At 32.7% G+C, this 72089-nt stretch overlaps 3 protein-coding genes across 3 annotated transcripts; 1 reads left to right on the top strand and 2 right to left on the bottom strand.

Annotated features, from left to right (window-relative positions):
* Window positions 1-37671: 37671 nt before the first annotated feature.
* On the top strand, window positions 37672-42934 carry LOC139886623 (uncharacterized). Its single transcript, XM_071870544.1, has 7 exons — window positions 37672-38000; window positions 38194-38265; window positions 39709-39779; window positions 41193-41346; window positions 42340-42420; window positions 42507-42602; window positions 42768-42934. Exons 1-7 carry the CDS (start codon window positions 37848-37850, stop codon window positions 42822-42824), a joined length of 684 nt encoding a protein of 227 aa, XP_071726645.1. The 5' UTR covers window positions 37672-37847; the 3' UTR covers window positions 42825-42934.
* Window positions 42935-43002: 68 nt separating this feature from the next.
* LOC139886622 (DNA mismatch repair protein MSH6) lies at window positions 43003-51427 on the bottom strand. Its single transcript, XM_071870543.1, has 21 exons — window positions 50541-51427; window positions 49846-49945; window positions 49402-49504; window positions 49260-49313; window positions 49091-49165; window positions 48774-48842; window positions 48577-48660; window positions 48284-48478; window positions 47322-47848; window positions 46765-46894; window positions 46573-46664; window positions 46305-46483; window positions 46013-46215; window positions 45825-45926; window positions 45518-45680; window positions 45134-45423; window positions 44907-45044; window positions 44165-44244; window positions 43950-44049; window positions 43622-43751; window positions 43003-43534 (listed from the first exon to the last, which is right to left on the bottom strand). The coding sequence occupies exons 1-21, from the start codon at window positions 51295-51297 to the stop codon at window positions 43320-43322; spliced, it is 3786 nt and encodes a 1261-aa protein (XP_071726644.1). The 5' UTR covers window positions 51298-51427; the 3' UTR covers window positions 43003-43319.
* A 298-nt stretch (window positions 51428-51725) lies between these two features.
* On the bottom strand, window positions 51726-52755 carry LOC139840533 (uncharacterized). The gene is made up of 2 exons (XM_071830797.1): window positions 52432-52755; window positions 51726-52232 (listed from the first exon to the last, which is right to left on the bottom strand). The coding sequence occupies exons 1-2, from the start codon at window positions 52753-52755 to the stop codon at window positions 51726-51728; spliced, it is 831 nt and encodes a 276-aa protein (XP_071686898.1).
* Between the last annotated feature and the right edge of the window lie 19334 nt (window positions 52756-72089).

Raw genomic sequence — 72089 nt, 5'->3', positions numbered from 1 at the left:
CAAATGACTAAGATGGTCTGCTGCGACGTTCTCTGCTCCTTTCTTATCTTTAATTTCAATATCGAATACTTGAAGGAGTAAGATCCATCGTAGGAGTCTTGGTTTAGCGTCTTGCTTAGTGAATAGATATTTAAGGGCTGAATGATCTGTATAAACCGTAATTTTGGACAGGATGAGATAGGAACGGAATTTGTCGAAGGCGAATACTACAGGTAGCAGCTCCTTTTCCGTAGTAGTGTAATTCTCTTGAGCTCCGGTTAAGGTTTTGCTGGCGTAATAGATTGGATGAAAGTGCTTATCTGTCCGTTGTCCGAGTACAGATCCAACTGCGAAGTCACTTGCATCACACATGATTTCAAATGGTAAACTCCAATCAGGAGCTATCATGATGGGCGCATGTGTTAGCTGTTCCCTCAGATAGTTGAATGCTTTTCTACATTCTTCGTCGAAGACAAACGGAACTTCCTTTCCTAGGAGATGAGTGAGAGGTCGTGTGACCTTTGAGAAATCCTTAATGAAGCGTCGGTAAAAACCGGCGTGTCCAAGGAAACTCCTTACCGCTTTTACTGTGGTAGGTTCTGGAAGTTTAGTTATGGTCTCAATCTTAGCCTTATCAACTTCTATTTCTGCTTTTAAAATCTTATGTCCTAAAACTATCCCTTCTTTAACCATGAAGTGACATTTTTCCCAATTAAAAACTAAATTTGAATCTTCACACTGGGTGAGCATCTTGTCAAGGTTAGACAGGCACGAATCAAAGGTACTACCAAAGACTGAGAAGTCGTCCATGAAGACTTCCATACAACGTTCAATCATGTCGTGGAATATTGCTACCATGCATCGCTGGAATGTAGCTGGTGCATTGCATAACCCAAAGGGCATGCGTCGAGAAGCAAATGTTCCATAAGGACAGGTAAAGGTTGTCTTTTCTTGGTCCTTTGGATCGAGGGGAATCTAAAAGTAGCCGAAAAAACTGTCAAGAAAACAATAGTATTCATTTCCTGATAGACGTTCCAACATTTGATCGACGAAAGGTAATGTAAAATGATCTTTTCGAGTTGAATCGTTTAGTTTACGATAATATATGCAAACCCTTAAACCGGTGACTTCCCGTGTTGGAATATGCTCATTATTCTCATTTTGAATTATGGTTGTCCCTCCCTTTTTGGGTACCACTTGAACAGGACTAACCCATGGCGAATCAGAAATGGGATAGATTAGACCGGCGTCCAGAAGTTTGATTACTTCTTTCTTGACGACTTCTTGAATCATAGGGTTGACCCTTCTTTGCCTCTGAACTGAAGGCTTGAAATCATCTTCCATGAAGATCTTGTGGGTGCAATAGTTGGGGCTGATTCCTTTTATGTTGGAGATCTTCCAAGCAATTGCCTTCTTATGTGATTTCAAAACTTGAATCAATTTCTCCTTCTCTTGTGGCGTGAGGTCTTTCGAGATGATTACAGGGAGTTGCGATTTTCCTTCTAAGAATGCATACTCCAGATTGTCGGGTAACTTCTTTAATTCCAATTCCGGAGGTTCCTCGATAGATGGCTTCATCCTATCTATATCCTTTCGGTCTAATGAGTCATACTTCTCTTGGAATTCTGATTCTTCATTAGCGGTCACTGATGCTATCTGTTCTTCATTTTTGAAAATTGTCCTTCTTAATTCTTCCTCCTCAGAAACGTCTTCCTTAGTTTCGAAGGTAGGTTCAGGGACTCCACACAGTCCTCTTTTGACTGGGGTTCCTGATATACCGGAATGAAATCTGTTTCTTCATTCGGTCTTCTCCTTAAGAGGGGTAGAGAAATGCCTTGTCCTAGTGGTGCTATTTGGATAGTTTTGCCAAGAAAATTAGGGATGAGCAGATTTCCCGATTTCCCAAAATCGAACCGGTACCGGTACCAAAAATCGGTACCAATTGGGATTCGGTATCGGTTCCGGTCCTTGATTTTAAGCTAATTTGGTATCGGTATTTTTCGGTACGGTACCATTCGGTATTGGTCTAATTCGGTATCGGTATTTTTCGGTCCGGTACCGAAAAAAATCGAAAAAACCGTATTTAAACCGTACTAAATACATGTAAAAATCGAAAAAATGTAAATTCGGGACAAATGGTATAATACCGAAAATTACTGGTATCGATATTGGAAAAATGGTACGGTACCGGTATTCGAAATTGGGTAAATTCGGTACCGGTACTTTTCGGTTACGGTACGGTTCGGTACCGATTCCGTACCGTGTTCATCCCTAAAGAAAATTACTTTCAGAGAGGGGAGATTTGTGTTGACTAAGGTTTATGACTGAATGGATGTCGAGATTTCCTTCAGGAGGTGTAAAGAACAGATCCTTAGAAATTTGATCTTGACTACATATAGCCATGGTTTCTTCCAGGTATTCGTTGACGAGTTCTTGAAAGGAATCAGAGATATTCACATCTTCTTCGCGAGGATGGTTCATGAGACGATCAACATTGAATATGATTTCTTCTCCTCCAATCCTTAGTTTCAATGATTTCTCGTGCACATCAATTACGACCTTGGCAGTATTCAGGGATGGTCTGCCAAGAATGAGTGGGACCTTCGTGTCTTCCTCAATATCCATAATGACGAAATCAACGGGAAATGCGAACTTATCCACTCTGACTAGGACATCTTCAGCTATCCCTCGAGGAATCTTAACTGGTCTGGCCGCGAGTTGGATAGTCATTCTGGTAGGCCTTAAGTCATTTAATCCTAGCTTTTTGAATAACGAATAGGGTATTAGGTTTACACTGGCTCCTAAGTCTGCTAACGCATTGCTAATTTGGACATCTTGCAGATAGTAAGGTACCGTAAATCTTCCTGTATCTCCTAACTTAGGGGGAATTCCATGTTGTAATACTAATGAACATTCTTCACTTAAGGGTAAAAACTATCTCTCTTAATCTCTCTTTGTTTGAAAGCAGTTCTTTGAAAAATTTAGCGCAGTTTGGCATTTCTACTAAAGCATCTACTAGTCGTACATTCAAATGCAAATTCTTAATAATATTCCAATATTTAGCGAATTGCGCTTCTTGTTTTTCCTTCCTAAGCCTACCTGGGAAAGGTATGCGGGCGCGCGAAATAATTTTCGAGGCCTTAGGAGAGATAGGTTTCGGTGGATTGACAACTGGGTCAATTAGCATAGGTTCCTTATCGGAAAAATCTTGTATGGGTATGTTGACAGTTGTTTCTTTCCCTCCTCTAGTGATTACTAGGGCATCAAACTCACTACAGTCTATATCAACTTTAGTGGTTAAACTCTTAAGCGTAAGCTGAAAATTGGTGATTAATTCTTCAAAAGTCTTTATCAAAGTGTCGAACTTATTTTGACATTCTACAACTTAAAGGTTTATAATGTATTGCTTTTTCACAAATTCAGCTAAAATTTCCTTAGAGTGGAGAGTAGGTTTGTGTAACGGGAAGATTATATTATGATCCGAGCTATTTTACTGTTTATGTGCCCATCTAGGGTAAGGATACCTTAGATTGGTTCTAGTAGCATCGGAGTTCCTAGGAGTTGGTAAACTTTGAAGAGTGAGAGTGAGATCTTGTAACCTGGTTTCCAGCATTTTTACCGTATGAGCGAAGACGTCATTCTTCTCAACAGCTTCATTGCTCCATTCTTCCTGCTGTGCAGCTATTGTATCTAAGAGATTCCATGCTTCGTCTGCTGTTCGGGACATGAAATTGCCTTACAAGGCCATGTCTAGGAGAGACTTATCATCCTTGGTCAAACCATTGTAAAGCGTATAGATTATTTATGCCTGACTTAACGAATGATTCAGACATCTTTTAAGCATCATCTTTATTCTATTCCATGCTAGACACAATGACTCATTTTCTTTTAGAGAAAAGTTTGTGATATCATTTCTTAAACAGGTTTGTAGGGAGGGTGGATAAAATTTATTTAGAAATTTGGTGGCTAGATCCTCCCATGAATGTATCGAATTCGGGTTAAGTTCGTCAAACCATGCTAAAGCGTGTGCAGAAAGTGAATTTTGAAAAAGATGAAGTTTCAAAAAAAATTTCTCGTTTTCTTCCTTCTAAAAAGAGTCAACCAGACTGATAAATTTGTTTAAGTGAAAGTTTGGATTGTCAGTCGGTAATCCTTGAAATTTACAGATCATACTGACTAGTTTAATCATGTGTGAACTAATTTCAGGAATTCTTTCGGTTCCTAAGGTGATTGGTCCTCCTCTTTCCTCTAAGCATGACTTATGCATAGAAGCAAGGGTATCTTGTTGTTCCATTTTTTAGATTTTCTGTTTAAAAAGAACTTAAAAGTAACTTTTAGAAAATATTAATTTGCTAAAAGGATCGATAATTTAATAAAAACAATTATTCTTGAAATTCGGTCGCTAACCTAATCGGATATCTTAACTGATAAGATTTCTTACACATTACTTGTATCTAGGTGGCCAGGCTGACTACAGAGAGGCAGGATCCTTTTGGTTCCAATATAATTGGAGATTGTTCGAAAAATCCAACAACCAGGTCCGTGTATAATTGTCTTTCTTAGACACCACCAAACAATACTTTTATCTGTTTAAAATCTTTCTCGATCAAAATATTCGATCCCCAGCAGCGGCGCTAGAAAACTTGGTGTCACTACAAAGATACGGCCGAAACTGACGGTTTTATTCGTGCGGTGTCGTTAGGCCGCAAGACGTCAGATTCAGTTGATCAAGGTAGCACACAGCGGTTTTGTTTATTTATATTGTGCGGGGCCTAAATTTACTTTTACTTTCTAAGGTGTAGAAGGTGTAAGTTAACCTAGTGTCGTGTTTTTTATGGATTAACGAATTGAAGATCAAGTGGATAATTGTATTTTAGTTAAATTACCTAGATAAAGGATAGTAGTTGGTTTAAGCTAAAAGTCCTAAGTACGGAAAAGTAAATAAGTGGAAGGATATCCGGAGTATACAGATCAGGGAAATGTTGACCAAGATATCAGTGTTGGGTTGGGGAAAGGTAATTATGCTTATGTAAAGACTATGCTTGGAATGATGTAGATCTGGTTGAATGAGCAAATTACACAGACCTACTTATCTCTGAACTCTCGGAGTTCTCTTTGAGTAGTGAGAAGTATGTCACTCGGTTGTATACTTGAAAGGTAGCTATACCTCGGTGGTTATCCTCAGTAAAGTACTTGCTTTATTAGTGAGTTGAGCTCTAATCCTAACCCTCGTTATCAGTTTGGTTAACTGCATAACAACATGCCGTGTTAATTGAACACTGATCACAAACGGAAGGAATCTGTCGGTTTAAGTTGGCACAACCTTAAGTGAAAACTAACAACCATTCCATCATACTAATGAGATCATATCAATTCAAACATTATACAGCATTACAGTTGAAGTACTGATACTAAAGCAGATAGAAACCTAATAAATACCTAAACAGTTTGATATGACTAAGTCCTAAGGCAACAATCAAACAAGAACATGCAATAGGCTTGAGTCACACAGTGAAGGTACTAACTAGATCTTCACAGCTCCTAAGAAGTCTCTTCAGAACAGTCAATAGGCATACTAGGTCATTCATGTCTCAATTCCCTAAGTTCTGTGTCCTAAAAGCGCATTAAATGCCTCTCGCGAACTTCGGCCATACCAAATTCATAGAATCTTCAGATAAGGTATAACCAGGGGTCTTAATCCTATGAAGTAGCTAATTTCATATAGGTGGACAAGTCCTGATCACAACCTAGGTTGGTCAATCCTTAAGGTGCTAGCATACAAATCTATCAAATTTCCTAGTTCAGTGTTACAATAGTAATCGTACTAAATTAACATAATTACGCTAACTCAAACTTCTATCATGGCAACATACAGATTAATTAAGCTATCATGGTAATATCAGAACGCATTATTAAACATAAAAAGTAAGAATACATCTTTAATACAAAAGACAAGCGTTTCGGATAAAAACCTGAAAAGGCCGAAGAAATATGCCCGAGATCGCAGGGACTCGCCGGGATATCCTCCGAAAAATAAAAGTTAAGCTAACTACTACTAAAAACTAACTAAAGCTTGAAAATATAAAGTGAATTACAAATTGAGTGTGTGTTGAAATGGATGGAGAAAGCCATTTAAATAGACTTGGATTTTGCCTGCAAACGGCTGGAAGGCCGTTTGGCAGGCCGTTTGCAGGGGCCGTTTGCCAGGCCAACCCGTTTACAGGGGCCATTTGTCTGATCCGTTTGGCAGGCCGTTTTTGAGCCAGGCAAGCCGTTTGACAGTCCGTTTTTGAGCCAGGCAAGCCGTTTGGCAGGCCTTTTTTGAGCCAGGCAAGCCGTTTGGAAGGCCATTTGGCATGCCGTTTTTGAGCCAGGAAAGCCGTTTGGTAGGCCATTTGGCAGGCCGTTTGGCTTGCCTGGTCAGCTGAATTTCCTGGATCGTAACTTGATTTCTTGTCTTTCACCATTTTCGCTCTAGACTCTTCGTTTTAGCTCCGTTTTACTAGATTCTTTTTGCATTGCCTTCGTAATTACTTAATCTACAAAGTCAACTGAAAAGGCGATAATTTTGCCGACAAAGTTTGAATCTTTATTGTTCTAGGGCTTAATATTGGGGGCAAAAATTGACTTTTTGGCCGATATCAATCAACCAATTCAACTCAAACATGATGTGTGTGATGTGTATGTTCAAAATGATAAGTAAAGTAATGTAAAGAACATAAACACAAGGATTTATAGTGGTTCGAGCGGATGTTAACTAATCCTCCTTAATTCACTCCCCAATTCTATGAATTGAGATTTTTCTTCACTATGATGTGAAGACCCGTCCTAATCCATCCGGACGAAGTCCATACCGATTATAAAAGATTCACAACTGTTGATTACATCGCGAGGTACTTGACCTCTATATGATACATTTTACAAACATTGCATTCGTTTTTGAAAATACAATCTTTCATTACATCGAAAGTTGACGGAATACATACCATTTCATAATATATCTAACTATAATTGACTTAATAATAATTCTGATGAACTTGACGATTCGAATGCAACGTCTTTTGAAATATGACATGAATGACTCCAAGTAATATCTCTAAAATGAGCAAATGCACAGCGGAAGATTTCTTTCGTACCTGAGTATAAACATGCTTTCAAGTGTCAACCAAAAGGTTGGTGAGTTCATTAGTTTATCATAAATAATCATTTCATAACTTTAATAGACCACAAGATTTCATATTTCCATTTCTCATAAACATACGTCCCATGCATAGAGACAAAAATATCATTCATATAGATTGAACACCTGGTAATCGACATTCACAATATACATATAAGAATATCCCCATCATTTCGGGATCCTCCTTCGGACATGATATAAATTTCGAAGTACTAAAGCATCCGGTACTTTGGATGGGGCTTGTTGGGCCCGATAGATCTATCTTTAGAGTTCGCGTCAATTAGGGTGTCTGTTCCCTAATTCTTAGATTACCAGACTTAATAAAAAGGGGCATATTCGATTTCGATCATTCAACCATATAATGTAGTTTCGATTACTTGTGTCTATTTCGTAAAACATTTATAAAAGTTGCGCATGCATTCTCAGCCCAAAAATATAAAAGGGTAAAAAGGCAAATGAAACTCACGCATATAAATATTGTAAAACAGTTAATAAAGCATTTGCATGTATTCTCAGCCCAAAAATGTAAAGAGTAAAAGGGATCAAATGAAACTCACGCATATAAATATAGTAAAACAGTTAATAAAGCATTTGCATGTATTCTCAGCCCAAAAATGTAATGAGTAAAAAGGGAGTAAATGAAACTCACCTAATGTATTTTATAGTAAAAATACATATGACGACATTAAATAATTGAACAATGCAGGGTTGGCCTCGGATTCACGAACCTATATCATTTGTGTATTCATTAATATATATATAATCGTAATCAAATAAATATCTATATTATTATTAGTGATATGATTTTTATATTAACAACATATATATATGTCATTGTTGAATTAAATGTATTCATTTTGTATATAAAAATATTATTATAGTTAAGTTATGTATATTAAATATACTTTTATGTAATTACACTTTTGTTTACAAAAGACTAGTTATAATAACACTAGAATATTTATGCAGATAATAATAATAATTTCATAGGAATAATAATATTTATGATAATATTAATAATAGTTTTTATAAACATATAGATTTAAAGTAACGATACTTTTGGTAATAATTATATTAATTTTTAATAATAATAGTACTTGTTATTGATATTTGTGTTAACGAAAGTGGTAATATTAATAGTAATACTTTCGTCAATACTAATAATACTTATAATTTTAAAATGATACTAATACTAATATTAATTCTAGTACTTAATGATAATAATAATAATAATAATAATAATGATCATCATAATAATAATAGTAATAATACTTAAATGATAAAATTTACAATAATAACTATATTAATAATACTTACATGACTAATAATAATAATAATAATGGTGATATTACCTATTAATAACTAAAATAATAAGAATACTCATACTATAAATTTTAATATAATAATATCAACAATTACTAATAACAATTACAATAATAATAATAATAATAATAATAATAATAATAATAATAATAATAATAATAATAATAAAGTCACTACCTCATTAAAAGGGGATTTAAAAAGAATAGGTGCCAACGCCTAGATTTGAACCCGAGACCTCTCGTATACCTCAACACTCTGCCAACCATTTAACCAAGTCATTTTTCCTGAACTTAGCCCAAATGATATAATTATAACCCGTAGCTTCTGTTTCTTATCTCATCTTCTTCTTTAAAAAAAAAAATCGACTACAGTTATCATTCACAAAAAAAAAATAAGTATATCAAAGTAATAATAACGATTTAGTATCCAGTGTTTATAATTACTTAATAAAAAAATAAATAAATAAAATATATATAGCAGCTTAAAAGCTGCAGCTGTTACGAAGCCTTTAAAAAAAAATAGGTTTCACGATTTGATAAAGTTTTAGACGAAATTTATAAAACGAAACTCATTACAAATTGATACTAGAAACTATTGGAAACCTCAATTTAACTCAACTTGAAATAGAACAATCGAATTTGAATTAAGAACAAAAGTTGACTCTTTATGAATAAATTTGACTTCGAAAATTTGTGATCAATATGAAAATTGGAGATTGAAACTTTCCAGATACTTTGTATGAACGATTTCTAACAACATTGCATTTAAGAATTTTTAATTTCGATTCAAAATCATGTTTTGATAAAAAAAAAAGTTCATAACAGGCTCGTGATATATTTCTGACTTTTCTGTTTAATTTAAAACAAAAATAAGCTGTAAAATGGATTGTGTAATTGATAATGACAGTGGAAGGTTGAATGGGTTTTTCAAACACAGAGTAAATGTTCGATTTTATGGCTGAAGTAATGAGCATCAATTAATACTTGAACAAATGAAATAACAGGGGATAAAATAAAAAAATTAAAAAGCAGATTCTATTCTAGTAGAACTTGTTTGTATTAGGAAAATTGAGATCGTTTGTACCAGTTATTTGACAGAAACAAAAATGCATCTGTAGATGGAAAAGGATGGTAACAGATTCTGAGTTTTTATATCATATAATATATAATTTGTATAAATAAATAAATAAATAAGTATATTAATAATAAAATTAATAATAATATTAATTATATAAATAATAGTAATCATAATAATATCTCTAATTCTAAATTAATAATTAATATTGATGCTAATAATCATAAAATGATAATTTTTATTAAGTTTATTAATAATTATATAGTAATGATAACACATATGATAACTAATAATAAGACTAAAAATAATTACTTTTATAATATTTATAATATTAATAAGTAATAATAATGATATTAACTATAAAATTAATAATAATATTCTTATTCATGATAATAATACTATTTGTATTATTTATGATAATAATGATACTTATAAAGATAATAATCATAATACTAATTAAATTTTATTATTAATTATAATAACAATGCTATTAATAATGATAACAATATTATTATAACACCTTTCATGTATTAATTTTCATATCTATATAATATATATTGAAAATAATAATTTAATAAGTAATGATATTAATAATAATGTAAATAATAATAATGGAAATAATAATAACATTAGTATACAATCATAGCTTAAACATGTAATTAATTTGATGTAATATTTAATTGGTATGTAATATATATATTACATAGTATCTTTTATTTATTATTTATTATTTCTAAGATTACATTATATTAGAATATATTTATATATATATAGATTCACTTTTAATAACAACTTAATAATTCTATTTTATTATTTTACAATTTCATTTTTAATTCTACTTGATTAAAGTATATTTTATTTATTCAAAATATTATATATACACTTATATGTATATTTGTATATATATATATATATATATATATATATATATATATATACATACACACACAATTGTTCGTGAATCGTTGGGAGTAGTCAAAGGTAAAAATGTGCTCATGAAATAGTTCAAAAATCTTAAGACTCACTTTATAGACTTTGCTTATCGTATCAAAATCATTTAAAGATAAAGTTTAAATTTGATCGGAAATTCCCGGGTCATCACAGTACCTACCCGTTAAAGAAATTTCGTCCCGAAATTTGAGTGAGGTGGTCATGGCTAACAATAAAAATATTTTCATGACGAATATGAGTTGATAAATTAAGTTTTATCATCATTGATTAATATGGATAAAAATAATTCGATTATTCGAAGAGCACGAATGAAACTATCACAAAAGAGTGAAATGAATAAGTAAAGTTTCGTCTTAACTTTTGGCGTAGTTACGTTTTAATTTAGAAAATAGGATGCATCTTAACTTTTTACGTTGTTTTGATTGAATTCTGGAATTCAAGGGATTTAAAAAAAATCTTCGAAAACTAAAAGATTTGATTGTTCGGCGAGTAAGGAAATTAAGATTAAGATCTCTATAATTAAATATGATGACCTGCCTCGATTACTCTGTCTGATATTTCCATTATAAATTAAACTTTTCCGTTCCATTATTCTCACCATTCCTATACTTTCTTTCTTAGTTCATACATCCAAAAGATTGTGAAAATACTTAATCCAGTTCTGATCCTTGTCCTTATCCTTACTGTCGCAACAATCATTCTCTTTTTCCAACTTCCACCAGAGGAATCTGTTTACTTCTACTTCACCCTTGGGGTTATAGTATTTTTAATTCTCCCGTGTCTTTATGTTGCTATTCGTATTACTATCCACGGTTTGTAACCTCCGGGTTGTTATTGAGCTTTATATTTTCTCTTATATTTTATAGCTTTTTGCCTTTCTATTCTCTTCTCGACCTCTAATACAGCGAGTAATGGTCCAGAATTCATAAGTATGGAGTTTCAAATGAACATCATGTTCTAAATAAGAAAGAACGTATTAGCACGATTTGATTTGTCAAATTTCCAGAAATCACTGAGAATAGAACTTTCAAGAATATATTTTCTTGATATGTTCAGAAGTTAAGTAGAATGAAAGAGTTATGTAACATGGCACGTGATGACGTTAGGATCTGTGAATCATCACGTCCCATTAGAAACTCAGCATGACTTACTGTAATATAATCACATTGATCAAGTGTCATTATATTATACTAACTCATGCTTCAGTTCCCAACGTTACTTCAATAACATTCATATTTTAAGCTCGAAAGTTTACAGAATATAGAAACTAACAGTTTCTATATGATGTAATACTGATAGCACGAAGAGATTAATAATTTCAGATAAGATTAGTTATGAAAATATATATTTAGAAATATTGAGGATATTTATAATGAAAGATACGATAATATCTCGGAATATCTAAGATCAGAGGATGATAGAAACTATTGTCCGCAAGGGTTTAGAGTAAAAAGCAAGATATTCGCTAAAGACTTTAGCAGGCATTGACTCATTTGGATTTTTTTTTTTTTTTTGAAGTCAAACTTATTCTTTGTAATTTGTCCACGGCTTTCTTCATAGTTTCGCATAATCTGCTTTTCGGTACTAAATTTTCTATTGAATGTTTCCAATATAATGATACACAGAAAGCACAAAGAGATATATAATTTCGGACGAGAATATTTATGAAAATATCCTCAGAAATATCGAAGATATTGATGAGAATATTTTTGGAATTTCTAAGTTCGATGGTTGATGGAGAAAGGTTTTCCGCAAGATTTTAACATGACCTCGGAGCAAGATATTCTCTAAAGATTTCAATGGATCCAGAATTATCTGGATTCTTTGAATATAGGTTATGGTCCTTGTATTTGTCCTTGGTCTCCTTCATGGTTAACTCTATCCATTTTCCAGTTCCAACGTTTCTGAGCTTTTCCAACATATTATTCTTTATCATCAAACTTCCGATGACTAAAGTCGTTTACGGTTGCCTACAGTATCTACTGCTTCATTCAGCTTTTTCAACATTCAGAGTATCGATTCGTAAACTGGGTGCCTTTTCAAAATTTCAGAATTGAAGATCGTAATTCTAGGAGATAATTGTTATATGTATACATATAACTATTGATGTAGAAATGCTACGAGATTTGAAATACTGATTGCTGATTCCCGGTAATTGGTATGGCAATTCTCGTTACAAGGTGCGGATGAATACATGATGAGGCTTCAATAGATAAATTTAGTGATTTGCCGAAGAGATTTTAAACCAAAGAGCGACGAGGTTGCTGGTACATCTGCTGGTAATATGATGGAATATAATAAAAGGTTCCCCGGTGACAATAAAATAGTACACATATAAATCAAGGTTATAATAAGGTTGTTTCGAACGAAAAGTCAAAGTTGACTTGCTGGAGCTGTGACAAAATTTGCTAATTTGGAAAGGGATTGCAGAGTTATTTTGGGTAATAATAACACTAAGAAATTAGCATAGCTACATTTTAAATGTTTACTCAGTTGCCGAGAGTTTCTCAGGTGAAAAGTTATATGCATCAATCTTTTCTTCCGTAGATGATTTGTGGTTGACTCATCCTCTAGATTGAGGCGTTTTCAAGAATTTATGAAGGATTTGAACGCGGTTTGTAATCATCGAGATACAAATGAGGTTTAAGATGAAATCAAGTGGCAAACTTGAAGAAATGTTTAGTTTCATATGTTATAATCAATATTTTAATTCATTTTAATTGTCCAATGTTTTTAGTCCACAGTCGATAGTCCATAGTTAACAGTCCAATAATTTATATACAGTTTAATATATAATATTCGAATTAATTAATACGTATCGTGACCCGTGTACATGTCTCAGACTCGATCACAACTCAAATTATATATATTATTATAGAATCAACCTCAACCCTGTATAGAGAACTCGATCATTACTACATATAGAGTGTCTATGGTTATTCCAAATAATATATATAGATGCGTCGATATGATATGTCAAAACCTTGTATACGTGTCCCGATATTTAAAGTGAGTAAAATAAATACAGAAATTAAATGACGATAAATAAAATTGCGAGAATATAAATTGCGATAAATAAACTGCGATAAATAAATTGCGATAATTAAATTGCGATAAATAAATTGCGATAAAATAAAATGTAATACGGAATTAACAGTTAGCTAGGAACAGTTAGCTAGGATCTTGTTAGCGTGGTTTCTTAACAAAATTTCATATTGTTAATTAGTCTGTTTCTAATCAATTTTTATTGTGTCCATTATTTCTTCATTATGCCACTTGTTGGATTCTGATAGGTCAAAATCCAAATATGAAATTGAATTTAAATGAAAATAGTTATTCTTTGGTGAACGGATACGTATATCGGTGGTTGTAAATAGGATAGTAAATGATCGTTGAATCAAATTCGAAGAATGTACAGTGTAACTTTATTAATTCGAAATCCAAATATTTCTAGGGTATTACCTACCCGTTAAAATATTTTCATCATTAACAGTTTGTACGAAAGAATTTTTTTAATTACAATCTTTATGAAAATATATATACATATATATTTTCTTCAGATATAATCATGGATTTAATGAGTCAATATGATATTAAACTCATTTGATTTATTGTTAGAACAAGAATATATAATCTCTAAAACATTAGAGATTACATAATCGCCATACTGAACGAAGATCATTGATGTAGAACGATACGTAGAATGATGATTAAGTTCGAGGTATAGATTGTGATGTTGAGGCGTGTGTTGTTGTGGTTTATGTTGTTGCTGGTGGTACTGTTGATGCTGTTGATGTTGCTGAAGCTGGTACGTTTTGCACCATATTTTCCAAGGCTACAGCTCGGGCGCGAAACTCATTGACTTTTATTACTCCGGGATGATTGTCGGTAGGAACGATCGAATGAATAAGGTTTAGAATTGTGGATAGAATATAATTGTGGCGAGCTACTCTGGAAATGAGGCTGAAAATGGTGTTTCAGATAGGTTAGCCGGTAAGTGCTTCAGGTTCTTTGCCAATCGGTGAATTCGGTTGGTGGAAGGGATCGCCTTCTGCGCATCTTCATTGATTAAGTCGACTACGAATCCATCAGATGAATTGGGGATGGATGATTGGTTGATTCATTCTGGTGACGTTACTTCCGGAGCTTAGATGACTATCCATTCGGAATAACTGTCGGGATAACTATCAGAATAGCTATCGGAATTCGAGGGACTCGAACTAGTTGAAGGATTCATCTCGTACAATCAGATGAAGGATTTTTGATAAGAAATAGATTATAGGATGTAGATTAGTATTCTGCAATACATAATTTATATATGCATATATAATACTAAAATCTCATAAGTTACGGAGGAATCTACGGAAGCTGTCAGGTAAATATAACAATAATAGATACGCTAAGATATGAATTAGCAGATACGCTAAGATATGAATTAGCAGATATGCTAAGATATGAATTTTGTCTATACACTATTCATGCAGTCAATGCAATAAGATGTGTCTAGACTAAGAATAATAAGCAGGTAATTTACTAAGGATGATAAGCAAATGATTTCTGACAAAAATGATAAGCAAAACTTTTGACATGCAGACACGGTCGAAGTCCAGACTCACTAATGCATCCTAATGACTTATCAGTTAGACACACTAATGCAGACACGGTCGAAGTCCAGACTCACTAATGCATCCTAATGACTTATCAGTTAGACACACTAATGCAGACCCGGTTCACTAAGACCACCGCTCTAATACCAACTGTGAAGACCCGTCCTAATCCATCCGGACGAAGTCCATATCGATTATAAACGACTCACAACATTTGATTACATCGCGAGGTACTTGACCTCTATATGATACATTTTACAAACATTGCATTCGTTTTTGAAAATACAATCTTTCATTACATCGAAAGTTGACGGCATGCATACCATTTCATAATATATCTAACTATAATTGACTTAATAATAATTTTGATGAACTTGACGATTCGAATGCAACGTCTTTTGAAATATGACATGAATGACTCCAAGTAATATCTCTAAAATGAGCAAATGCACAGCGGAAGATTTCTTTCGTACCTGAGAATAAACATGCTTTCAAGTGTCAACCAAAAGGTTGGTGAGTTCATTAGTTTATCATAAATAATCATTTCATAACTTTAATAGACCACAAGATTTCATATTTCCATTTCTCATAAACATACGTCCCATGCATAGAGACAAAAATATCATTCATATGGATTGAACACCTGGTAATCGACATTCACAATATACATATAAGAATATCCCCATCATTCCGGGATCCTCCTTCGGACATGATATAAATTTCAAAGTACTAAAGCATCCGGTACTTTGGATGGGGCTTGTTGGGCCCGATAGATCTATCTTTAGAGTTCGCGTCAATTAGGGTGTCTGTTCCCTAATTCTTAGATTACCAGACTTAATAAAAAGGGGCATATTCGATTTCGATCATTCCACCATATAATGTAGTTTCGATTACTTGTGTCTATTTCGTAAAACATTTATAAAAGTTGCGCATGCATTCTCAACCCAAAAATATAAAAGGGTAAAAAGGCAAATGAAACTAACGCATATAAATATTGTAAAACATTTAATAAAGCATTTGCATGTATTCTCAGTCCAAAAATGTAAAGAGTAAAAGGGATCAAATGAAACTCACGCATATAAATATAGTAAAACAGTTAATAAAGCATTTGCATGTATTCTCAGCCCAAAAATGTAATGAGTAAAAAGGGAGTAAATGAAACTCACCTAATGTATTTTGTAGTAAAAATATATATGACGACATTAAACAATTGAACAATGCAGGGTTGGCCTCGGATTCACGAACCTATATCATTTGTGTATTCATTAATATATATATAATCGTAATCGAATAAATATCTATATTATTATTAGTGATATGATTTTTATATTAACAACATATATATATATGTCATTGTTGAATTAAATGTATTCATTTTGTATATAAAATATTATTATAGTTAAGTTATGTATATTAAATATACTTTTATGTAATTACACTTTTATTTACAAAAGACTAGTTATAATAACACTAGAATATTTATACAGATAATAATAATAATTTCATAGGACTAATAATATTTATGATAATATTAATAATAGTTTTTATAAACATATAGATTTAAAGTAACGATACTTTTGGTAATAATTATATTAATTTTTAATAATAATAGTACTTGTTATTGATATTCGTGTTAACGAAAGTGGTAATATTAATAGTAATACTTTCGTCAATACTAATAATACTTATAATTTTAAAATGATACTAATACTAATATTAATTCTAGTACTTAATGATAATAATAATAATAATAATGATAATGATCATCATAATAATAATAGTAATAATACTTAAATGATAAAATTTACAATAATAACAATATTAATAATACTTACATGACTAATAATAATAATAATGGTGATATTACCTATTAATAACTAAAATAATAAGAATACTCATACTATAAATTATAATATAATAATATCAACAATTACTAATAACAATAACAATAATAATAATAATAATAATATTAATAATAAAGTCACTACCTCATTAAAAGGGGATTTAAAAAGAATAGGTGCCAACGCCTAGATTTGAACCCGAGACCTCTCGTATACCTCAACACTCTCCCAGCCATTTAACCAAGTCGTTTTTCCTGAACTTAGCCCAAATGATATAATTATAACCCGTAGCTTCTGTTTCTTATATCATCTTCTTCTTTAAAAAAAAAATCGACTACAGTTATCATTCACAAAAAAAAAATAAGTATATCAAAGTAATAATAACGATTTAGTATCCAGTGTTTATAATTACTTAATAAAAAAATAAAAAAATAAAAAGTATATAGCAGCTTAAAAGCTGCTGCTGTTACGAAGCCTTTAAAAAAAATAGGTTTCACGATTTGATAAAGTTTTAGACGAAATTTATAAAACGAAACTCATTACAAATTGATACTAGAAACTATTGGAACCCTCAATTTAACTCAACTTGAAACAGAACAATCGAATTTGAATCAAGAACAAAAGTTGACTTTTTATGAATAAATTTGACTTTGAAAATTTGTGATCAATATGAAAAATTGGAGATTGAAACTTTCCAGATACTTTGTATGAACGATTTCTAACAACATTGCATTTAAGGATTTTTAATTTCGATTCAAAATCATGTTTTGATAAAAAAAAAAAAGTTCATAACAGGCTCGTGATATATTTCTGACTTTTCTGTTTAATTTAAAACAAAAATAAGCTGTAAAATGGATTGTGTAATTGATGATGACAGTGGAAGGTTGAATGGGTTTTTCAAACACAGAGTAAACGTTCGATTTTATGGCTGAAGTAATGAGCATCGATTAATACTTGAACAGATGAAATAACAGGGGATAAAATAAAAAAATAAAAAAGCAGATTCTATTCTAGTAGAACTTGTTTGTATTAGGAAAATTGAGATCGTTCGTACCAGTTATTTGACAGAAACAAAAATGTATCTGTAGATGGAAAAGGATGGTAACAGATTCTGAGTTTTTATATCATATAATATATAATTTGTATAAATAAATAAATAAGTATATTAATAATAAAATTAATAATAATAGTAATTATATAAATAATAGTAATTATAATAATATCTCTAATTCTAAATTAATAATTAATATTGATGCTAATAATCATAAAATGATAATTTTTATTAAGTTTATTAATAATTATATAGTAATGATAACACATATGATAACTAATAATAAGACTAAAATAATTACTTTTATAATATTTATAATATTAATAAGTAATAATAATGATATTAACTATAAAATTAATAATAATATTCTTATTCATGATAATAATACTATTTGTATTATTTATGATAATAATGATACTTATAAAGATAATAATCATAATACTAATTAAATTTTATTATTAATTATAATAACAATGCTATTAATAATGATAACAATATTATTATAACACCTTTCATGTATTAATTTTCATATCTATATAATATATATTGAAAATAATAATTTAATAAGTAATGATATTAATATTAATGTAAATAATAATAATGGAAATAATAATAACATTAATATACAATCATAGCTTAAACATGTAATTAATTTGATGTAATATTTAATTGGTATGTAATATATATATTACATAATATCTTTTATTTATTATTTATTATTTCTAAGATTACATTATATTAGAATATATTTATATATATAGATTCACTTTTAATAACAACTTAATAATTCTATTTTATTATTTTACAATTTCATTTTTAATTCTACTTGATTAAAGTATATTTTATTTATTCAAAATATTATATATACACTTATATGTATATATATATATATATATATATATATACACACACACACACACACAATTGTTCGTGAATCTTTGGGAGTAGTCAAAGGTAAAAATGTGCTCATGAAATAGTTCAAAAATCTTAAGACTCGCTTTATAGACTTTGCTTATCGTATCAAAATCATTTAAAGATAAAGTTTAAATTTGATCGGAAATTCCCGGGTCATCACATATGATACCCCAAACCCGGTGGAGTGTCCGGATACAACACTAGCTCCTCGATAAGCCGCTACTTATGAACCCTTATGTCCCTTTGAAGAATTCACAAAAACCAAATGCTCTTACCACAAGATCCTAATGCTCTAGCCTAGTGAAATCACAACTACCTTCTAGATTCCTTTAAGAAGATAGCTAACAAGTAAACTTATAGCTAAGCTTACAGTCACTCATAATTCTTCAATAGGTCACACCAACTTAATTTCCAATAAAATTGATCATCTTCCTAGATCCCTTTAAGGAAGTTGAATCATTAAGCAATATGGTGTTTCCTATCATAAGAACTATCTAACTTTCTTGACCCCCTAAGAAACTGTCTTACAAAGTAAACTTAAAGATACAAACGATAAGCATAAAGTTTACATTTCAATTCTACTTAGTGTAAGTAGAATCTCTCTTTCTCTCTTATAATCTCTCCATAGATATGTGCTTGAGGTTTGGGAGATCAGTAGATATGTATTTGAAAGAATGTTGGAAAGAGGTAGTCTTCAAATGCTTCAAGGCTTGGCTTTTATAGGAAAGAGAAATCGGCCTGGAAGCTGTACGGCTCACTGCACGGTCGACCGTGGTTCGACCGCACTCCTACTGGACAACTTTTTAATATATCTGTTGGAGCTCCTTTTTCTTTGAATTTTTGACTTCTTTACCCAATATAGAGCCTTCAAAATATGCTTAATACACCTAGAAGTTAACTCCATTACCTCTTTGATCTTGGACATATGCATGGAGGTTGACATGTGCTAGTTAAAGAGGAAAGTCCAATGTCCTTGACCATTGTCGTTGATTTCCTAATAAGGTAAATGCAGATTTTTATCCCTTGACAAACCACTAGCATCCAAACTTCATTACCCATATCTTTAAACCCTTGTCTTCATCTTTGATGGAAGTATCTTGTTCATTGGAACCTTGTTACAACTCTATTGAACTAGTTTGAGAACACTTTGACTAGTTGCACTAATCACAAAGATACATCACTACATTCCAAACCTCATACACATGTCTTCACCAACTTGTCTTTTCTTTGATGGAAATATCTTGCTCTTTGGAATATTGTTACATCTCAAATGAACTAGTTTGAATCTAGTGGAACTTACTTGAAAATTATTACAACAATTTACTAGTTCATTATTAATAACACATACATAAAAATGATACATAAGAGTCATGAGAGAGCACCTCTTTTGTTGGGACATTTAATGACCATCATTATTATGTATTGAATGACGTTTTTGTAATAAGATAAAAATAAAATATTTTTGTGTTTAATCTTACTTGAGCTTAAAATATCATTAAGATATCATTAGGTGTGATTAGTAAAAAATTAATGTCTTTTGGTTCAAAACTCTTTTGAAATCAAAGAAGGCAACTATTATAAGTATATTTAGAAAGGTTTTGTAAATTATAAATGCCTCAAAGTGGTCTAACTCAAAGTGGTTGAATTGATTACAGTGAAAACTGCGGTCGATGCACGGTCTGCCGTGAGGTTGACCGCAGATCAACAGTTTTGAAAAATAGTGCAGCCGTTGGTACAGGGCATCCACGGTCAGGCTCACGGTCGACCGTGGTGCAGCCGCATGACAGTTTTACAGAGTTAATTATTTATGTATTGGTATATTGCTAGAGATTGTGTAGGCTTGTGAACTTGTGTTGTTCTATACGTTGTTTTAAGCACACAAGAGTTGGTGTCATCATCAAAACAAAGTGGTTAATATTTGAATATTATTATTGGATCACTAACCAACATATAGTTTAATATTTTATAATTTCTAAGAGTGCTTTTATACTATTTGCTCCTAAGTTTTTATTTTCGCCTTCTTACGATCTTCAAGTTCCACCATTGATGATGTTATACTTTTCTGGGGTTGCCTTGAGTCATACTTCGTATTATTAAGACTTTCCTTATGATGTCATCTTTTTGAACAAGGAAGTTTTGATAATATGAACGGTTCTTAATTCGTTTTACCAAGTTCCAGTTTGAGGATTAATATCTTTAAGTCTAATCTATTTGGGCTAGAGGTATCCCATGGTGAGCTAGACGTGTATACTCGCGAAGTTGGGTGCTCCAAGGAATGACTCCCATTTACTTATTTGGGGTTGCCGATGGGTTGTAATATGAACTGTATTGCTTGTTGGAGTTCTCATGCGGATCGGCTTAAAAAAAATTTTAGCGGGTTAGAAAGTCAAGATATTATCTAAGTTATTATCTAGGGGACACTTTACTTTAATTAAATCGATTCTTGGTAGTTTGGGTATTTATTTTTTCTCCCTTTTTAATTGTCCGGAAACTATTATTGACGAGTTGAAAAGTTTGCGCGCTCGTTTCTTTTGGGGTGGATCAGAAGACAAATTAAAAACGCATTGGGTGAAGTGGGAGCAAATGTTGGCCTCGATTGATAAAAAGGGTCTTGGTATTTGGACTATTCGTGCATTCTATTACGCGTTGCTATTTAAATAGATTTGGCGGCTCAAGTTTTATCCGGATACTAAATGGGCTTCGATCGTCTATGCTATACATGGAACGATAAGTAAACCTCATAAATGCAATATAGCTGACCGAACACCGCCAGAAATGGTGTTCCGGAATGATAGAACACCTTGTGACGAGATTTTCAAGTCAAAACAGATATGTTTTCGAGGTGAAAACAATCAACTCGTTTGTTATGTTAAATTTTTTTGCTTTTTCACTTTTAATATAATTCAATCATTATTGTGGGTGTAAAACGACATGAGTATACACGAGCTCAACACGAGTAAAATTCAAAGAGTTCACACTCGATCTCGACTCGTTTGAAATTATACAAGCTTGAGTTTGACTCATTTGTATATAATATACTCACTCCGTCCTCAATTTAATAGTCTTATTTTTTCTTTTTGAAATATCCCAAATTAATAGTTTACTTCCATAAATTGATAATAATAAGACTTTTTTACTTCGTTGATCCTTCAATTATACACGAAATTTCAATCTGAGTCCCTCAAGTTTTATTTTGGATTTTCGAGTCCTTTAAATTGCAAAATTTAGCAATTCGAGTCCTTCCGTCAGTCTGCCGTCTAAATTAGCCGTTAGTGCCATCACGTGACCAAAACGTGATGGGTATTTTCATTTTTTTCATCGTTTCCAACATGTGACTTCCATGTGAGTGTAACTTTGTCTATTTGGGCTGTCATGAAGTGTTTCTTTTTCTTTTCTTTTTTTTCATTTTCTTGTTTATAGACCCACATCAACACCTTGAAAAATTTATGAACACCAATTAACAATTTCAAAGACCCAGAATCAGAACCTTGATAATTACAAAACATATAATCAAATCAAAACTTGAATAATCACAAAACCAAAATCTACCAAAATTATGTAAATTTGTAGAGCTAAAAATCAAAAGAAAACAAAATCCATATCGTCAATCAAGTTTCTAAACATCTAACAAAACTCATCTCTTTCAAACTTAACAGATGTTTACCTGAATCTAAACATAAACAAAATTACAATTACAAACTTGAACAAAGCAAAATTATATACTTGATTAGCTAACATTACTAATTCTTAACAAAAATTCACTAACGATTTGTTAAACAAGAACAAAAATCCATAAACGAATTTGTAAGTACATCACTTCACTTGCTAATAATCACACCCTCCTAACTACCATTTAAATTTAATTTAAAATTCAATGTAAAAGTTGTTTCTCACGTCTTGGATTTGAAACAGGGAGTATGAATATAGATTTCATAAAACTTACAAGCAAATGAATGAGGTTACATTTACCTCCAATATTTTGCGATATCCATATAATTATAATAGATGTGTAATATTGAAGTTGTACAACATAACGGCAGATGTGACCAGATCGGAGCACATCGGAGTCGAAAACGAAAATAGCGAGCATATCGGAGTTAAGATGACCAGATCGGAGCATATCAGACTCGATAACGGAAATGGCGAGCATATCAAAGTTGAGATCAGAGATGATGATTTACAGATCTAATTTGTTAGGGTTTATATGATTTTTTGTTTTAGAATTAAAGATACATGTCTGTTGTGAAAGAAAATCCACAACAACTCTCGTAACAAAAATCCCCAAATTCATCTACTTTACTTTTACATTCTCAGATCTATATAAAAACTATGGAGGGATTATACCCAAAAGGGTTCAAGCGAATGAAAGAAAAATAAAACCCTTTTCTGCTGGATTTTTCAGGTTTTTATTCTTCATCTAACGGAAATGAAAGAAATTATGTGAATTATATTTGGGTATTAAATCTAATTAGATTAGAGACTAAAATAGGGTTTATGAATGTGGATGATGAAGATGAATGTTACTGAGGATCAACCCTTTTCAAACTTATTAAAGGCTGAATTTGAACTAAAAAGACGAAAATACCCATCACGTTTTGGTCACGCGATGGCATTAACGGCTAATTTAGACGGCAGACTGACGGAAGGACTCGAATTGCTAAATTTTGCAATTTAAAGGACTCAAAAATCTAAAAAAAAAACTTGAGGGACTCGGATTGCAATTTCGTGTATAATTGAAGGACCAACGGAGCAAAAAAGTCTAATAATAATGAGGTAAAATTATTGTATACCACTATTTTTTGTATGTAAAACAAAAAACTAGGTACAAAGTAAAATGTAAAAGTGTAAAGTGAATAAAAAGTGAAATATGATAATGACATTTATTAAATTGTGTTTTGTTTGTCAATGGACTATTAAATTTGGAAGAAGTGAGTATAATATATAATATATAATAGTCATTATTATATAACTCTGTATTATTTTCTTTTTTAAATATTAATGTTTATAATTGAAATGTTTTCTTAGGCTTGTGAGTTTGTTTAACTCGATGTGAGAAGCTAGATGCCGAACTCTTTTATTAAATGACCTCCGGAATATGTTCAAACAAATACGTAAGCTCATTTAAGGTCAACTCAAATTTGTGCTCGAATAGTTTACAAGTAACTCGTCTCATTTACATGTATAGTCAGTATCAAAAATTATGACTAAAAAAAATTATAAGTTTGCATGACGCCATTCATTATTACTAAAGAGTGTACAGTCAACGCAAAAGTCAATGTCATCTCATCTCAATATGTACAAAGGCAAAAGCACTTAATCTTATGTATTCCTGTGTAATTATATAGCTAAATGGTAGTTAGAAGTTAGTTAGAGTTGTTAGTAGCAGTTATTAGATTAGTTAGCTAGCACTAGTATATATAGCTTATTCTTTCATGTACTGTATTCTTCTTCTTAAGAAATTCAATACAACAACAATGGCAGATTGCCTAAATCTCAATTCATTTTATGGTATCAGAGCTAATTGCATCTAGCGATCATAATCAATTCATCATCAAACCTAATTCCGCACAATCAATCAATCAATCGATCATCTGATTATCAATTGTCATCTCAAAATCCCCAAATTTTCAATCAGTAACCTAATTTTGCAATCAACAATGGAAACTAATCAAATCAACACAAATTCGACTAATGAAGATCATACCTCACCTAATCATCCTCTCTTTCTACACCAGAATGATCATCCAGGCCTACTTCTCATCTCGAAGAAGCATACAGGCTCAGACAACTACAGCTCATGGAAGCGATCTATGATGATTGCTTTGAATGCGAAGAACAAGCATCAAATTGTAACAGGTGAGTTTGCTGAACCTGCAATTAACTCAAACAGTAGAGCATTATGGGAGAGAATGAATGATATGATCATCTCCTGGATATTGAACACTATTACTGATCAAATCAGCAACTCGTTAAATTTTGTTAATATTACTTGTGAATTGTGGAAAGAATTACAAGAACAGTATTCACAGTTAGATGGACATAGGATCTATCAACTCACAAATGACATCATCCAGCTTAAACAGAATCATTGCTCTATTGAAGTGTATTATCACAAGCTTAAGGGTTTCTAGGATGAATTAGATGCAATTGAAGCACCTTACAACTGTACTTGTGCCTGTATTTGTGAAAATGGAAGGGTAAACATAGAAAGGGAACAAAGAAAAAGGTTAATTCAATTTTTGATGGGACTTGATGAGTGTTACTCAAATATCATAGGGCAAATTCTTCTGATGCAGCCTTACCTAATGCAACAAAGGCTTACAGTGTGCTTAGACAAGAGGAAAGACAAAGAGAGTCAATCATCACCAAACCAACCATTTCAGTTGCTTTATCTGCTCAAGGGAACTACAACAAATTTGTTAGTAACAATGCACCAAAACTAGGGTACAACAAGAATGCAATGACAACTGGTTATCAAGCAAAGAAGAGCAGTTTCAAGAAAGGAATTTTTTGTGGAAATTGTAGTCTTGAAGGTCACATAAAGGAAGAATGCTACAAGATAGTTGGTTATCCAATGGGTCACCCATTGCATGGAAAGTACATACCAACACAGAAGTCAATGCAACCCACTAAGAGTGTCAATATGGTTACTGTCAATGAGACAAGTGCTGAGCTAGCCATGAATGCAAGAATGGATCAACTTCAGAATCAACTCAATCAAATGATGCTAATGATGTAGAACAATCACAAAGGATCAGATACTGATGATCACATTGCTTCTACTTCGACTGCAGGTATACACAGATTAATGGCATCTCATATCTCATCACAAAAGTACAGATTTATTGCTTCACTTGTTTCACATGTTGAAAATGCTTGAATTGTGGATAGTGGTGCCACTGATCACATCTCAAACTCACTCACTAACATGTACAATATACAACCCTGCACCACACCTATTCTAGTCACATTACCAAATGGTCACAACACCTCTATCACAAAGCTAGGTTCTGTCCTCATCAATTCAAACATAACACTCCATGATGTATTCTACATTCCTAATTTCTCATACAACTTGTTATCTGTAAGTAAGCTAGGACAACATCTACCTTTATCTATCTTGTTTACACCTTTATCATGTTATTTCCAGGACCACAACAAGAGGATTGCTCATGGCACCCTTTGTAATGGTCTTTATGTCATTCAACAAACAAAGCCAATGTCATCTCATACTGCTCATCAACTCTCTTCCTCAACAATGACACCAGCTGACTACTCAGTGTAGCACTCCAGACTTGGACATCCATCTATTCAAGTCACGAAAACCATTAAACATTTACATTCTGTAATAAAGTGTAATGATACACTAAGTGCATGTAGTATTTGTCCTTTGTCCAAACTAACTTCTAACTACCATTTAGCTATATAATTACACAGGATTACATAAGATTAAGTGCTTTTGCCTTTGTACATATTGAGATGAGATGGCATTGACTTTTGCGTTGACTGTACACTCTTTATTAATGAAGAAGACTACATGATCATTCCACCAGGTTACAACAAACCAGTGCCTCCAAACTCAGTCTGCAAGCTGAAGAAATCACTTTATGGACTTAAGCAAGCTAACAGACAGTGGTTTACCAAGCTCACAGTTTTTTTGCTCAACTTTGGTTCCAAAAAAAGCTATGCAGACACTTTTTTACTTACATATATCAACAAATCAGACTATCTTGCTCTTGTCATCTATGTTGATGATTTGTTGCTAACTGGTAACAACCCTAATTTGATAAAAGAAGTTACGAAACAACTGGATGATACCTTCAGTATCAAAGACTTAGGTGGTCTCAATTACTATCTTGGAATAGAGTTTCTCAGAAACTCTTCTGGAGTCACAATGTCCCAAAGAAAGTATGCACTTGAATTACTCCATCTAGCTGGCTTGCTAGATGAATAACCATCTAACATTCCCTTGGACCCAAATATTAATCTTACTAATAATGTTGGTGACCTACTAGCTGATGCTACCCTTTACAGGACTTTAGTAGGTAAATTGATCTACCTCACTATCACCAGACCAGACTTATCATATGCAGCACAACTGTTAAGTCAGTTCAGTCAAAATCCCAGGACATGTCATTTACAAGCTCTCTACAAAGTCCTAAGGTACATCAAACTATGCCCAGGTCAAGGACTTCACTTTCCAAAATCAACCACTCTTCAACTACAAGCTTATTGTGATAGTGATTTATGATGACCCGTCCTAATCTACCTGGACGAATACATCAACATCTGGTCCCATTGCGAGGTATTTGACCTCTATGTGATACGTTTTGTAACATTGCATTCGTTTTAAAAGATAATTCATAAATGAATATATAAATTCCAGGTTTTTAACATCTGATGATTCCTACGTATAGACAATCACCATTTAAATGGTTTACAATAATACATTTATTGACAATACAGTCAAAATAAGGTACATGGTAATGGTTTGGTGAATGCAAGTTTCTTGTATATAGCATGTATGACTCCAAGCACATAACGTGTATCACGTATCAGCAAACAGCGGAAGACTTCTAGAAACCTGAGAATAAACATGCTTCAAGTGTCAACACAAAGGTTGGTGAGTTCATAGTTTTAATATTACACATAATCCGTATATCAATGTGGATTACAAAAGTTCAGTTGTTTTATTCAAAACGTTTATCAATATGTTTTAACATTTCAAATCATCTGTATGTAAAGGTTGATCACAAGATCTCAGTTGTTTTATCCAAAACATTTATCAATAGGTTTTACATAAAAGGTGGACCACAAGATTTTAGTTGTTTCATCCGAAACGTTTATCAATCGGTTCTACAAAATTGAGCACCCTGGTAACTAAACTTTAACGTTTATATAATTTGTACCCTTTGTATAATCATCTTAATAATACACGCAAACCAATGTGTACGCTTCTCAAATAGCATACGTCCGTTAAAAGGCTAGTGCTCTAGCTCGAACGGGGATATCAAGCCCTATGGATCCATATACTACTACTCGCGCCCACCAGTTCTTATAACTGGCCGTTACTAGTTACCAAAGCTAAGGGATTTTTGGTTCAAACTCAGTGTAGAATTTAGTATGTACTTGTATCCATTGTGTTTAAAATATATTGCATGTATTCTCAGCCCAAAAATATATATTGCAAAAGCAATTAAAAAGGGAGCAAATGAAACTCATTCAAATCAGTTTTAGTTTTTGTATTCATTTTATAAAACAGCGCATGTATTCTCAGCCCAAAAATATGTATAAAAAGGGATCAATGAACTCACTGTTTTATATTGATATACAATATTACAGGAAAGCACGTAGACGCATCGGAGATGATAAACACGAGGTTTGATTCACAAAAATGCCCCCGAACATTACCCATAACCTCCTTGGTAATAACCCATATTTTCCTTAGCTCTAGCTCGCTCGAAAACTCGTTTTGAAAATTACTTGGATAGCACTCCGTCGTAATATTTTATGTACATTATTATTTTTGTATCGCAAAAATAATAACACTAATAATAAAAATAATAAGATTAATAATAATCTTAATAATAATAATAATAATAATAATAATAATAATAATAATAATAATAATAATAATAATAATAATAATAATAATAATAATAATAAAGAAAATAAATACGAAGTAATATATGTTAAAACATAAGCAGAATGATCGAAGTATGTAATTCGAGGAGGTAGACGTTATATGTACACATATAACTGTTGGCGTAGACGTGCTGCAAGATTTCAAAATACTGATTGCAAATTCCCGATAGTTGTAGTGACCCGAACTTTTCCATGTTTATATATATTAATTGAGATTGATATTTACATGATTAAATGTTTCCAACATGTTAAGCAATCAAACTTGTTAAGACTTGATTAATTGAAATATGTTTCATATAGACAATTGACCACCCAAGTTGATCGGTGATTCACGAACGTTAAAACTTGTAAAAACTATATGATGACATATATATGGATATATATATATATAGTTAACATGATACTATGATAAGAAAACATATCATAAAGTATATTAACAATGAACTACATATGTAAAAACAAGACTACTAACTTAATGATTTTTAAACGAGACATATATGTAACGATTATCGTTGTAAAGACATTTAATGTATATATATCATATTAAGAGATATTCATACATGATAATATCATGATAATATAATAATTTAAAATCTCATTTGATATTATAAACATTGGGTTAACAACATTTAACAAGATCGTTAACCTAAAGGTTTCAAAACAACACTTACATGTAACGACTAACGATGACTTAACGACTCAGTTACAATGTATATACATGTAGTGTTTTAATATGTATTTATACACTTTTGAAAGACTTCAATACACTTATCAAAATGCTTCTACTTAACAAAAATGCTTACAATTACATCCTCGTTCAGTTTCATCAACAATTCTACTCGTATGCACCCGTATTCGTACTCGTACAATACACAGCTTTTAGATGTATGTACTATTGGTATATACACTCCAATGATCAGCTCTTAGCAGCCCATGTGAGTCACCTAACACATGTGGGAACCATCATTTGGCAACTAGCATGAAATATCTCATAAAATTACAAAAATATGAGTAATCATTCATGACTTATTTACATGAAAACAAAATTACATATCCTTTATATCTAATCCATACACCAACGACCAAAAACACCTACAAACACTTTCATTCTTCAATTTTCTTCATCTAATTGATCTCTCTCAAGTTCTATCTTCAAGTTCTAAGTGTTCTTCATAAATTCCAAAAGTTCTAGTTTCATAAAATCAAGAATACTTTCAAGTTTGCTAGCTCACTTCCAATCTTGTAAGGTGATCATCCAACCTCAAGAAATCTTTGTTTCTTACAGTAGGTTATCATTCTAATACAAGGTAATAATCATATTCAAACTTTGGTTCAATTTCTATAACTATAACAATCTTATTTCAAGTGATGATCTTACTTGAACTTGTTTTCGTGTCATGATTCTGCTTCAAGAACTTCGAGCCATCCAAGGATCCATTGAAGCTAGATCCATTTTTCTCTTTTTCAGTAGGTTTATCCAAGGAAATTAAGGTAGTAATGATGTTCATAACATCATTCGATTCATACATATAAAGCTATCTTATTCGAAGGTTTAAACTTGTAATCACTAGAACATAGTTTAGTTAATTCTAAACTTGTTCGCAAACAAAAGTTAATCCTTCTAACTTGACTTTTAAAATCAACTAAACACATGTTCTGTATCTATATGATATGCTAACTTAATGATTTAAAACCTGGAAACACGAAAAACACCGTAAAACCGGATTTACGCCGTCGTAGTAACATCGCGGGCTGTTTTGGGTTAGTTAATTAAAAACTATGATAAACTTTGATTTAAAAGTTGTTATTCTGAGAAAATGATTTTTATTATGAACATGAAACTATATCCAAAAATTATGGTTAAACTCAAAGTGGAAGTATGTTTTCTAAAATGGTCATCTAGACGTCGTTCTTTCGACTGAAATGACTACCTTTACAAAAACGACTTGTAACTTATTTTTCCGACTATAAACCTATACTTTTTCTGTTTAGATTCATAAAATAGAGTTCAATATGAAACCATAGCAAGTTGATTCACTCAAAACGGATTTAAAATGAAGAAGTTATGGGTAAAACAAGATTGGATAATTTTTCTCATTTTAGCTACGTGAAAATTGGTAACAAATCTATTCCAACCATAACTTAATCAACTTGTATTGTATATTATGTAATCTTGAGATACCATAGACACGTATACAATGTTTCGACCTATCATGTCGACACATCTATATATATTTCGGAACAACCATAGACACTCTATATGTGAATGTTGGAGTTAGCTATACAGGGTTGAGGTTGATTCCAAAATATATATAGTTTGAGTTGTGATCAATACTGAGATACGTATACAATGGGTCGTGGATTGATTCAAGATAATATTTATCAATTTATTTCTGTACATCTAACTGTGGACAACTAGTTGTAGGTTACTAACGAGGACAGCTGACTTAATAAACTTAAAACATCAAAATATATTAAAAGTGTTGTAAATATATTTTGAACATACTTTGATATATATGTATATATTGTTATAGGTTCGTGAATCAACCAGTGGCCAAGTCTTACTTCCCGACGAAGTAAAAATCAGTGAAAGTGAGTTATAGTCCCACTTTTAAAATCTAATATTTTTGGGATGAGAATACATGCAGGTTTTATAAATGATTTACAAAATAGACACAAGTATGTGAAACTACATTCTATGGTTGAATTATCGAAATCGAATATGCCCCTTTTTATTAAGTCTGGTAATCTAAAAATTAGGGAACAGACACCCTAATTAACGCGAATCCTAAAGATAGATCTATTGGGCCTAACAAACCCCATCCAAAGAACCGGATGCTTTAGTACTTCGAAATTTATATCATATCCGAAGGGTGTCTCAGAATGATAGGGATATTCTTATATATGCATCTTGTTAATGTCGGTTACCAGGTGTTCACCATATGAATGATTTTTATCTCTATGTATGGGATGTGTATTGAAATATGAAATCTTGTGGTCTATTATTATGATTTGATATATATAGGTTAAACCTATAACTCACCAACATTTTTGTTGACGTTTTAAGCATGTTTATTCTCAGATGATTATTAAGAGCTTCCGCTGTCGCATACTTAAATAAGGACGAGATTTGGAGTCCATGCTTGTATGATATTGTGTAAAAACTGCATTCAAGAAACTTATTTTGTTGTAACATATTTGTATTGTAAACCATTATGTAATGGTCGTGTGTAAACAGGATATTTTAGATTATCATAATTTGATAATCTACGTAAAGCTTTTTAAACCTTTATTGATGAAATAAAGGTTATGGTTTGTTTTAAAATGAATGCAGTCTTTGAAAAACGTCTCATATAGAGGTCAAAACCTCGCAACGAAATCAATTAATATGGAACGTTTTTAATCAATAAGAACGGGACATTTCAATAGTTGGAACGGCAACTATTGTTACAAGATGTGGATGAGTACATGATAGGGTTTCAATGTATATATAGTGATTTCTGGAGAGATTCAAATAGCAGAGTGACGGAGTCGCTGGTACATTTACTACTAATATGGTGGAACATAAAAGGTTCCCCAGTAACAAAAACGTATATGCCAAAGTTATAAGTCTGAAAGGTCGTCGTTGACTAGTTGAATGGGTGATAATACTGGATACTTTTAAAAAGGAATTGCAAGGTTATTTTCAGTAATAATAATGCCGAAGGATTTATCACAGATACGTGTTAAAGTTTTACTTAGGTTTCGAGAGCTTTCCAGATATATGATTATAAGTACAAATCTTTCTTCTCGTAGATATCATGTAGTTGGTTTGTCTTCTCGTTTGTTCATTAGTTGAAGTGTTTCGAAGAATTTCGATGGGTTTAAACGCAAAATGTAATCATATGATGTTCTAGTACTATTCTGAATTCAAAGCATGGTTTTCGAAGCATGGTTTTGAAAGATGTAGGAATCTAAGAGTGATGTTTTTCGTTTAATCTTGACTTGGATTCTGATCTATCGAAATCAGAATATGAAATTGAATGAAAATAGTTATTCTGCGATGAACAGATACGTATATCTATAGGTTTGAGCAGTATAGTTAATGATTGCTGAATCAGAATTGAAGAATGTATAGTGCAACATATTAATGTGGAATTTATATATTTCTAGGGTATTACCTACCCGTTAAAATATTCTCATCATTAACAGTTTGTACAAAAGGATTTTCAATTACAATCTTTATGAAAATATATGTATGTATATTTCCTTCAGATGTAATATAGATTTAATGAGTTATTAAACTCATTTGGTTTTCGGTTGGAACTAGAAACGAATAATCTCTTCTATATTAAAGATTACATAATCGTCGCAGGATATTTCTCCAATGAATTTATGAATTAATACTTCATCGTTTATGGTTATTAGTATTCTTCGGTGCCTACGGTGCGTATGAGGTTGATACTCGTGGGACAGATTGTGAGGTTAAGGTTTACGGTGCGGATGTTGTTGTTGGTGGTACTGGTACTATTGTTGGTTGTGCTGCTGGTTCTGGTGGTGCTACCGGTGCTGCCTGTGATGCCTGCAAATTGTGCATCATATTCTCCAAAGCCACAACTCGAGCGCGAAGCTCGTTAACTTCTTCTATTATTCCGGGATGATTGGCGGTTGGTACGAGAGGATGAATAAAGTTTAAAATTCTAGTTATCATATAATCGTTGCGAAATATCCTGGAAATGAGGGTAAAGATAGTGTTTCGAACGGGTTCGCCGGTAAGTGCCTCAGGTTCCTCACCAAGAGGTGAATTCAGTTGGTGGAAAGGATCGCCTTCCTCTTGTCTCCATTGATTAAGTTGATTACGAACCCATCCCCAATTCATCCAGAATTGGTGATGACTGATTGGTTGATTCATTCCGGTTACACTGCTTTCGGAACTCAGGTGGAAATTCATATCGGAATCCGAAGAACTCGAATTACTTGCAGAATTCATCTTACACGGTTAGATAAATAATTTTCGATGTGAAATGATTTTCGGATATCGGATGATATTCTAATTACATAGAATACCTTTATATAGTACAAAGGATCCGTAAATTACGGAGAAACTTTCGGAAACTGTCAAGTAAAGGTAACAGTAACAGATACGCTAAGATATTCATTTTATCTATACACTAGTCATGCAATCCATGCAATAAGGTGTGTCTAGACTACAAATGATAAGCAGGTAATTTTCCACACAAGGAATGGTAAGCAGGTAATTTCTAACAAAAAAATTATAAGCAACAACTTTTATCATGCAGACATGGTCGAAGTCCAGACTCACTAATGTATCCTAACAGTAACCGGTTAGACACACTAATGCAATTTCTGGTTCGCTAAGACCAACGCTCTGATACCAACTGTGATAACCCGTCCTAATCCACCTGGACGAATACATCAACATCTGGTCCCATTGCGAGGTATTTGACCTCTATGTGATACGTTTTGTAACATTGCATTCGTTTTAAAAGATAATTCATAAATGAATATATAAATTCCAGGTTTTTAACATCTGATGATTCCTACGTATAGACAATCACCATTTAAATGGTTTACAATAATACATTTATTGACAATACAGTCAAAATAAGGTACATGGTAATGGTTTGGTGAATGCAAGTTTCTTGTATATAGCATGTATGACTCCAAGCACATAACGTGTATCACGTATTAGCAAACAGCGGAAGACTTCTAGAAACCTGAGAATAAACATGCTTCAAGTGTCAACACAAAGGTTGGTGAGTTCATAGTTTTAATATTACACATAATCCGTATATCAATGTGGATTACAAAAGTTCAGTTGTTTTATTCAAAACGTTTATCAATATGTTTTAACATTTCAAATCATCTGTATGTAAAGGTTGATCACAAGATCTCAGTTGTTTTATCCAAAACGTTTATCAATAGGTTTTACATAAAAGGTGGACCACAAGATTTTAGTTGTTTCATCCGAAACGTTTATCAATCGGTTCTACAAAATTGAGCACCCTGGTAACTAAACTTTAACGTTTATATAATTTGTACCCTTTGTATAATCATCTTAATAATACACGCAAACCAACGTGTACGCTTCTCAAATAGCATACGTCCGTTAAAAGGCTAGTGCTCTAGCTCGAACGGGGATATCAAGCCCTATGGATCCATATACTACTACTCGCGCCCACCAGTTCTTATAACTGGCAGTTACTAGTTACCAAAGCTAAGGGATTTTTGGTTCAAACTCAGTGTAGAATTTAGTATGTACTTGTATCCATTGTGTTTAAAATATATTGCATGTATTCTCAGCCCAAAAATATATATTGCAAAAGCAATTAAAAAGGGAGCAAATGAAACTCACTCAAATCAGTTTTAGTTTTTGTATTCATTTTATAAAACAGCGCATGTATTCTCAGCCCAAAAATATGTATAAAAAGGGATCAATGAACTCACTGTTTTATATTGATATACAATATTGCAGGAAAGCACGTAGACGCATCGGAGATGATAAACACGAGGTTTGATTCACAAAAATGCCCCCGAACATTACCCATAACCTCCTTGGTAATAACCCATATTTTCCTTAGCTCTAGCTCGCTCGAAAACTCGTTTTGAAAATTACTTGGACAGCACTCCGTCGTAATATTTTATGTACATTATTATTTTTGTATCGCAAAAATAATAACACTAATAATAAAAATAATAAGATTAATAATAATCTTAATAATAATAATAATAATAATAATAATAATAATAATAATAATAATAATAATAATAATAATAATAATAATAATAATAATAATAATAATAATAATAATAATAATAATAATAATAATAATAATAAAGAAAATAAATACGGAGTAATATATGTTAAAACAGAAGCAGAATGATCGAGTTTTTATAGGTGTGGCCTGTCCCCAGACCCCATGCGATCGCATGGTTCTGAAGGCCATTGGCCATGCGATCGCATGGCCCATTTTTCCAGCTCACATAATTTTGTCCTAATGCTTGTCGACATAATTAAATAATATATATATAATATATAATTTAAATTAATTAATTATATATTATATTTTATTCCCGTGCATAGTTGATTTGTAATTTTTGTTCCGATAAGTCGTACGTCATCACTTGACTTATGTCCCGGTTCCGGTTTTTCGAATGTCCCTTCGTACCTTTAGAAAACTTGCATTTTACGTTCCGTGTCACGTACCTTTGTCAAAATATAGCCTTAAGTTATCCATAAACTATACCACTCAAAGTATATCTTAAACTTTAGAGTGTTTTGGTCATTTACTTCTATAAATCATCGTCTCACTATTTGTTAAAATACATTTTTAAAATAGTGTTTTACTGTAGCAAAGTTACTGTAGCAAAGTCATTTTTTACTGTAGCAATTCACTGTAGCAAAGTAAATTTTACTGTAGCAAATAGTGATTTTCGAAAACACTGTAGCATTTTGAGTACTGTAGCAATTTGAAAATACTGTAGCAAATTAGTGTTTTACTTGTTCATCTTAAACGTTTTAGTTAACTTATCTAAATATCAATCGAATCAATAATCGAATGTTACTATCGTTTACTAAATAACTTGAAATCATATATATTCAAATAGATATATAAACCAATAAGTTTAATGTACGGTAACATGCAATTAAAACTCTGTTACGTTTTCAAGTTATAGTATATATATGTATCTATTTACATATAATGGTTCGCGAATCGTTGAGAACAACTGAAGGGTATTTGAATAGTTTAAAATTTTTGAGATTCAGTTTTACAGACTTTACTTATCGTGTTGAAATCATTAATCATTTAAGATTAAGTTTAAATTTAGTCGAAATTTCCGGGTCATCACATGATTGGGCCAAATGTACCACCTCCAGAAGATCAATCACAGGCTATTGTATCTACTTGGGTTCATGTCTCATCTCATGGCAATCAAAGAAGCAAACAATGGTATCCAGGACAAGCACAGAAGCTTAATACAGGGCTCTAGCAGACTGCACATGTGAAATCACTTGGTTAAAAAGTCTCCTACATGACTTACAGATACCCAACACACCTACTGTCCATATATACTGTGATAATGCCTCTGCAATTGCTTTGGCAGCCAACCCTGTACAACATGCTAGAACTAAACATATAGAGATTGACTGCCATTTTGTGAGAGATAAAGTCAAATCAGGACACATTTCTACTATATTTATTCCCTCTACAGCTCAAATTGCAGATGTATTAACCAAACCGTTGAGTAAAGCTCCATTTCACAAATGCATCTCCAAGTTTGGCATGTGTGACCCATACACATTGCCAACTTATGGGGGGGGATAAAGAGTGTACAGTCAACGCAAAAGTCAATGCCATCTCATCTCAATATGTACAAAGGCAAAAGCACTTAATCTTATGTAATCCTGTGTAATTATATAGCTAAATGGTAGTTAGAAGTTAGTTAGAGTTGTTAGTAGCAGTTATTAGATTAGTTAGCTAGTACTAGTATATATAGCTTATTCTTTCATGTACTGTATTCTTCTTCTTAAGAAATTCAATACAACAACAATGGCAGATTGCCTAAATCTCAATTCATTTTAATTACTACCTCCGTTCCAAATCTATTGTCACCAGATCTTTATTATTTTAATCATTTAATCATTCTGATGAATTGTAATCATTTAGATCTTCCTGATCTTTATTATTTTAATGCCATTTTTTTCGCCGAAAAAAAATGGCACCAGATAAAAACCATATAATTATAAAAAGGTACATGTCACATGTATTTTTTTTATTAACTTTCAAGTTTTACTCCTTACTTTTTACCTATTTTTTTGTCTTACATGAATAAAGTAGAGAAAAAAAAAGATTTATAATATTTTTATCTATTTATGAAAATGAATAATTTAATTTGGGATATCTCGAAATGAAGCAGTGACAATAGACTAAGCATGACGGAGTAATTATTCAAAACATATTACGCGTAAATGAATAAAAACATTTCTATTTTATTTCCTCTTAATTCCGTCACATAATTTGTCATTCTTCTAATCGACATTACAAATGTGTCAAAGCATATATATTAAAATAGTTAAAAATATCAAGTACTCCGTATAAGAAGAAAGACGGGGCGAGTTGTGTAGGGGTATTATTGTCATTTATTCTTCTACTTTCATTTCATCTTCCATTTAAAGCCCAAAAACTCTACAAAACAGAGCAATTGAGCGAGCGAGCGAACAGAGAGAACACAAAGCAAAAAATTAAAATCAAAATTCACATAATAAATCAACAAATAGCATGACGGAAGTCCGATTGAATATTTATGATGATGATAAAGAAGAATTTATATATTCAGCATCTGAAATTATCTGTTGCAGAATTTGTCACGAAGCAGAATTCGAAAGTTGTAATTCCTTAGAATCACCCTGTTCGTGTTCCGGTACCGTTAAAGTACGTTCGCTCTTTATTTTTTCTATTATTTATGTGTGATTTGGATATTTAACCGTTTTATTGGTTCGATAGTAATTATTTTTTATATCGAATTCTAATTGATCATCAATTATGGATATCATGTTCTCTGCTTTCGGCTTGAATTTGAATAATTATTAATTATTGATGTTAAATTAATTTGAATGATGATCAGTATGCGCACAGAGAATGCGTGCAGAGATGGTGCGATGAGAAAGGAAACACCAATTGCGAAATTTGTCTTCAGGTTAGGTTTTTATTTTATTATTTAATTTCATGATTCATGATTTAGGTATGTTTAAATTTGGTTTGAATGATGTCGTTTTGGTTGATTTTGCGTACGTATATTAATCTGACATCTGTTTTATTTCTGTCTTCTCTTTTATTGGCTCATAATTTGTCCTGATTGGTTGCCGTACAGAGTTGAAATAAAATTTCCAAAAATTGCTTCTGCTGGTTTTCATTTTGATTTTTTGTTTAATTTTAAAAACAAACTATTAATATCGATGAACATTGAATTGTTCATGTATATTTATTGTAACAAATTTTTTTTACCGGTTATTTTGTTCATGCATATTGACATATTGATGAACATTGAATTTTCTAAAACTTTCTATCAGAAAATGCTAACTTTCTATCAGAAAATGCTTTAGGATATTTAGTTTTAACAGACGACGTCGTTTTGCCTCCGGTTTTAACGAACCAGTTATTTTTATGTCTATTAAAATAATGAATTTTGTTCAATAAAATACGGATATACTCAACTTTTATATGAAGATATCAAATGTGTTTTTTGCATGTATATTCATCATATTCGTTTTCAACTGTTGGAAGACACGTAATATTGTATGCTTATCTTCCTTATTAATTTAATTAAAATAAAATGATGTGTTTTTTTATTGATGTATATCTGCTTCTTCATCTTAAAAAGGTTAGTTTCGGAATTTCAAGCAATCTATATGTTTTTGAAATTGACACGACTTTCTTCTCTTCTAATTATTGAATTCAGTAATAAATAAAAGTTTGTTAAAAGAACGAACAAACTTTGCTTTTATTAGCTATTTCCGGCTTTATTTAGAATATAGACTCACTTTTAGCATTTAAGATGTTTAATGGTTTTAGACAAGTAATAAAATGCCCAGAAAAGTATAAATATAGCACCCACAGTCACTTTTATAGCCTTGCATGTAAAATAATAGTGTAATTAAAATACGTTATATGACCTATTTCTTTTATCTTTTGTGATGGTTTATGTAATAAAAAAAATTATAGTCTAGCGACATTACCAATGTCATATATGTGATCATATGAGCAATTTACGCCAAACTATGATCTAAGATTTAAATTATACAATTTCTAGTATTTCATTTCTCTCATTATAAATATTCACTTACTTTATAAAGAGGGTTTTGAAAAATTTTCATCAATCTTATCTCTTTCACTATAATCTCTTCTAATTGGCTGAAATACAAAATAGAAAGAATTGAAACGTCTCAAAATAGTAACGTGAACACTTGATGTGAGACGATGGATAAGTAGTTTATTTTATATTCCGTAAAACATTTCAAATATATGAGGTTTTAAGTTCAAACTTTACTAGTTCTATATATCTATTTACTGTAATAGTTTTTTTTAGAAAAGAGAAAGCCATACTAACTGAAATTAACATTTACTTGTTTTAACATTGCAGAAATTCGAACCAGGATACTCAACCCCACCTCCCAAAAAGACTTCCGTCGATACTCATCATGTCACCATTCGGTAGTTATTCTTTTCTTTAATCTCCAATTACATTTTTCACCCATTTCAATAACTATATGTATGTATCACTTATCTGCAAAGCAAAAAAGAGAAATTTCTAAGTAAATGAAGTACTATGACTACTAACATATTTAGTTATATTTCATTTGTTAATTTTTTTTTTTTTTTTTTTTGGTCTATCTTAGTTGGGTATCGCTTAATATAGAAAACTCCCAATATCAAAAGTTCAGATTCTAATTTTTTTTTTTTTTTTTGTTATATTATATGACATATGATATGATGATGCTTGGGATAACAATAATGAATATCTTTAGATAACCAAGATGGCTGGATTTTTGGGCGTGCGTGCAAGGTATACAATTGCAAATGACCCAAAATCTAAAGGGACTGGAAAATATAACCCAACAATATATTCATTTGTCCATTTATTTATACGGTTTTAAAAATATTATTTTTCAGTATTATTGAACTTATATATAAAAAACTTTCATATACAAAAGATTTTTTTTTTTTTGTTTTACTTATTGAACCCTGATAACCGAAAATATTTATCTGTATGAGAAAAGTGTCCTTAAGACATACACAAATCAACATTAGTTGGTTGCATTTATATTTACAGCTCACAATTATGAGTTTTAGTATAGTATTATTCAATCAAAAAAAAAAATGTTAACGTGTTTTGGCTAGTCATGGGTTGGATGCCTTAATGAGGAAGGACTAAGGAGGCAGTCTCCGTGATCTTAGATGACTAATCCTCAAAGAGAATAGAATAATATCTAATAAACATTTTTAAAATTCACCGAAATATTCTTAAATTGCAATCCAATTATCAACCTGCAGGCATGTTTCCTTTATTTTTAATGTTAGACTAAAATAGTAGTAGCAAACAAGATGTTTCTAGATGTAGATGCAGCCCCCTTCTAAGAAACTACTACAAAGGTTAGGCTAGGGAGATTATTTTCTTTGTTTTCAAAAATACCTTTTTTTTTACGAAAATAACTAAAACTCATAGAAACGTGAAAAACGCCCTCAAACTGATAAAAATACTTCTGTTGAGGTTGCTTGTATACATTTTAATAGGGCCGTCTTAATGATTCTGTAGGCCCTGTTCGAAACATAAAAATAAACCCCTTTATAGACATTAAATTTTTATTTTAATGCATATAAAAAGATAATACTATTAAAATTATCAATGCAAAACAAGTGTAACAATTTATTCTATTCACAAGTAATTGTAATTACAATAATATTCTGCTAATGTATATAAAATTATGGTATTATTTTTCAAAATTTTGTGCCCCTAAAATTTTTTTAGTCCTGTTCAGTCGCACACTTTGCACATATATCGAACCAACACACCCCTACATTTTTAATAATGTTGCTAATTAAATATGAAATTCATTTAAATAACAGAGGAAGTTTGGAAGTTCCAAGAACCAATGAAAATCATGAAACGCTTGCCATTGATGAAGAAGAAGAAGAAGAAAGTTTGGTTGAAAGAGAATACGAAGAGTGTTCGTCGGCTGCAGATTCAACTGCTTCTATGTGCAGAACATTGGCCCTCATTGTGAGTTTAACTGTTTATACCTTTAACATAAACATAATTAATTAGTAGAGTAATAAACTTACATATAGAATAGTTGCATTCATAAAGCCTATAGACATATACAATGCATAATTGCATATTGTCGTGTGAAAATTATCAACAATTATTGAACTAGTTTTAGTAGTTATCCAAATATTAATTGCAGTTTGGACTATAATATACAGGAGCGGACTTCAATTGTAGCACGTGCTACCAATGAAATTCACGATCTAATGGGAAAAAAATTGGATTTTTAACTAGTAACACTAGTGGATACCACTAGTGTTAATTTTTGGAGTGACGCCATTAAAATAAATCATCTAATAGAATTTTTTTTCAATATAGAAATACTATACGAAGTATTATATGATGTTAGCTTAGCTAATATTATGCTTTTATTAAAAAAATAAATAAAATAAGAATACATAATAATTTGAAAGTCAAAGTATACTCGAAGGAATGGTATGTATAAGGTAACATGCACAATTTCGTTTGAACTTTTGGTCTTTGTGGTTTGAAAAGTCTAAAAGGACCCCTACTTATTCAAACGGTATTAATTAAGGTGGCCAACTTTTTAACAAGAAAAAGAAATTAATGCCAAAACCACTGTTTAACTTTAACCAATTTAGGTTCCTACTTCCTACACTTTGATGCCAAAACCACTTTGTTGTGGTTGTGGTTGTGGTAGAAAAAGATGGTGTTCTATTTGTAATGTTTGATAATTGAGGGTGAAAAATGTAACATTTTTACCCGTTAAATGCAAATAGCTACTTATGAAAAAACTATAATACGGAGTAACTAACTGAACAAATTATATGATGCTAAAACTGGCCTTGCCTGTTGAGGTCTGTTAAGAACTCTCCAAAAAAGGCAAAACTATAATGAGACCATGTGACATTAATTAAAATGTTCATAGAACTGGTACAAATTTGCAGTAGTTTTTTTGGGTTGTTCTAATTATTATGAAACGTGCAGTTCACCGTACTTTTACTGATCAGACATTTTATTGGGGTACTACTTGGCGAGGCAGGAGATTACCCATTTACCCTCTTAACTGTAAGGATAGTTACATTGCTTCTAATTTGTTTTTTGTGTTATCATGATTTGATTAGATTTGATTAAGAGTACTCAACTGGTTGCAGTTACTACTTATGAAGGCTTGTGGGATATTGCTTCCAATGTACTTTATAATGCGGTTGATAGATGTGGTCCATAACAGCTTCACTCGTCCACACCAGGTTTGTTAGCTGTTAATAATGTAGTTAAAGATAAAACCCATATGAAATGTTAAGATGGACCAACTTGGACAGGTTAGGTAACGGGTCAAAACAGGATCCAAAAGAAACATGTACTTGCTTACCTACATACCTTCTCTTTACTAACATTATGTCATTGTAATGCAGGATTCTAACAATGGCATCTTGAGTTCCAGAGGGGAAACATTACAACATATAGTTTGATATACCTTAATCAGCATTTAAAAATTTCTTTATTTTTTATACTACCGGGTTCAAGTAAAAAAGAGATGGAATGTAATTTCCTTTGTGCAAGTATATAGCTGTATATTTCATATCTTCCCTTTCTCGTGGAAGCCAAGTCCTTATGAATTGTAAAGATAAAAGAGAACTAATGTAACCCAATATGACTTGTTTCGTGTTAAAAAAATAACGCATAGCGTTCTGGTACAAATCATGTTATCAGCAAAACTGTTCCACGTTATGTTATCCACGTGAATTAGACAGTTTAGCTTCCAAAAACTAGAAAACCAAATTAGTATCATCAAAATTTACACATGAACACTCATCCGAGCTCTCTTTCAATACTAGAACAAAAATGCCAAATTCTATTGGCTCTTTTAGCAACTTCAACTACTTTCCTTAGAGGCGTGTTTACTGTTTAGTAGAAAAGCTGTACAAAATTTGAAGTAAATTCCATGAAGGCATGCCTATTGTAGTTCAAAATTGCGCCAAAAGTAACTTTGCCCTGTTTTGTAGTTCAAATATAGTATCGCCTGAAGAACCACAATGTGTATCCACAAGAAAATTCCTTAAGGTCTGCAAGAAGACCGCCAGATCATTGGTGGGCTTAGATTGATACCTCTTCTTACCGTACATTGTCTCAAATTCTTCAGACTTGATTACAGCCTTTTGAAGCACAGCATCAGGTAGACCTGAAGCCATATTTAAACATGTTAAGATAACCGCTTGAATTCATATAGTTACAGAACGTTAAAAGTACAGAGTAATAGAAAAGATACCTGCTAGTCTAGCAACGTTGACACCATAGCTTCTGGGGCAGGCGCCACATGTCAGTTTGTAGAGAAACGTTACCTCCTCTAGACCTCCATTTCCAATTCCAACTTTACATGCCATGTGACAGAGAGAAACCTACAACACATAAACAGAGATTACACCATTGTTTCTAAACTGATCAAAACATATTGTCTACTTGATACTTGCAACGTGCTTTTAATTCAGTTAACTAAAATCAGATGGCCAACAATCTAGTAAAATAACTTATAATTAACGAGATTGTAACTCCCAACATAGTGAAAAAACAGGGAAACAGAGAACAAAGAAGCATACATTTGGAACTTGCTGATAATCCAGAGCTAAGTGGTGATAGTGAGTAGAAAATAAGCCCCTACACTGCACTTTGTTGACAAAGTGTTCAAGAACTGACGCACTGAAAACAGCGGTACATTAAACGTGAAAAGTGGTAAATAGTGGAAGATAATGACACTAGAAACACAAGAAAGTTGTTTATGTTTGTCTAATGTACATGAAACTAAATAACATACGCTATAGCTTGTCCATCTGATGTTGCTGTTCCTCGTCCCAGTTCATCTAATGCCACAAGTGAGCTACGCGTTGCTGATGACTACATTAAACATTATAAAAAGTGAACTTTTTAAAAAAAAATCATTATAAATATCAATACACGTCGAAATCTAATTGATATCACAAAAAGGGCAGCCTAGATACATTAGAAATACAAATTTATTGACAATCTGTTACACATTAGAAAAAAACTACTTGTTACTTAGAATTAAGCAGTTCACTTGTAAAATGTTGTAGAGTCATCGAATTCAATTATACACCTTTTACTGATCAATATAAGAAAGAAGAATGTTAACAAAAATCTATAAATAGAAGTTGGCAAATGGGCAGGTCAGGCGAGTTGGTAAAGGCTCAAATATCACAATGGTCATTCTTACTGCAGTTAAAAATGAGTGTTGGTTTGAGTCAACATACAAACAAATTCGTAACACGTTCTAATAAAGTTTCCACATTTCAATATGAATACGAGTCATATGACTACAAGATATGTATTATCTTAATGATATTCCAACATTCAATAATTAAGTGACTTTAAAGGTTTATGCATTTGATTACACTTCGGATGAGTTTATCCCTTTTACCCTTTTTAATTTAGCTAGCTGGACTGCATCACCCCTTGTAGGTAATAACTAACTCTGTTCAACCCATTAATATAAATATGGGTTAACATGAAATTTCTTAATGAAATGGTAACAAACTTACAAGCATAGACGCAGTTTCCAGAAGCTCGGTAAGAAAAGTACTCTGGCCTGCCATTATATGATCTTTTGCACCCATTCGCACAAAGATACGATCAACTGGAGACATCCTAAAGCTTTCTGCAGGTACATCTGCTCCCACCTGACAGAACCAGGGTTAAACATTATTAAAAAAAAAAAAAAAAAAAGTAAACCTTAAATTAGAGATTTTAAATGACAAAAAATATTCACCTGGGCCAAAATAACGGCTAAACAAACTTGACGAAGAAGAGTAGACTTCCCACCCATGTTAGGACCAGTAAGAACGATAAACCTGGCATGATCAGAACCACCAATGCAAACATCATTCGGTACAAAGGTACCATCTCCGACAGTATCATTTCGAAGCACAGGATGCCCTAAATTCTTAGCAGAAAGAACTGGTGATTCGTTTTCGATTGACGGATCTACAATAAGTGGACGACACGTTGGTCCTTCGTAAAGGTCACTCGCAATTGCTATGCTGACCAGGACATCAAGTTCTGGAAAATGTGTAAAAGTTAAAAGGGTTGACCTGTCAACATATCCCGTATATAAAAATTTCCAAAGAATTTAATGTGATTTGAAGATATAAACCTGCAGCTGTAGATATCAGTTGTCTCCAGCTAACATGATGCTCACAGAAGCGACCGATCAACCTCTGCATGATGCTTTTAAGCTTGGACTCTTTTTCAGTTTCAGCTTCTGAAAGCTCCCGAAGATAATTCTTAATTGAAGGAGACCAGTAGCGAGAGAATCCCTGGAAACAAAGGATGGAAAATTAAGGTGTAATTTATTAAAATTGAATATCTAAATGTATGCTGTATGAAAGGGAGACAAAACATAGTTACTGAAAAACTAGTGCAAGATGCGGGCTCACGCAATAATGACATACAATATCTACCTTTTTGGATGATTGTCGTTCATAATCACGAGGGATACTCGCACACAAACTTTCCGGTACTTCTAGAAGATATGAATCTTTTCCCACATTAACATAGTTAATCTACAGGCAATTAAGAATACAGAATTAATACGATTAATTGGAAGAGCTATTAATAACCATGAATCATTCTGAGCAAGTAATCTTACGGATGAATCTCCAAGTAGTTTCCTTTGTTCCTTTAAATGTTTTGTCAAATTCGCTTCAATGTCTATAAGGATTCCGCAAGCTCTGTCGTATTCTTCATCGACACCCTCACGAGGGATTATACGCCCTGAACTTTTTGCCTCCACCCAATCAAAAGCATTCTTGAAATGCCTAAACGTTGCAGAAACATCTGGAAGATCTTTACCTGTATATATTTAACAACTATTCAAGTTAGATTGGAGAATGTATTTTTTTTTTATTAATAAATTAATAAGTAATATGTTTCAAGTGTACCAGGTGTTAGTAAGCGATGTAGCAGCTTAGAATCTGTATTTTCGAGAATGGTACGTAGTGAAGAGCATGCATTTATTACTAACTCACAACCACTGAGAACTGTTATGAACCCTTGAAGTTGTTTCTTTGCTGCATCTTCATACAGAACTACTTTGCTCGAATTTCTACCACTAGCTTCACTGTTTTTCAAAAAAAAAAATTTAACGAACATTAGTAACTTAATTGTGATATCAATATTAACTCATTACAGAATCAGTTTTGAAATTACCTGCAGGAAAAAATGTGTGCAAGCAACCGCTCCATGTCTGGAAGCATGGACAGCTCTTTACGGAATTCAAGTGCAAGAGGCAGATTAACACCCTGAAATTAACACATCAGATAAAATGTGCATATACTATGTGATTTACAAGATTGGATAAATAACTCATAAACAGATGAGTAAACATAAAAATCTAAAAACCTTGACATCGGCTACTGCTTCCTGGCGTTCAATGATTGAGTTTATGTCATATAAAGGTCTAGCAAGCCATGTTTTAAGCAATCTCTTCCCAGAAGCTGTCACGCAACGGTTTAGTTGGTCATACAATGTCCTGCATGGATGAATACATCAATTTAGGAGGATTAACTCTTTAACCAACTAGCTAATATAGAGGTGGCAAGTTGGGCTGATTGGGTAGTCGCCAATGGGTCAAAACAGGTTTGGGTTGAAGTGCGTATTGTTTAGCATGGGGAAATCAGGCTGAGACGGCTTGACCCACAAACACTTTGTCGGTTTTACTCTCTTCAAATATGATTAGAAACAATATCATAAATTATCCAAATCCTTAAATTACACAATTACAAGGTTATATGTATTAGAAATAGACTTTGCGTGACTCTCACCCATCCAACCCATTTGATTCATTTCTCCTTTTAGCTCCTTTTGTTTTTTAAATGACCTGTTTAAAGACAACCCAAACCGACCCATTTTGAAGTGAATGGGAAGAACTAGAACTAGATAAGTGGTGCTGAAAGTACCCTTTGGAGTCTCCATTTATACTGTTCTCAAATACTTCGAGGTTCTCTAGAGCCGTTGCATCAAGAATCATATATGGTTTTGCAGTGCAATCATTAAGCCCAGAACATGGAAGTAGCTCGAACTTAACAAATCGAAGTAATGACTCATCTAAAAAGGCCTTTTTCAAGTAGAATAAAGTGCCCCCAAGGGCTGAGAGAGCATGCTTTCCAACTTTTCCTGCAGTCATTAGCTCAGAGAGAACTTCGGGTAGGTAATCATTATTCGAAAACGAAAGGGATTCATTTGAAGATGATGAAACTGATTGATTATGAATACGCTGATTAATCTGCTTAATTTCAAGAATAGCTTTTTCAGAATCCCAAAATTCTTCAACAGGCAGCAATTCGTTTATAAGAGGCCTTCTTGTTTGCCTCAGAAGTACTCTTTCAGTTTCTGGGCTGAGCAGCTTACTAGGTTTTATGATTTCTGCTGGTCTTAATTGAGACAATAAACAGCTTAATGCACTGCACTCTGTATCATCTTTAAACTGTAAAATGAAAGCATCAGTTTTCATGCATTACATTTATTTACTGAAAGCAAAATTGGTAGTTCAAGTGCAGGTTGAGTGGTCAATTACAAAATTATAAATGAGTAATGCACTGGTTATAGTTACAAAAACAATATTATTTATTATTCATATAATATAGATTTCATAAAAATAACAATTTAGCAGGTTCTATTTAAAGATAGGCATGGTTAATGTCAAACTCTTTTGCCCATTTAGACTATTCCCCTTCACTAATTGTTCTTTTATTTAACCCGCTTGAGATGTAAGGACACCCAATTTGACCCATTTTCAAGTAAAGAACCCTAAATTTCTACCTTAAGACAGACTAGTGATCTTTTGTCACAAATGAGAATAAGAACATATATAAGAGCAAGAAACCAAAACTGTAAATTCCAATCTGCATTTAGTTCATACCTCTCCAATGATGACCTTGCTAGTAGCAACATCAACTACACAAACACCATATGTTCTATCATCACATTTGTTTCCTGATGCTTGATAGCATTCAGCAACTGCAAACAGGTAAGAAGCGTCTGGATTGGTCGACAGCATTTCACCATCAGTCAATGTTCCTTTAGTGATTACTGCACATATTTCACGTTTCACAACCTAGAAACAAAAACAAATGTCAAAATTCAGGAACAAAATAGCAATACTTGTGTCATGCCTCAAGAATCAGTAATCAGTAGGGTATGAATGTTTGTAACCTTATCTTTAGACCCCTGTTGTTTGCGACGTTTATCGAGCTGGTCAGGTGTCTCTGTCTGTTCAACAACTAGAACACGGTAACCCTGCTCCACCAGAACAAATCAAAATATTATTCTTTGCAATGATTAAGATACTAATAAGTTAAGCTAAAGCTAAAGTGGTTCAATGTAAGAAATCGTAAACTTAAAATTATAACCTTTCGAGCCAACTTCTCAACGTTAGATTCGAAATTCTTTTCTGGAAATCCACAGTGTGGCTGGTCCCCCTGCGATACAGTAACCTCAGTAAAAAGCAAAAAAAAAAAAAAAAAAAAATGGAACAAAAAAAAATCATGGACCTGAGTTTTGATTTGCAATACAAGAAATAATGAAAAATTGCAAGTAACAGTTAAAAGATGGGAAAAATAAGTGAATTTATATCATTACAAGAAATTATCAAATGGAACTGAAATTTAGTATGAGATGCAAAAAGTCAAAAGAGTAAACAAATTACAAACTTTTACTTTTGTTTTACCTTCATATACTGTAAATCAAGCTCTTTTGCTCCAACATGCGCATCCATTTCAAACAGCTCATAAAACTTCCCCATCTGATTAGTAGCACGGAGTTAGTCGACATCCCTGATTTTTAATTTTTTATATAATACTTGCTGATAGTCATTCCACATTGAACAGATTATTTACCTTAAAAAACAAAACCTTGTCCATATGCATCGACTTGAACTCCCACCATTGCCTCTATAATCAACAAAAACATATCATATCAATCAGTCACATATTGCAGTACAATTTAACCCCTCGTTAGTTGCAATGCAACACCAAATACCTGGCCACCAGTTAATTTACTCAGAAATTGGGGAGGCAAGTACAAAGTTTTTGGATCGTAATTTTCATCTCCAGGGGATCTCCTCTTGGCATCCTTCCTGTCCCTGCTCAAGAAGGTACTACAGTAAATAAACATGTAACAATACAGTACCAAAAGCATGGCTGCCATAAACAGCAACCAAACTAAATTTAGTAGATCAACCATAAAAGAAAATAAGGGAGGTTTTGACAATAGTTTTGCAACTATTAGTAACGTGTACTTACAAAAACTAACACACAAACACTGATCTAACCATATGATATTTTACGATTTCGCAAGGGGTAATAAGAAAGTAAAGCTGAAGTTAACTTTTGCACTCTTAATAAGGTTTGTCATGATTAACTAAATTCTTAATGGCAACTTGTTTTAGGAAATCATAACATTAACAATACTCAGACGACTTACTTCCCAAGAAATCTGAATTTCTCTTCTTCTCGTGCTGTAAATCTCTCAGCTTTATCACCCACTTGAACAATGTCAACAATAGCAGATGCCTTCACACCTGCTGCTAAACAGTGACTCCATTAATATTTGCATCAATATATGATTATGACAATTCTTAAAACAAAAGACTATCTTAATCCTAGTCTTAGTCCTAATCTTTATTTTTAATCCTAATAAAAAAAAGGCGATGACATCATCTTTGTCATATTCAACCAATTGAATGCATTCATATTTAATATTTATAAACAAATACTAGACTAAATACATATTATACGCATTCATATATATAAACGTGCTAAGTACATACAACAAATAATACATCAACTTCATAAAACAGCATCAATTTCAAACATATCTATAGACTATACACATGTCATATATACATAAGATGATAAGAATATACAATTTAAAAGTCTTAAGATTTGCAATTATAGATTATCAATAACTAGCATATCATTTAAAAATTTTACTTATTCAATCCGGATATTAACTGGAATTATAAACTAGTACTAGTATACAAACAAGAACTGAAGTAATAGTAACATATAAAAAAAAAGTAAACTTGCACAGGGCATGTATGAGATAAATCCAGCAGATAAATTTCCATTTAGAAACACAATCTATGAAATGAGAAATCTACACATACTCATACTTACAATTATTATTGTTTGTTAGTATTGGAGATTCACACTTTATCTTCTTAACAGACTCTGATTTCGTTACGAAACTCTTTCGCTTTTTAACGACAGGAGTTTTAGCCTTGACATCTTCCTCTTCTTCATCTTCCTCATCAACCAAACCTAAATCCTCCATTACATCATCAGCCACTTCCTTATCAGCATTCAAACCCCACTCCTCATCATCCGAATCATCATCATCATCATCAACGCCACCACCTCCAACCTCATCATCATGAGCATTATCATCTTCATCATCATCGATTGAGAACCGCCTTAATCTCCGAAACTTTTTAACCTCATCTTTCAACAACTCAATCTTCTCCTTCGATAAATCCAAAACCTCTTCTTCAGAATCATCATACTGAACCAAATGCTTACCTGAACTCTTATCAAACGATTTCACCCAACCTTCGTACCAAACCTTGTCTAGTGGCCAGTAAACCCTAATTCTTCGATTAATTACTTCATCGCCGTAGCTAGGGTTTTGTGAATCGGTAGCAGGTGTTGATGGCGATTGACTAGCGACTGGTGCAGGTTTCTTATTAGGTTTAGTTTGAAGAGGTGACGGTGTATTAGGTTTAGGTTTTAATTTAGGGTTTGAAGAAACAGAGGATGGTGATTGTGAAGGAGAAGTAGAGGCGGCTGATGAAGACGATTTGGTGAAAAAAGATGTAATTTGACGTTGTGGATTAACAAGCGGTGACCGGCCGTTTGTCGGTCGCCGGAATGCCATTTTCAATTTAACTATTGTGTGAATGTGAGTTCAGTTCAGTGTGTGTGAGTTGTATGTATATAATGATATCACTATGTATGTATGAATATGAATGTATAACGAGCACAATTGTAAAAGAAAGCGGGAATTAGGGAACGAAATCCCGGGAAGGGCTCAATTTGGCGGGAACTCCAGTAATCGTTGATGGATGTATGACTGAATGTTCCTTTAGAACATGAATAACCCTCAGCACGTCACAGTCAAATTGTTCACTAGTGTCACCCTCTGACATCAAAATAGCCCTAACGCCCCTCCAGTGTCAAATAGGTCCCACCAACTTTATTTTTTCTTTTTTCTTTTTTATTTTATTATGCATACAAATTATATTACATATAATTAAAAACATATAAAAATTAACCATTACATAACATTTAACCATTACATAAAATTTAACCATTCATGGTGCGGAATGCGGACGGAAGGTTCCAAATATGCTCAACTAGATCATCGGTTAGTTGGTCGTGCACCGTCCTATCTCTTATTTCTCGGATGATAACGTCTTGATCCCGTCCTCTATTCGGTATCCGTTCTGGACGATTCTCCATATCTTCGGTAATGAACTCTTCCTCCCAATCACTTAACGCAAACCCTTGATCCTCCAAAATCATATTATGTAATATGATACAACAGTCCATAACTCTCCGCATCTTGTTTACCGACATAGTGCGTGCTGCTAACCTTAAAATATGAAATCGACCTTGAAGAACCCTAAATGCCCTCTCTACATCCTTTCGGGCACTAGCTTGAAACCTAGTAAACTTAATCCTTGGATCATCTGTCGGACACGCAAAACCTTTGACTAGAGTAGCCCAGTCAGGATATATACCGTCAGCTAGGTAATAGCCTTTTGTGTATTGATTACCGTTTACCTCAAATGGTGCTAGTGGAGATGTTCCCTTTTAAGTTTATTAAAAACATAGGATTGATTCAAAACATTTATATTATTGTTGGAACCCGCCATTCCAAAAAATGCATGCCAAATCCACAAGTCATACGAAGCAACTGCTTCAAGCATAATGGTAGGTTTCTTGTGATCACCCCTAGTGTATTGTCTCTTCAAAGCAACGGGACAATTCTTCCACTCCCAATGCATACAATCAAAACATTCCTTAAAAATCTAAAATGCTCGGGAGTATCATGAGAATCGAAATTAGAAATACCTTGCGATATTCGGAGAAATAGTTCAATCCGCATACGAAAACGCCTTTTAAATTTATATGGCGGAAACACTGGTGTGTCACTAAAATAATCCTTCCATAAGTTTTCTCCGGCTTCTTCACGATTTCTTGGAATATAAATTCGTGATCTTGGAACACGCTCGGATTCGACTTCGTCATCATCATCTTCTAAATGTTGAATTAGTGCAATAATACGCTCGTCTTCCGAATCGGAATCGTAACTAAGTAAATACGATGCCATGAAAGAAAAATAATTGATAGTTATGGGAGAAAATTGTATGATTTAATTGATAGAAATGAAAGAAAAATAAAGGGAAATGATGTGTTAAAAGTGTAGAATGTATGGATTTATATAGATAAAAATATATAGAATTTAAAAAAAAAATATCATAAAAACACAAAAATAGCCGTTAGCCAACGGCTTTATTTTTCAGCCAATCCGAGACTGACACGTGTACCTGACGCTGCCTCACCCTTCCGTGAAAAACTTGACTAACGCCCCTCAAGCGTCAGCAATAACGCCCCACTAGGGGCGTCAGGGGGCGTCACCCAATGCCAGCGGGTCTGACGGGACCCCTCTGACCCCGCGTTAAAATTGGTCTTACAGTAGCAACCAGTCGTAGAAATAAAGAAATGAATTATTATTATTATTATTATTATTATTATTATTATTAATTATTATTATTATTATTATTATTATTATTATTATTATTATTATTATTATTATTATTATTATTATTATTATTTGCTATTTATTATAGGGGGATGATTCTCACACACACTTTTTGATCCTCACACACCAATTGAGTATTATTAGAAGAGTAAAAAGTTAAAATATGTGTGTGAGGATCAAAAAAGTGTGTGTGAGAATCATCCCCCTTTATTATAACTAGTTGTTTACCCTCGCTTCGCGCCGGGGGTTTGGTTTTCAATGTATTTTATTGCGTTTAGTTTAACGATGATGTCATTGAAGCGCAGCTCGAGTCGAACTAAAAGGTATAAACCCTCAAAGATTTAAATGTTATTTTAAATTAACAATATATGTGCATCTCTGCGGGTGGAGAAAAATATAAAGGAAACCAAAAAAGAAAAAAAATTGTTACAACGGGTAGAGAAAAATATAAAGGAAACAATCGGTACTATTCATATTTTTTGCATAGTAGATATTTGCTGCTGCTAATTATAAAGAAACCATCGGTACTATTCATATTTTTTTTCTAGTAGATATTTTGCTGCGGGTGAAGAAAATATAAAGGAAACCCAAAAAGGAAAAAATGGGGGAAAAAAACTGTTCCAAAAAAAAAAAAATGCTACCGTGAATAGTAATGTTCACGTTAACAGTACTGTTCACGTGAATAGTGTTGTTCGTGTGAATAGTGACCGGTAGCAAAAACTTATGAATAGCACTATTTACGCGCATCAATCGCTTGTACATTTCTCAACAATGGTATGTACATTTCTCAACAATTGTTGTACACCGGTCACTATCCACGTAAATAGTACTGTTCACGTGAATAGTGCTGTCCACGTGAATAGTGATCATATACATAGTATTGTATATGTATATATTTTATTTGCTAAAAGCCTAAAGCAGATTTATGCGAATTATAATGCAAAGTTATGAAGTGTTCGCTGAAAATAAGTATAGCAGTTATATTTCCGCACAAATAAAGGACTGCGGTTTAATCCGCTGAGTTTCCGCGGATAGTTAAGTAATTCGCAGATCGCGGATATCTCGAATACTATAAATAGGGAGCTTGGCCTCTCATTTATAGGTTGTTGATTCTCTGCCATTTGCCTACGCCTTTGTGATTTCCACTTGTGACCTTGCCCAAGGGATTTTTACATCGCGCAAAGGTGAATTAAGCTAGTTAATAATCAAGACCGGGTCGGGGTGGTTGATCACTTGATAGTTAAAGTGAAAGACGATCATCGGGGCCCAAAACAATCATCAAACACTCCATCCTCCATCATAATCTTATTGCACTCAATCCGTAATTAAGTAACATCATTAATTAAGGATTGATCAATTGGCGCCATCCGTGGGACACGTTTTACGAATTAAACTGAAAATTTTTTGTTTCATGCTGTCAAACAATCAATTGCTTGGTTTAATTTCGATTCGTGTTTTTGTTGTGGTGATTTGCAGGTGCTTTTTGAAGACGTAATTAGTTGATCTGCTTGATTGTCGTGATGACAAACGCAAAGCAAACAGGTGTTTCTGCGAACGTTGATGCACTGCCTGGCGATTCGCAGAATGTCACAATATTTCCATTGCAAGCAAATACCAATATAACTGCGGGAAAGTCGATTCAAGAGTCGACCGCTAAAACATCTGCGGTAAATAATGCTAGTGATGTGCAGCCAGAGGTTGCTGCTGAAAAAATGGTTGCGCGTAGAACATTGTTGCAAAACCGCGAAGAAACAATTACTGAAGGAAAGCGAATGAGGGCTTTGGCTGGCAAATCTAGTTTGTGAGCTGACAAAATTGGTGGCACTGCCATTGAACATGCTAAGAAAGATGCTAAATGTAGTCGCGAGTCCCGCATACCGCGAACTTACCTATGGCCGTTAAATGATTCAGGATCACAGGTTGATCGCCTAGTTATTGAGCTAAATGATAGTGATAGTGATAATGCAGAAGAACGGGTTAATTTGAATTCTGCATATAACTCAAAAATGGCTAAGGCGCCAAGAGAAGAAAGCGAATTTTCTGATGATTCGGATAGCGTGGAAGAGTTTGTTAAAGTTCCACATGTTAAGCGAAAACGCCCACCAACACCTTTCCCTCGTTATGAGGAAGAAGGTGAAGCATATGATGCTGCCCGCAAAGAAAATGCTCAAAATTTTTTGGCGGATGCTTTCAGAAGTATTGCGCCAAAGTCAATGCGACATAAGTTTGAACAGCCAAATTTCTTGCAAGATATGATTGCCAAGTTTTGTGCGGAGAATGCAGATACTCGCACAAAAAAGGCAACTGAAATCACTACTGCCGCGGACAAGTTTGTCCAACATATTTCTGATTATCCAATTGTTTCTCCGCCAATTGTGCCGGCAACTATGGGGGTTTATTCGGGTTTAACCGATCCTTTAGATTTTCTGCAGCGCTTCGAAGGGGTGGTGAGCACCTATAACTGGGATGAACCAGTTGCGTGTAGAGTGTTCCCCATGGCTTTGCAAGGGTCAGCAAGGGAGTGGTTTCATAGTCTGCAATCTCGCAGTATTATTGGCTTTGTTGATCTTCGCGAAAAATTCTTGTTACAGTTTCGAAATCTACTGCCGCAGAAAAAGACGTGATATCGCATATTTCATACGCATTTTCCTTAGCGATATCGGGTTCATTTTGGTCCTTTTGGATACGATTTGGTGTTATTTTGATAGGTGTTTTGAAAGTTCGAGTTCTAAGACCAAGGAGATGAATTTTGAAGATATTTGATGGTTTTTAGTGATTTTATATGAAAGCAAGTGAAAGGGATTGGTTTGATTCGAGTTTGGTTCGAAAACAGGTGATTTTAGTGAGTTTTCAGCTCAGATTCAGCAAAAAGGGTCTGGAGTGCCGCTCCAAAAGTTGGCGCGCCGCTCCATTAGGCTAGAAAATCAGTTCGACAGTTTTCAGGTGGCCAGGAATCAGACTTACAGCAAATGGCGCGCCGCGCAGTGATTTGGCGCGCCGCGCGAGTATATGGCGCGCCGTGCCACTTTGAGCCCGGTTCAGATTTGTTTCCTATTTAAAGCCCGAAAAATACCCTAACTTTACACTTTCGCATCCAGACGATTTCCAGCAGCTTTTTGACGAACCTAGGTGATTTTTGGGGTTTCTCAAGGTCATTCTAACACATCAATCATTCCGGAAACAAGTCTCGATCCGTCTATCATTCAAGAACACAATTTTCATTAGGTTTAATTCTTATCATCATTATGAATACTCTTAATTGTTTATTTGTGATTTTTGTTCTAGCCATGATTGGCTAAGCTTTTAATGTTTGTCTAGATTGAATATTCGTATGTGTTTGGATGATACTTTAACGTTTTATTGATTAATGCATGATAATTATGAGTTTTGATTAAGAACCATTCTTGTGGGTGTTGATTATTGTTACTAGGTTGATTAGTGATCTTGTTTGAACAAAGGGAACCCTATTTCAGTTTAGTACACTAGTTTTCAATTGATTTGTCTTAACCAATTGGGTGCTTACTGGACCAAGGGGGTAAACCGGGTAACAAGGATTAAACAAAACAGGGGTGAATTGTGTGGAGCGAACGCGTAACCAATTGAATCTTAATCTTGTAATTAGTTAATTACTAAGTCACAAACAAAAGAGGTCTTTGGTAAAAGGGAACCCTAAGCCAATAAATCTAAGTTTGACGTGTTTGCTAAAAGAGAACTCTGGGTAAACCGACTTTGTAGTTGCATGTATTGATAAATTGAACTGGTGCTTAATAACAAATCATCCCACACTACGAATAGGAGATCTAGGCGAACATTCTTTTATCCATTAAATTCAAATATCTTTACTTTTTGTTGAGTCAGCATTTATTTTTATAAACTTAAAAACACAAAAATATCGTCTTTTACTTTTAATCAATATTTGATTTGGCTAATCGTTAAATAGCCACAAAACAAACTTTCTCGTACTTTCGATTTTCATAGATTAACTTAGTTTATTTTATTAGTTACACTCTTAATTCTCACGTTTAAACCGTCCTTGGAACGATTTCGAAATTACCAATTTTATACTATTACACGATCGGGTACACTGCCCGTTAGTGTGTAGTAATCTTTTAACCGGCATTTTCCATTATAAATTATAGACACGATTTTACACATCAAGTTTTTGGCGCCGCTGCCGGGGACAGTTGTGTCGAAAATTAAGATTGTTATCTAATTGTTTTTAGTTTAGTTTAGTTATAGTTTACGATTTCTTTTCGTATTTCTAAGTTGAATCGGTGCGTTTAATCAGTTTTTAGTTGTGATTTCGCAGATAACAGGTAGTGCATGCCACATACGCGTTCTTCTAATTCTCCGATTCTTCAACCATTTGCAGAACCTGAAAGAGAGTTATTCAGAGCGTTAAGTCAAGAGCAACAGTCTACAGTGGATTCATCTTTTTCTTCGAGTGCTAACATAATTAATTTGGGGAGTAGTTTTGAGACTGTGGTGCCCGATACACCACCTGAAATCAGAGAATAAGAAGAATCTTACATTTCATTAGATCTTTTCGAGACTGAAGATATGGCTGACCAAGATCAACCAAATCATCCTCAGACTATGGCAGAAAAGTTGAAGGCCACACGAGGGGGCCAAGGCAATTCGATTACTCAACCGAACATCACCCAGCCTTTTCAAATTACAGGGCCGATCCTGAGTTTGATTTCTTCTGACTGCCAATTTCATGGCAAGGATAGTGAGGATGCTAATGAGCATCTTCGTGTTTTCAATGATGTTTGCAATTTGTTTAAGTTGCATGAGGTTGCCGATACATCGATCAAGACAAGGCTTTTTCCTTGGACTTTTAAAGGAGAAGCAAAGAGATGGTTAGATAAGCAACCAGAGGGTACGATTAACTCTTGGGAGATTTTGATGGATAAGTTTTTATCGAAGTTTTTCCCTGCGTCTTGAGCTGCTAGACTTCAAGCAGAAATTTCTCAATTCAGACAAAAGAGCAGCGAGACACTATTTGATGCTTGGGACCGTTATTCTAATATGCTACGCTCGTGTCCGCAACACGGGTTGAATGATTTACAAAAGGTCCAGATTTTCTACAAGGGTTGTGACATTCCAACTCGTCAGACTATTGATCAAGCAGCAGGTGGTACGTTAATGGATAAGACCGAGGAAGAGGCGCTAGAGATAATTGAAAAGCAAGCTGCTTACTCTCACGAATGGCATCAAGATCATGAGTCATTCCATTCAGCTTCAGTTAAGAGAACCGAAACCACGGGTGCATATGACGATTTTGGGTCTATAAGTGTTAAGTTGGATTCCTTTGGTAGGAATTTGGAGAAGATAAATAAGGATATTCATGGTATGAAGGTTGGTTGTGAGTATTGTAGGGGATTACATCTGACAAAAGATTGTGATGCAGGTTTGACTATGAATCAGAAGGAAGAGATTGCTTATATTAGTCAACAGAGCAACAATCAGTTTCAGGGACGTGCGCAGTTTAATAGGAATTTCAACAATCCCTATAATCCTCAAGGTAATCAAGGTTCGAGGTTCCAGCCAAGTTCTAGTAGAGGATATCAACAGCAAGCTCCCGGGTATTTTCAGAAACCCCAAGCCGAAGAGAAAAAGTCCAACCTTGAAGCTATGATCGAGAAGCTTGTGATTTCTCAAACTCAGCTTGTTACTACTGTTACTCAGAACAATGAGAAGAATAATCAAATGTTTCGAAATCAACAAGCAGCTATTCAGAATTTGGAGAAACAAATTGGTCAACTTGCTAATCAGAATAATGTGAGGAAACCGGGGGAGTTACCGGGTAAGACAGATACTAACCCGAAGAATGGGCACGTTAATGCTATCACCACCCGAAGTGGTTTAGCATATGATTCACCGAGGAAGCCCGATGAGTATGATTTACGAGTGCCGTTGGTTAAGGATAGTGAGCCGGTTGTTATTAGTGAACCGGAGGGGGATAAGGAGCCGGAACAGGTGATTGAGAAGGTTGTGAGGGTACCAGAAACTGTTGCTGCAAAATCGGTAATTAAAGAGTATCAACCACCGCTCCCATTCCCGAGGAAGCAGAGATTGGAAAAGCTGGAGGCAGAAAAGTCCAAGTTCATGGACTTGATTAAAAAAGTTAACATTAATTTGCCTTTTATTGATGTGATTGTAGGTATGCCCAAGTATGCAAGATTTCTTAAGGACTTGCTAACTAACAGGAAAAAGCTGGAGAACGTGTCTTCAGTCAGGTTGAATGCCACATGCTCAGCGGTAGTTGCAAACAAGCTTCCCGAGAAGCTTGAGGATCCTGGGAGTTTTACCATTCCTTGTTTACTGGGTAATCTGGATTGTATGAGGGCATTGGCAGATTTGGGGGCTAGCATAAATTTAATGTCCTATTCTATTTACTTGAAGCTAGACCCCGGGGAGTTGAAACCCACGCGTATGGCTATTCAGCTAGCGGACCGCTCTATTAAATTCCCTCGTGGAATTATCGAGAATATGCTAGTTAAGACCGGGTCGTTGGTTTTTCCGGCCGATTTCGTGGTGTTGGATATGGAAGTGGATGAGAGGATTCCACTGATTTTGGGTCGGCCATTTTTGAATACTGCTTTTAACGACCCGTCAAAGTACACTTGACGACCATTGTTATCTTGGTCCCACAGCTTGATCATAACTCTATATGAATTTAATAAATAACCTTGCATTCTTTGTTTAAAAATGATTTCCTATAAAGGAAATCTACCAAAATATGTAAGTTTAGAAAAACCATACATTATTACTTAACCAAAAGTTGACAAAAAGAAAGTCAACAACATCCACTATTAAATGTATCAAAATAGAATGCAAGTTATTGTTTAACAAAAGCTGCCATCATAAATATGCAGACTCTCTAAGCACAGCGGAAGCAATCAATCATGAACCTGAGAATAAAACATGCGAGTAACTGTCAACAAAAATGTTGAGTGAATTATAGGTTTAATATTGCAAACAATATTTAATTTAAACCATAAAAATTTATGTTTGAAAACATAAAAACCCCTTTTTAGACCACAAAATTATATGCTAGAAAACATATAAAAACATTATTCCATTTTCCGTGAGCCACCTGGTAACCACTTAACCATTTATTTACCCTTGCCAAACACAATAAATTATATACACCGAACAAGTGCATCTTCAACTAAATACGAAGTACTAAACATTCCGATTATAAATTGCTAGCGCGACTAGCTCGAAATGGGGTTGTCAAACCCGATAGATCTATCCGTAGGATTCACGTTCACCAGTAGAAACCAGTTATTACAGTTACCAGACTAGGGAATATTTTTGTTCAACTCACAATGAATAATTTAAACCAACTTCCACATGTGTCCAAAAATATAAAATAAATTGCATGTATTCTCATCCCAAAAGATTTAAAATAGAAAAATGGGACTATAACTCACCTTAATAGCAAACGAAGTAACCATACAAATAAGCGAACAGCAATCGAAGTAAAGTGATCAGAAATGATCACAACGCCGACCTATAAATAAAGCAGGTCGATATAAATAACTAACTTAGGTCAAGTCTTAGTATGATAGCTATTGTACATGTTGCAAGTAGACATAGAACAATACTCAACATGCATCGGTTTGATCGGAACAGCGTACGGACACACACTTTCTATTTTTAGAAAGTTTCTAGTTTTAGCAGGTTTCTATTTTTAGAAAATTTCTATTTTTGGAAAGTTTCTATTTTTGGAAAGTTTCTATTTTTAGAAGGTTTTAAGTTAGGAAAGTTTCCTTATTTAGAAAGTCAACAAAAGTCAACTGAAAGTCAACTCAAAAGTCAACCTCGGTCAAACATAGTCAACATTAGTTTTAAAAGTATAAGTTATAATAATAATATAAGTTATAATATTAATTAAAGTTAAATATGTATAATTATGTCATAACATAAGTTTAATTAAATTAAAATGAATTATTAAAGTTAACATAAGTTTAAATGATATATTTAATATAACATAAGTATTTAATTAATTAATTAAATATTAGTTATAATAAAAGTATTATTAATTAATAATAAAATTTAAATCATATCATAAGTATTATTAATTAATAATGAATTATTAATCATATCATAAGTTTCTAATTATAATTATTAAATTATAAATATTTAATAATTAAATTATAATTAAATAATAACTAAGCCTTATAATAATTAAATAATTAATTAATCCTTATTATAAGTCTTATTATAATAATTTCATAATATAAGTTTAATACTTATCATAAGTATTTTCCATTAATAATAATAGTATTATTAATCATAAGTTTAATTAAAAGTTTAATTAAATCATAAGTAATAATTAAATGATATAATAAATATATATCATAAGTATTAAATTATAATAATTACTTTTTATATCATAAGTAATTTAATAATAATGAAAATCATTATTTATATCATAAGTTTTATTTAATAACCATAAGTTTTAATCAAAAGTTCATCGGGTCATAGCTTGAGCCCCGGGAATCAGTTTTCGGTGAGCCTTATATATATCTTCGCCTAACCAACCCACCCGACACATTAGTGTGCTCAAAAACATCCCAATAACAGTCACCAAGTCGTGACTTACAGCTCTTAATCAGTTTGGACCTTTAATCCGCTCAAAAACGTGTTTTAGTCATAACGGGTGATCCGTGGCTCGGATTTCGATGACCCGAACATGAAAGTTCATCCCATCATCAATCCTAACACACTAGTACACCCTAAGGACTCTAAAAATGGTCACAAAGTCGGATCAAACCTGGTTCAATTCGTTTTCATAGTTCAATCTCCACATAACACCATTTTAATCATATCTTAAGCTCCGGGAATCGAAATGACATGAATCCGGAGTCTAAAATTAATGTCTTGATGAGAGGAACTCATATAAATACTTTAATTTTACTTTTATAACAGTTACATTGTGACGACCCGGAAATTTCCGACCAAATTTAAACTTTAATCTTTATATTATTCCGACACGATAAGCAAAGTTTGTTAAGTTAAATCTCAAGAATTTTAAACTGTGTTCATACATTTATTATAACCTCTACCAAATTCTGACGATTCACGAACCGTTATATATAAATAGATATGTATATGTATATATATATATATATATATATATATATATATATATATATATATATATATATATATATTATAACTTGAGAATATTAATAAAGTATTAAACGTATAATACTTTACACGAACGTATTTGTTTCAATATGATTTTTGACGAAATTAAAAAAATATATATTAAATGATTGAATTATCAAAAACATTGAATTATGATTACAAGTCTCTGTTGAGAGGTCCACTATGATTTGAGAAAATCTATTCCTCTTAACGATATTCAGAATAATTTGTAAAGCTATTTATAAATAAAAACAAAAAGTGTCATTTACGAAAGTTAGACAAAAGTTAGTGGAGAATTGGTTTCCAAAATATTCTATTAATCTATTTTCAAACGTACAAAGACGTTTTCAGTTTAAAAAGAACTTTATTATTAAAATGTATATAACTTTTATAAATATCTAGAATCACTTTTGACAACTCATTACTTAACCAGTATAATAAATATAACGATATTTATATTTTATTTCATTAAATATATATAACGATTTAAATTAATATTATATATATTTATACGCGTATTATACATACATAGTTTTTATACTTTTACTATACTTTAACTTTACCTTTACTTTACTTTTACTTTACTTTAACTTTAATAATTCACTTTAATAATTCATACTTTAATAATTCACTTTAGTAATTCATACTTTAATAATTCACTTTAATAATTCATACTTTAATAATTCACTTTAATAATTCAAAAAACTATTATAAATAGAATTCAATAGGTTTCATTATTTCATAGAAACTTGAAAATATATTTCTCTAAACTCTCTCAATCGATATATATATATATATATATATATATATATATATATATATATATATATATATATATATATATATATATATATATATATATATATATATATATATATATATATATATATATATATATATATATATATATATATATATATTTGCTCTGTATTATTTCAAGATATTATTAGTATACATAAAATATTACGACGGAGTGCTGTCCGAGTGATTTCAAAATAGTTTTTTTGAATGAGTCGAAGCTAAGGAAATTATGGGTTAAAGCTATGGAGGTGATGGGTATGGTTCATGGGTATGCTCGTAAGGTCAATCTAGTGTTTATCATCTCCGTTGAGTCTACGTACTTTCCTGCAATATTGAATCTCAATATTGATACGTTCATGAATTTGAGGCCAACCTTGCACTTGTTAAATGATGTTATATGTATTTTACTACGAAATACAGTATTGCGAGTTTTATTTGCTCCCTCTTTAATTGCTGTTGCAATATATATTTTTGGGCTGAGAATACATGCGCTATTTTATAAATGTTTTACGAAATAGGCACAAGTACTAAAACTAATTCTACGTGGGTTTAAACCAGAAATATACCCTTAGCTTGGTAACATTAAACTACTTGTCTATGTACGGTAGGCGCGAATCCTAAAGATAGATCTATTGGGTCTGACAAACTCCATCCTGACTATGGGATGCTTTAGTACTTCGAGGTTATTTTAAACACACCTGATCTGGTGTACTTCAGAGGGTAAAACATGAACGTTAAGGCTTGTTACTGGGTGCCTACAACTTATATAATACTTTTATACACTTGCGAGTGTACATATATTTATAAACGGAAATCTTGTGGTCTATTAATATATTGAAATGATTGTTATGATAAACCTATGAACTCACCAACCTTTTGGTTGACACTTTAAAGCATGTTTATTCTCAGGTATTAAAGAAATCTTCCGCTGTGCATTAGCTCATTTTAAGGATATTACTTGGAGTCATTCATGACATATTTTGAAAGACGTTGCATTAGAGTCATTGAGTTCATCAAGATCATTATTAAGCCAATTATAGTTGGATGTATTATGAAATGGTGTGCACGCCGTCAACTTTTGTTGTAAATAAAGTTTGTCTTTTAAAAACGAATGCAATGTTTGTAAAATGTATCATATAGAGGTCAAATACCTCGCGATGTAATCAACTATTGTGAATCGTTTATAATGTATATGAACGGGTCCTTTCAGTTGGTATCAGAGCGGTGGTCTTAGCGAACCAGGTCTGCATTAGTGTGTCTAACTGATAGTCGTTAGGATACATTAGTGAGTCTGGACTTCGACCGTGTCTGCATGTCAAAAGTTTTGCTCATCATTTTTGTCGGAAATTACCTTACTTATCATTCTTAGTCTAGACACATCTTATTGCATTGATTGCATGAATAGTGTATAGACAAAATTCATATCTTAGCGTATCTGCTAATTCATATCTTAGCGTATCTGTTACTGTAAACTTTGCCTGACATATTCCGTAAATTCCTCCGTAATCTACGAAACCTTTTGCTCTATATAATTAGAATACCACCCGATAGCCGGAAAATTATTTCATATCGAAAAATTCTTTATTCAATCGTACGAAATGGAATTCGTCATTAGTTCAAGTCCCTCGGATTCCGAAATGGAATCCCACTCAAGTTCCGAAAGCAGTGTGACCGGAATGGATCAACCAATTAGTCATCATCTATTCTGGATGAATTGGAGATGGGTTCGTAGCCTCCTTAATCATTGAAGACAAGAAGAAGGTAATCCCTTCCATCCACCACATTACCCTCTTGGCGAAGAACCTGAAGCACTTACCGGCGAACCTATCCGAAACACCATTTTCTCTCTTATTTCTAGAGTATCTCGTCACGATTACATACTACACCAAATTCTAGATTTTATTTATCCGCTCGTCCGAACCGACAATCACCCCGGTGTAATAGAAGAAGTCAACGAGCTTCGCGTTCGGGTAGTGGCTTTGGAGAATATGGTGCAAAGGTTACAAACACCAGCAGCAGCACCAGCAGCATAAACAGTACCACCATCAGCAACACCAACAGTACCATCACCACCACCAACAACAACATCCACATCCCACACCGCAACATCACAATCTGTATCTCAAACATCAACGTCATACGCCCTGTAAATATCCAGGAATATCAACAACAACAAATGATGAAGTATTAATTCATAAACTTCATTAAAGAGATATCTCTGCGGCAGTTATGTAATCTCCAAAATCTTAGAGATTATTTAATTCTGACCGTAAATCGGATGAGTGAACGGAGATGGTAGAGTAGAAACTTTGATCGAAAATGGTGTACGATTTACAAGCTAGAATTGTTTTACCAACAGCATCAACAGGACCGTAGCATCATCAACACAGTCAGTGCCGTCAGTATCGTCAGAATCAACAGCACCTGTAACATCACAAACTCTGTCAGTTCAAGAATCATTGTGGACATCATTACGAATCAACAACAAATATATTGTATCAACGAGTTATGAAGTATTAACTCATTTCCAATCGAAAGATTTATATGTATATTTTATATGTATAAATTTTTAAACCATAATAAATCTTCCCGTACTAAGCTATTATGTGTGAATCTTAACTACTCAGTTAATTCATATTACAAATATGCAATGATGTACGTCCTTCGTCCGTAACTTAACCATCGTTAATTACAATCTCTGTCTCAATTCAATAAAAAAATCCAATTCATAATAAATCAAGTGTATTATTCGAATATATGTTTGATTTTACACTTTCATCATCGATGTACTCGAAACTTTTCAAATAACATCATTCGTACCTTGCGAAGTTCACAAGAATTTCACGAAAACCAACAAATAACAAAGTAATGATTCATAATTTCAATATTATTGAAGAAATACTTATGCAATTTATAAAGTTTTAGGGATTACTCAATTCTAGTTCCAACCATAAAACAAATGAGTTTAATTTAATATTAACTCATTAAATCTATATTACATCTAAAGAAAATATACACATATATTTTCATAAAGACTGTAATAAACTTCTTTTATACAAAATATTAATTGTGAAATTTTTTTTAACGGGTAGGTAATACCCTAGAGATATATAAATTCACAATTAATATATTACATTTTTCCAAACTGATTCAGCAATCATCAACTATACTCCCTACTTTCACAACAATATCCATTCTTTCATATAAATCAAAACAATCATACTCATTCAAATTCAATTACATATTCTGATTTTGAAATCACATAATTCAATTCGAAATATAACCAGTATCATCACTCTTAGATTCCTATATCTTTCAAAGCTATACTTTGACTTCAAAACTGTGTTAGAACATCATATGTATTAACGATTACAATATGTGCTCAAACCTTTCGAAATTCCTGAAGACACTTCAACTAAGGAACAATCGAGATGATGATCCAACCACATGTTACCCACAGTTATACACCTAAAAAACTCTCAAAACCCAAGTCATAGTTCGACACGTATCCGTGTTAGACCCTTTGGCATTTACTAGCTAAAATAACTTTTCAATTCCGTTTCAAAATAGATAGTTTTGTCACAGCTCCAGCAAGTCAACTTTGACTTCTCAATCAAAACAGTCTTATTATAACCTCGATAGATACGTTGCCCTTTCGCCAATGTTACCGGGGAATCGTTTATATTCATCACATTAGCAATAAACTTACCAACAACTTCACTGATCTTTGACTTTCCAAAAAAAAAAAATCATTATAATTATCGAAACCCTATCATATACTCATTCGTACCTTATAACAAGAATTGCCATACCAATTATTGAGAATCAGCAATCAGTATTTTGAAACCTCGCAGCATGTTTACATCAACAATTACATATACACACAACGTCTACCTCCAAGACTTACATTCTTTGAATGAGAAATTTCTGAAAAACACCCTAAACTGCGAACCAGTTCTCGAAATTTTGAAAAATGCTGATGAAGCAGCAAAAACTATAAATGACCTTAACAGTAAAAAGCTGGATGATAAAGGATAGTATATTGGCAAAGCTCAGAAAAAGAGAAGCTTTGGAACTGGAAAACGGATTGAGCAAAGTATGGAGGAGGCTGTGGACAAATCACAAAGGCTGAATCTGCCTTCAAAGAATCCAAATGATTCAGTACTTGCTGAAGTCATTAACGAATACCTTGCTCCTGACTCTAAACCCCTGCGGACAATATCCTTCATCATCCTCTGATATTAGACATTCTAAGATATCATCGTATCTTTCATTATAAATATCATCCATACTTCTGAAGATATTTTTATAATTATTCTTATCTGAAATCATTTACCTTCGCGCTATCTGTATTATATCATAAAAGAAACTATTTTTGTTTCTAAATTCTGAAACATTCGAGTTTAAAATAGGAATATTCTTGAAGAAGTGTTGGGAGCTGAAGCATGAGTTAGTATAATATAATGACACTTGATCAACGTGATTATATTACAGTAATTCATGCTGAGTTTCTAAATGGAACATGATGATTCACAGATCATAACATCATCATGTGCTATGTTACACGACTCTTGTATTCTCTTTGATCTCTAAATATCAAGAAAATATTTCTTGATGATTCGGCCTTTTCTGAGGTATTCTGGTAATTTGACAAGTCAAGATCGTGCCATTACAATTTCCTTCCTAGAACATTAACAATGTTCATTCCGAAATTTATATCTGCGAATTCTGGACCATTACAAGCGGTGCTTAATCGCAAGAAGAAGAAACTAAAGGACAAAGCTCCGAACTAGAAATGGGAGTATAAATCATAGCAAATAGAAGAGAGCATTAACTGTGGATGACAATGATTATAGAAGAAGCAAGGACTTTGAAATATAAGGGAAGATATAAAACCCAACAACAACCCAGAAATCACAAACCGTATATATCAATGCATATAGCAATATAAATACACGGGAGAACTAAAAACACTATAAAACCAAGAGTATAGTAGAAGTAAATAGATTCTTCCGGAGGCAGATGAAAAAGAAGATCGACAGATATGAAAGTGAGGAGTATATCAAGAATCAGCACTGGATGAAGCATATTGACAAATACTTTAAAATATGAGTTGAGAAGTTGTGAGTTGTAAGAAAACAAATGAGGTTGATTTATAGTGAAATATCCGACAGAGAAATCAAAATGGATTATCGCATTAATTCGAAGAGGATCATAATTTCCTTAATCGCCGAATAATCAAATCCAATATAGATTACAAAGATTTTCTTTTCGGAGAATTTCCTTAATCACCAAATAATCAAATCCAATATAGATTACAAAGATTTTCTTTTCGGAGAACAATCGTGATGACGTCAAAAGATACGATGAATCACTATTATCTTATTTCATTCATTTACGATAACTTCACTCACACGCTTTGAGTAATCGAATTATTTTATCCATTCTTCTTGAACATGATAAAACTCTATAATCGTTATAATAACATTCTCATTGTTAGTCATGATGACCTCTATCAAATTTAGGGGACGAAATTTCTTTAACGGGTAGGACCCGGAAATTTCCGACCAAATTTAAACTTTAATCTTTATATTATTCCGACACGATAAGCAAAGTTTGTTAAGTTAAATCTCAAGAATTTTAAACTGTGTTCATACATTCATTATAACATCGACCAAATTCCGACGATTCACGAACCGTTATATATAAATAGATATTTATATGTATATATATATATATATATATATTATAACTTGAGAATATTAATAAAGTATTAAACGTATAATACTTTACACGAACGTATTTGTTTCAATATGATTTTTGACGAAATTAAAAATATATATATATTAAATGATTGAATTATCAGAAACATTGAATTATGATTACAAGTCTCTGTTGAGAGGTCCACTATGATTTGAGAAAATCTATTCCTCTTAACGATATTCAGAATAATTTGTAAAGCTATTTATAAATAAAAACAAAAAGTGTCATTTACGAAAGTTAGACAAAAGTTAGTGGAGAATTGGTTTCCAAAATATTCTATTAATCTATTTTCAAACGTACAAAGATGTTTTCAGTTTAAAAAGAACTTTATTATTAAAATGTATATAATTTTTATAAATATCTAGAATCACTTTTGACAACTCATTACTTAACCAGTATAATAAATATAACGATATTTATATTTTATTTCATTAAATATATATAACGATTTAAATTAATATTATATATATACGCGTATTATACATACATAGTTTTTATACTTTTACTATACTTTAACTTTACCTTTACTTTACTTTTACTTTACTTTAACTTTAATAATTCACTTTAATAATTCATACTTTAATAATTCACTTTAATAATTCATACTTTAATAATTCACTTTAATAATTCATACTTTAATAATTCACTTTAATAATTCAAAAAGCTATTATAAATAGAATTCAATAGGTTTCATTATTTCATAGAAACTTGAAAATATATTTCTCTAAACTCTCTCAATCGATTTATATATATATATATATATATATATATATATATATATATATATATATATATATATATATATATATATATATATATATATATATATTTGCTCTGTATTATTTCAAGATATTATTAGTATACATAAAATATTACGACGGAGTGCTGTCCGAGTGATTTCAAAATAGTTTTTTTGAATGAGTCGAAGCTAAGGAAATTATGGGTTATAGCTATGGAGGTGATGGGTATGGTTCATGGGTATGCTCGTAAGGTCAATCTAGTGTTTATCATCTCCGTTGCGTCTACGTACTTTCCTGCAATATTGAATCTCAATATTGATACGTTCGTGAATCCGAGGCCAACCTTGCACTTGTTAAATGACGTTATATGTATTTTACTACGAAATACAGTATTGTGAGTTTTATTTGCTCCCTTTTTAATTGCTGTTGCAATATATATTTTTGGGCTGAGAATACATGCGCTATTTTATAAATGTTTTACGAAATAGGCACAAGTACTAAAACTAATTCTACGTGGGTTTAAACCAGAAATATACCCTTAGCTTGGTAACATTAAACTACTTATCTATGTACGGTAGGCGCGAATCCTAAAGATAGATCTATTGGGCCTGACAAACCCCATCCTGACTATGGGATGCTTTAGTACTTCGAGGTTATTTTAAACACACCTGATCTGGTGTACTTCAGAGGGTAAAACATGAACGTTAAGGCTTGTTACCGGGTGCCTACAACTTATAGAATACTTTTATACACTTGCGAGTGTACATATATTTATAAACGGAAATCTTGTGGTCTATTAATATATTGAAATGATTGTTATGATAAACCTATGAACTCACCAACCTTTTGGTTGACACTTTAAAGCATGTTTATTCTCAGGTATTAAAGAAATCTTCCGCTGTGCATTAGCTCATTTTAAGGATATTACTTGGAGTCATTCATGGCATATTTTGAAAGACGTTGCATTCGAGTCATTGAGTTCATCAAGATCATTATTAAGCCAATTATAGTTGGATGTATTATGAAATGGTGTGCACGCCATCAACTTTTGTTGTAAAGAAAGTTTGTCTTTTAAAAACGAATGCAATGTTTGTAAAATGTATCATATAGAGGTCAAATACCTCGCGATGTAATCAACTATTGTAGATCGTTTATAATGTATATGAACGGGTCCTTTCATACATAACCAGAAATGAACGAAAAGGTTGCTGTCCCAAATTAATCAAACCGAAAACATATATAATCGAGCAATTCTACGCATACAATCATCAATACAACAATACACAGGTGTTATACTATCATAATAACATCAAATACATACATAATCAGTAGAAATGAATAAGAATTGAAAAATTCGGGTTCATAGGTATACCCAAATCAAAGAACAAAGGATGTAATCGCGTAGAGCTTGAAGAGTAGAATCCGATTATGTGAAAAGCCCTAAATCTTCAAGGTGTAAATCAAAAGATGATGATGATGTTTATGGTGGTGGTTGACGGCTCCAAAAGGAAGAAAAGAGGAGGAGAGAGCAAAAAAAAAGATGAGAGAAAAATAATAAAGACTTGCTAGTTTTAGGTTTAAGAAAGAAATGAGAAATAAAATGAAATAATAATTAAAAAAAAAGAAAGTGGGGTAAGGGTGGAAGTATTTCAGCCAAAAATGAAAGGGTGGTCCCCTTTGTGGCCCAAATTTGCTAAATGTTCAATAGCTTGTGGCCCGAATGCCCGAACGAAACCCGAAACGCGAAAACGCTACTACGCGATTGAAAATTCGTAGAGATAACAAATAGGTGACGAAAAATATATATAAACACTATATATAAATATATGACATTAAAATATCATATTTAAAATAATTAGGATTTAAAAATCCCAAAAGCTCGACCGTTAGTTTGAAAACCGAAAAGATTCGCCGGATAGAAATCCGCGACACGTAGAAACGTACGATTTAAAATATGAATACAAATATTCATTTAACACATAATAATTAATATATTATTTCAAAAATAATAATATAGGTCATAGATATGACGTGGCACGAATAACAATTAACGGTCGTTAGATAATTAACGGTAAAAGATAACGGAAAAAGTAGGGTCGTGACAGTACCTTCCCGTTACGGAAATTTCGTCCCGAAATTTAAGCAGGTGCAAGGGTTAACTCAGCATCTGGGAAAAAATGCGGGTACCTCTGCTTCATCTGATCTTCACGCTCCCAAGTGAACTCGGGACCGCGTCTGGCATTCCATCTAACCCAGACAATAGGAATTCTACTATGTTTAAGAGTCTTAACCTCTCGGTCCATAATTTCAACAGGCTCCTCAATAAAATGTAGTTGCTTATCAACATGAAGTTCCTCCAGAGGAATAGTCTTATCGGCCTCGGCCAAACACTTCTTTAAATTCGATACTTGAAAAACATCGTGAACTGCACTG

Source organism: Rutidosis leptorrhynchoides, chromosome 1 (assembly GCF_046630445.1).
Source record: "Rutidosis leptorrhynchoides isolate AG116_Rl617_1_P2 chromosome 1, CSIRO_AGI_Rlap_v1, whole genome shotgun sequence".
NCBI classification, from domain to species: Eukaryota; Viridiplantae; Streptophyta; class Magnoliopsida; order Asterales; family Asteraceae; genus Rutidosis; species Rutidosis leptorrhynchoides.
This window is presented reverse-complemented; position numbering and strand designations above follow the sequence as displayed.

Coding starts and splice junctions, on each gene's coding strand:
- LOC139886623 (XM_071870544.1), top strand. CDS start 37,848: ATGACGGAAGTCCGATTGAATATTTATGATGATGATAAAGAAGAATTT. Junction 38,001..38,193: donor CGTGTTCCGGTACCGTTAAA/GTACGTTCGCTC, acceptor AATGATGATCAG/TATGCGCACAGAGAATGCGT. Junction 39,780..41,192: donor ACTCATCATGTCACCATTCG/GTAGTTATTCTT, acceptor TTTAAATAACAG/AGGAAGTTTGGAAGTTCCAA.
- LOC139840533 (XM_071830797.1), bottom strand. CDS start 52,755: ATGGCATCGTATTTACTTAGTTACGATTCCGATTCGGAAGACGAGCGT. Junction 52,233..52,431: donor TTTTAAGGAATGTTTTGATT/GTATGCATTGGG, acceptor TAAACTTAAAAG/GGAACATCTCCACTAGCACC.
- LOC139886622 (XM_071870543.1), bottom strand. CDS start 51,297: ATGGCATTCCGGCGACCGACAAACGGCCGGTCACCGCTTGTTAATCCA. Junction 46,895..47,321: donor ATAAATGGAGACTCCAAAGG/GTACTTTCAGCA, acceptor TCATCCATGCAG/GACATTGTATGACCAACTAA. Junction 46,665..46,764: donor AAGCAGTAGCCGATGTCAAG/GTTTTTAGATTT, acceptor TGTTAATTTCAG/GGTGTTAATCTGCCTCTTGC.